Below are 68,218 nucleotides of genomic sequence, written 5' to 3' on the forward strand. Positions count from 1 at the left end.
TCACAAAAACATGTCCTTCTTTCGAAAGTAGATTTATCAATTAACAATACTCTAACATTTTTCTATGTTCCTAATGTTATAACGTTTTTGTTTATTAGGTAAAGTGGTCTGCTTTTTAGGTGTCATAAATAAACCTTTTTTTTTCATTTGTATTTCAACTAGAATCGTTCACGCTCTACACGCTCAACTTTTACAAAAAAAGAGATAAATTAGAGTTGCAGAAACAGGAGGATATTCACGGTCGATTGTAAAAATTCTAATCAACGTTCCCATTTTTATTTGACAAAAAAGTTTAATGATCAGCTTTTTTACTGAATGTTTTACGTTATTTACAGCCTTTGTCTTAGAAAATTCATATAAATTGTAAAAGTGATCCATAATATTTTCACACGACTGAGTGTTGCCATATTACTATCAGATGTTTCTACACATTTTCTGCATGCGTGCAATTTTTTTGCACGCGTGCAAGCGTCTGAAATAATTACCCAATTTCCTCGGAGTGATATTCTGAATTAGTCCACAGAAACCATTGAAATCATCATTTTATCCCAAAAGAGATTCCATAATCGGATTGTATTTTGCTTGAAACTGAAAACGGAAGTTACAAATGACCTAATTATCGCTGACACATGCACATGTCGATTGGTTACCATTAGACAAGAAAACATTTGTACTTTTAAAATTTTGTTTGCTATACAACTGATTTAACTATATTTCATACTTGGACATGCATTTTAAACATAAAACAGTGTGTATAATGTTCGTTCTTTTCACAAGTTATTTCTAGAATATTGTATTCTTTTGATATACAAAAATCCCAAACTGTCAGTTTTGGAAAATAAGTGAGCAAACCTTCATTCGTTGACTTTTATCCTGACCTTACATAAACCTTGTAAAACAAAACAGCTCTAAATATATATGTGCCATAGCGTCAGCAGATGGCACACCCCAGTAAAATTAAGTGACTAATGTTCATTTTATGTAAATTTGTAAAAAGTGGCAAAACTCATTACTATACTTAGAGACCGTTTTCATTCTTACAAATCACTATTAATATTGTTGCATATTTGATTGATAGGAATGTATTCGTACAGCTGCGTTCTATTCTCTTCTGAATTCATATAATTATGAGGATAGTTATGGTCAATGTCCCCTTCTCGGCTCAGTTAACGTGCAAAGGTCTGTGCATTTTCATAAATGTAATTATAAGATCTTAATACCCGGCCTTTTACCATTGACTGAAATGTTATACGTGTTCATAACTTTTATTTTGTGTGTATCCAATAGCAGATTCACTTGGATTTAATCCATTTATAGGAGTAATGAAATGTACAATAACCCTCAGGTCCCCTTGCACTGACTTAAGGGACTCCGTTGCCCCAAAGGAACAGAAAATATTACGACACTGAGTTCTATAATGGGGGAATTTTACAGCCACAACACGGCATTTAAAGACTGTTGTTCTGATTGTTAATAAAATATGTTACAAGATCCTTTGGAACCATAGAATGCAACCAAGCAACGGACTGAAAGGAAAACGGCATAGATGGTACAGATTTTGTGAGTATATGAGCATCACCATGTGTATTTTTATGCTAATATAAGAAATATCATGAGACTGTAAAACTTCTACTGTAAAAAAAAATCATTAAAGTTAAGCTCAAACAATTTCAAACTAAAAGCAAACAACGTGTATATATAGGAACAGTAAATGTAATATGTATGCCTGAAGCCTTTAGCATACATTTTGGTATGTCTAAAGGTCTTTGCAATGGCACATATTTTTCTGTTCATTTCGACAGCATCCATAGAGGGACATTGTTCATACAGGAGCGGTTCGATCATTATACACATACGCTTCTTCTCGCTGGAACTTAAAGTAACCATCATCTCACAATTTATGAAAATTTCATTAATTCAATTATTAAAAAAAAAGCAAAATCATTCAAATGTTTTGCTAACACCTCCTAATAGTCTCGGAGGAACAAATACCATACGACATTTTTAATCACGTGCTACTCGTGCAATTCTCACTATCAATCATCTTAAATATCATCTATCATTACTGCAAAACGGACTAATAGGGCATTTATTTTTTATTATAAACGAAGCAGCTGCAATGATCATTTCATGAACATACCAGGGCATAATTGTGATTTTCCATATCAATGGTCGAACATAAATGTTAGAAATATGAGAAAAATAAATATTTTAGAAATATGGGAAAATTAAACTAACTTGTTTAAAACGATAGCAGGATGATTGTATTATGTTCAATTAAAAACAAGTACTAACGTTTGAAATCAACAATTATACAGATAGGCATCATTCCTTAAATTACGTTTTTTAACATATATGAATGTTATATAATCTAGTTCATTGTACCTGGCATTTTTTGTCGATTACTGAACATAAACAAAATTTCATCACTCTTTCTTTTGAAAACATAAGCAACGTCAGCTCGACTATGTAAATTATTTGTACATCTTGTATGGTATCATGGATTCAAATGTCTTAGAGGATCTATAACATCTACTTTTTCATCCATTGGATATTTTGTTATTTCTTGATAATGACTACATACTCATTTTGATTGCATTCTAGAAAGCATTTTATATTCAAACAAATCAGGAAGGAAACCATTTCATGTTAAATGTACTTGTTTGGTTTGCAAATTTCCAAGTAGACCAAAGTCTTCTTTGTTTGAAACGTGTTTGAAACGACATCTGGCAAAATCAGGCAAACAAACTGAACATTTCTTACATTGTGACTTTATCGCATATCCTGTTTGAAATTTTAATGTTAATGACGCGCGCTATTCCATTCCCGGAGACAGCATGTTTATGGAAGCTATTACCACATATAAAAATAAACAGGATGCATCAGTTCGTTACTAGGAATTTTTCTAGAGCGGAATAGCAGGGCGCAGCGCCCTGCTCTTTTATAGCGCCACCGTTCTGCCCGAAATCGTCGCCCTTTTGCCTTTCTTCAGCACCCCTTTGCCCTTTTAGCACCGCCCCTTTGACCATTAATTAAGTATTTCTAAACGAACTGCCCGTCAATCATCTGTCAAAGCATTGGCTTAAGTAGAATTATATTACAGTAAAATTGAATGTTTTTCATGTCCCTAAAGATCACAAATAATAACAGCCCAGAGTTTATGTACGGGGAGACTTTTTACAAGAAATAATTATCTTCCAACATGAACCACCTCATTTCCAGAGACTATTTTGCTGTATCTCTGGTAACCAGAATATTGCAATAAAACTTCAAATATTAATTTATATGAAATTAAAGAAAACTAATTTATATGAAATTAAAGAAAACTGAACAAGAATCAAGTTGTATCTTCTATTTAACTCGCACATATTTTACACTGGTACATCTTAAAAGGGCTTGATGGCTTTTGCCACAGTTTTATTACGAATATATTAAATGTATTCATTTCTATCTTTTCCTGTTTTCAGTATTTCTAATTTCTAGTGTTTGTCATAGTTGTATTTGATAAACACTTAAATCATAGTCTTTGGTCACCTCTCTATATGCCAATGATTGTTCATGGGTAGCATTGAAAGTTCATGTGCTATATTGAAAGTGGTGCTTTTCTTATTATGAAACTATGCATATTATCTACTTGAAAAGCTGCCTGATATATCTTAACATAAAAACCGTTAGGGAACTTGAAACAGATATCCCAAAATAACAGTAAGCTTATCTTGCCAAAAGCATTGGTCCTGTACACTTATTCCTTACAGTTTTTATGAAAACAAATGAATATCTGCATATAAATGATCATGAAGTTAAAAAAAAAACATAAATCCTTAAGGAAATAACATTAATATTTGACATAATTATCCATACTTTGTTGATAAAGATAACTGATGACAATATCATATGTTTTTTTTATATAGTGGTCACTAACCTAGTAACACGTTTTTTGGAAAGGCGGGCGATAGAAAATTACTTTTTTATAATTAGTTAATACGAATTTAGAGATAAATATTAATGCATATGGTTTATTTTACCACAGGACGATATAGTGTTAGTGAAGGGATAAACAGAGTTTTGAATTTGATAGTGAAATTGATGTTTTTGTGATTTTGTGCGGAAAATTCGTTCGAGGGTGATCTCGTAAGGTAACACCGTTGAAATATTGTAATCTTTTCCGACGCGGAAGTGAAAGTTGATCAGTGTTCGGACACATACATATTTACACTTGTAAGCTGCAAAGTACGGTTTGTGTACAGACAGATGGAAGTTAATACAGCAAAAGATTATGTGGACCATATTTTAGGTTTATCACAACCAGTTATGAAGGAAACCGTGCAAAAATCAGTACGTAAGAGACAGCATTCAGAAACGGTGACTATGGACTTTCCTGATTTTGAGATGAATAGTTGTAAAAAGGTAAAACAGAATTCAAATGAAGAAGATGAAGGAAGGGTGAGTGACATATCAGTGAGTTCCACAAACAGTGTTATGTCTCAGGCTAGAAGAGTCTTACATGGCAAAACTCCAGCAAAAACAAATGCTACTGGGAGTAATATCGATAGTCAACAGCATGGACAACAAGTTACTAAAGATATACATCAAACAGGTGATAGTAACCTTGGCATGGCACTCATCCTCAACAAATTAGATGCTTTAGCAAATGAAATTAAAAATGTAAGCACTTCTGTGACAGGTAGAATAGATAAATTAGAAGTCAAACTAGAGAGGAAATTATCAAGTAAGATATCAAATATTGTAGACAAACGTATCACTAATGAAATGAAGAAAGTAAATCCCTCTCTGGATGAACGTGTTGACACAATAAGAGCAGACATTTCATCAGACATAGACTCCCTGAACAGAAAAGTGAATAGTCTTACTGATATTGTCCAGACTTTAAATCCAAGTAATGCCATGGATGAGAAAAAATTGAACGTTATTTTCAGAAAAATTCCGGAATCAGTTAATGAACAGTTAGAAGAGAAGGTTAATATGATCTTAAAGGATCATATGAAGGTAAACAATGTGAATGTGTCATCAGTACGTAGACTTCCAAATAATAACTCTGAATCTCTTGTATCGGGAGTTGTGGTAGCTTCTTTCCAGACCGAGGACGAAGTTAAAACTGTATTGAAAAGTAAATCGAACCTCAATAAGTCTGTCTACAAGGATGTTTTTGTTCATGACGACCAAACAAAGGAAGAACGATTGGCAGCTAGCAACATGAGAGCTGTCGTTAACGCAATCAACAAAGGTGGTAGTGTATCAGTTCGAGGAAACAGAATTGTGAATAATAAGTTCAATGGGCATAATAATTCCATGGGTAATGTTCAGACACATAGTGGTCGTATAAATCAGAGAACAGCTGTGCAGAATTCAGACGGCAGAAACCCGTCACAGAACTCTAGAAATAAACAGGATCAGCGAGGCCAATGACAGGGTTACAGAGGAGGGTCAAGAGGTCAAGGACGAGGGCGACAAGCTCGCGGACGCGGTTTTCAGAACAATCACCGAGGGAGAGGTCAACATTAGGTCAAAACGGGGTTTTGGAACATTAACGGTTGGAGTCAGAATGAGAACTGTGATAATTTTTATATCAGAAAACATTGTGTTAACTTTTTAGACTTTGATATCCTTGGTCTAGCAGAAACACATCTTATAAATGATAATGTCATAAATATTAAGGGTTTCAGTTGGTTTGGTAACAACAGGAAACATTTACATGTAAAGGCCAGATCTGGATCTGGTGGAGCTGGGTTTTTAATAAATAATTATTTTTTTAAGTAAATATAACACATTTTGTTGAAAACACTCATGATGGTATATTATGGTTATCTTTTGAAAGCAAAATTTCTAAGTTTAAGTTTTTCACTTGTGTGGCATATTTACCACCAGGTAACTCATCTAGACAAGTTGAGGCTGAAGTTTTCTATGACAATTTATTGTCATCCATTTATACTCTTCAAAATGAAGGACCAATTATTTTGTGCGGAGACTTTAATAGTAGAATAGGAGGTAATGATGATTACATTTCAGGAATTGACTGTTTACCTGAAAGAAATATTGTTGATTTTTGTATGAATAGTCATGGTGAAAAATTATTACAATATTTGATTGACACCAATACATGTGTATTAAATGGAAGGAATTATGTAAACAATGATTTCACCTCAATATCTACTAAGGGTTGTTCCGTGGTAGACCACTTTATTGTGCAACACGAATATTAACATTGTTTTAATGATTTTAAGGTAACAGGAGTTTTAGATTTGTTGATGAAAGTTCAAGATGTAATTGGCTTAACACCTGTATCTATACCTGATCATTCAGTTTTGTCATGTTTATCTAATTTACCAGTATTTTCAGAGGATAATGCTAGCTTTAATATAGATGTACATCTCATGAACGAAATGTTTGCTATGATAAATTTGACTTGAAAAATATACCTGATAGTTTCATGGCGTCAGACTCCATTATTCACAAGGTTCATGATACTGTTTTTAAACTAGAACAGGGAATGAAATGTCAAACTGATATTGACAGAGCTTATAATGATTTATGTAAATTCCTTAAAGAGGAAATGTATGAAAATATCAACCATAGAACTATTTATATGTCTAATAAATGTAATAAGAAACGTCGTATTTCTAAACCATGGTGGAATGATGACCTATCCTACCTTTGGAATTCCCTCTGCCTATCAGAAAGAAACTGGCTAAAATGTGGATCTGTCTCACAATCTGAAAAAAGGGCTCTAAAAATTTATTTGTTACAGCTCGCAAACAATTTGATAGAGCAGTCCAGCGAGCAAAACGCTCTTACTGGGTCTCTTTTCAGGAAAATTTAGCTGCAGACTGTAATACAAATCAGCAAGAATTTTGGAAAAAATATTGGTAGGATAGATGTTGCACATTCCAAAAATAAAAATATACCGATGGAAGTAGTATCTCAAGTTCTTAACAAATGGAAAAGTGATTTTAGTTCCTTTTTAAATAAGAACTATGAGTGTAATCAAAACCAAGATCATGATGGTAGTTCCTTTGATAAATCAGAATTAGGTGAAGAAATGAATGTTTTGAATTCTAACATTACCGAAGAAATAAAAACAGCTATTTTTAAGGCTAAAAAAGGCAAAGCAAGTGGTTTTAGGGATATTCCCATTGATATATTTAGAAATAAATGCAGTATTTCATTTCTGCATAGTTTGTTCAATGTATGTTTTACAGTTGGAAAATACCAGCAAATTGGGGAAAAGTAATTATTGCTCCTATTCCAAAGTCTAACAACGCTGATCCTCGTGATCCATTATCTTATCGTGGTATAGCTTTATCTTCGTCAATGTACAAAGTCTACTGCTCTGTATTGAATAATAGATTGTCTGTCTGGTCGTAAAACAATGATATCTTAGCAGATGAACAAAATGGTTTTAGGAAATCTAGAAATACTATAGATCATGTATCGACTCTTTCTAATATAATTGATACAAGGAAGAATCTTAAACAGTCCACCTTTTGTGCCTTTATTGATTTCAGAAAAGCTTATGATTTCATAGACCGCAGTCTGCTGTGGAAGAAACGTTTTGATATTGGCATAAGGGATGGCATGTTTAATGCTTTGAAATCACTGTATCAATCTGTATCATCATGTGTTAGAATTAATGGCCGATATACTGAGTGGTTTGAAAACACGTGCGGTCTGCGTCAAGGTTGCTCTTTATCTCCTTTGCTTTTTAATCTATTTTTAAATGACTTGGTTACGCAAATAAAAGCTACAGGTAGAGGTGTTCATATAGATAACGAAATAATCTGTATTCTGTTGTACGCAGATGATATTGTGCTTATAGAGGAAAATGAAAATGATCTTCAATATTTACTTGATTCATTATCAAATTGGTGTTCTGTGAATTCTATGACTGTAAACCCAAAGAAAAGTAATATTATACATTTTAGATCACCTTCAGTTACAAGAACACCCCATATCTTTACATTTGGTGAACATAATTTACAGCTTGTCAATCAAAACACTTATCTTGGCATTCTCTTGGATGAGCATTTAGACTTTGATAAAACCGCAAAGTCTGTTGCACAAAGTGCTGGGCGAGCACTTGTACTCTTAATAGCAAAATCTAAATGTCTCGATTGCATGCCATATAATGTATTCACCAAACTATACGATACATAATATGGCCAATAGTATCTTATGGTGCATCAATTTGGGATATTAAGTCTCACTCTTGTATCAATGCCGTACAAAACCGTGCAATGCATTTTTATCTGGGTTTGGGGAAATATACTCCGCCTGCAGCTGTATTTGGTGAGCTTGGTTGGCAACCTCCACATGTAAAGCAATGGGTATCTGTTGCAAGACAATGGCACAGATTTATGAAAATGGATGTTTCTAGATTGAATTATAAGGTGTATGATAATTGTAAAAGAAAGTCAAATAGTAGATGTAAGAATTGGCAATATAACTTTGTACAACATATGAGCTTGATTAACTTGTCTCAAACTTTAGAACAAAGTACTCTTTTTTCATCCAGAGCTTTCTGTGATATTGTTGAAAAACATTATATGATTATTTATATTTATGACTGGAAAAAACACATAACAAGTCAAACTGGTTCTAATGTCGTGCCAGAAATAAATTGCGCACATATCAACTTTTCAAACATAGTTTTGAAACCGAAAGGTACGTATATAGTCCGATGCCTCTAAAACATAGATCAGCACTGGCTAAGTTTATGTGTGGAGTTGCACCCATACGACTGGAAACAGGGAGATATGAAAACATAGCTGTACATGATAGAATATGTCCAATTTGTAAATCAAGTGCAGAAACTGAAATCCATGTATTAACCCAATGCCCAGCGTATGAACCAATTCGAAATGTGTTGTTTGATCAAGCTAAGGATATTAGTGCGGATTTTGAAAATTTAAATGATGAACAAAAATGTAAGTTTGTACTCTCCAATGTTAACATTGTTAAGCTAACTGCCAAAACCTGTTATTATACTCTTTAAGTACGTTTTGAGACACTATATCGATAGTGTTTGGTTAACTTACTAACCATGTATTTTAAGCTTCATAACTTTTTTTAGTACATAGGTGTGTACAATTATTGTTTTAATAGTACACTATCTTTTATGATAAGGTAAGAGATGTCTGCTAATCTGTTCTCTACCAATCTGATTGGTGGTGATACATGATTTTTTAGACCTTTTCATACTAGAGCGCATATAGTGTACCTTTCACCCTATTTTTCAAATTTTATCATTTCTTTTTTAATGAAATCTTAAGACACTAATGTAAATGGTGTTATGATTAACGGACATAGCTTACTTTTTAAATAATTTCTTGTATATAACTTGAGACATATGTAAGTTGTATGAAGGTTTAGTAACAGTATCCCAATATCAGAGATAATTACTCGTTTGATATTTCTGGCTATCAGTATACTTTGTAGACGCTATTTTTTTTTTTTTTTTTTTTTTTTTTATAGAGACATATTAGTCAATCTAATTTCCACTCACTTTGGATACAACTATACTTTTTAGGTCGACTTTTCGAAGAAAAATAGAGCTATTGCACTCTCCCCAGCGTCGACGTCGGGGTTGGTTACAGTTTTTGATAAAGTCAAATAGTTCTGTTACTATCAAAGCTATTGACTTGAAACTTAATATAGTTATTTACTATCAGGGTCTACGCCAGGAGAAACAATCCCCATAACTCGGATTTGAATTTTGATGGAGTTATCCCCTTCTTGACTTAGAATTTTTTGGTTAAAGTTTTTGATAAAGTCAAATATCTCTGTTACTATCAAAGCTTTTGTCTTGAAACTTGAAATAGTTATTTACTATCAAGATCTACACCAGGAGAAACAATCCCCATAACTCTGATTTGAATTTTGACAGAGTTATACCCCTTTTTGGTTAAACTTTTTGATAACATCTTTGTAACTATCATGTTATTGACTTGAAAGTTAAAACAGAAACAAATCCCATAACTCTGATTTAAATTTTGACAGAGTAATTCCCCCTTTTTAACTTAGATGTTTTTATTTATTTTTTTAAGTTTTTACTGGCAAAGTTCGAATTCAGAGTCAAGCACTGAGAATAGTTGAGCCCGCTGTCTTATGGACAGATCTTGTTATACTTTAATATCTATATACTGTAATTGGGATCTGGGTATCTATGCCTTCATACAGTATGTTAGAATATTTGAGTTAAAATTAGAAATGAATCATCTCTTATAACTCAAAGGGGGGGGGGGTCCCAGTTAGGTGTCTGCGCAAAATGTTTTTTGATTTTATTTATACTTTGTGCTAATATACCTACATGTATTAAGTTTCAATAACAAGTGTTACTGTTACCAGTTCTGATTTACTTTTATAGATATTCACATTTAAGGTGGGTGGGGTAATCTGACATGTGACCAGCCAGGAACACAATTTCTGTTATTTTTTTAAAACTGGTTCAAACTTTTTACCTGAAACTTTCATGATAAAATAACTAAGCAATGGCCATTCACACAACATGTTGCATTTTAAATTGTACTGAATACTTTTTTCATCACAGAGCCACAAAGTGGTCTAATCAAATTTACTGATTTTCAATGGACGAACTTTACCAAAAAGCTAAAACATTTTTCATTAGTTGATATATTAAGGTGTTATTTTCAGCAGATATTGTAAACTAAATAAACATTAAAATGACAGTATATCAGTACACTCTGATTAATATTAGAAGAGTGGTACACTCTCAAACTGGGAAAAAGTGGGTGGGGTAAATAAATATTCAAAGCAACACTACAAAAATTGTGCAGTTGTTAAGAAATGGCCTCAAATTGTCTATTACTATCTTAATTTTATTAAATACAGCATTGACTGATAAATTTTAACAAATAATTTCCCACTTTATACATGTGTGTCATGGAAAAAGCATGGACCTTGAACATGACATGTAGACAAACCAAATTGACCCTGAAAGCTCAAAGTATTTAACAAAAGGTTTTGCCTGAGGCAGTATATTTTGAGGAAAGCTATTGTTCAAATTAACATTAAATTTTCTGCATTGATTTTTTCCATGGCACACATGTATAAGTCGTATTAAAGAGAAAAATTTTTGTTAAAATTTATCAACCAAGTCTGTATCTAATAAAACTAGAATGTGTCTGTAGGACACAGGGTGTGCCCCCCCCCCCCCCCCCCCCCACCCCGACTGGTACATTTGTCACAAATAAGGGGAAATAATTCAAATATTTGCAGTCTTAAAGGGGTATAGCCCTAAAAAATATGAAAAGGATTCATTATTCTATACCATATACTTTTTAAGCTATGAGCATCACAAACAAAAAATCCACTATTTTGGCTATTTCAAGGGCCATAACTCTGTAATGAATGCTAAAATTCTCAAGAAGAATGCCATGTGTGCAAAGGTCACATAATGATACTCAAGCAAGATTTCATGAATTTACATTTAAATACTTCTGAGTAAGGCACCGAGAAAACTTCTGAGTAAGGCACATAATTAGGTAAAAATGTGCATTTTTTAGCTCGACTATTCATAGAATAGTGAGCTATTGCACTCGCCCATGCGTCGGCGTCGGCGTCCGCGTCCGCGTCCCGATTTTGGTTAAGGTTTTGTATGTAAGCTGGTATCTCAGTAACCACTTGTGGGAATGGATTGAAACTTCACACACTTATTCACTGTGACAAACTGACTTACATTGCACAGGTTCCATAACTCTATTTTGCTTTTTACAAAATTATGCCACTTTTTCGACTTAGAAATTTTTGGTTAAGGTTTTGTATGTAAGCTGGTAACTCAGTAACCACTTGTGGGAATGGATTGAAACTTCACACACTTATTCACTGTGATGAACTGATCTACATTGCACAGGTTCCATAACTCTATTTTGCTTTTTTACAAAATTATGCCCCTTTTTCGACTTAGAAATTTTTGGTTAAGGTTTTGTATGTAAGCTGGTATCTCAGTACTTACTAATGGGAATGGATTGAAACTTCACATACTTGTTTACTATCATGATCTGACATGCACTAAGCAAGTCCCATAACTCTACTCTCTTTTTTTCAAAATTATGCCCCTTTTTCGACAAAGCAGTTTTTGGTTAAATTTTTGTATGTAATCTAATATCTCGGTATCCACTAATTGGAATGGATTGAAACTTCACACACTTGTTCACTGTCATGATCTAACATGCACTGTGAAGATCCCATAACTCTACTTGGCATTTTTACAAAATTATGCCCCTTTGACTTAGCAGTTTTTGTTAAGATTTTGTATGTAAGCTGGTATCTCAGTATCCACAAATTGGAAAGGATTGAAACTTCACACACTTGTTCACTGTCATGATATGACATGCAGTACAGAGGTTCAATACCTCTACTTTGCATTTTACAAAATTATGCCCCTTTTTCAACTTTTGTATTCATTCAGTTGACAAGGCTGTTGAATAGTCGAGCGTTGCTGTCCTCCGACAGCTCTTGTTTACTATTTCAGGGGCCATAACTCTGAAAATAGGGGGCAGACCCAGATAAAAAAATAGTAGGTGCGCAAGTTCATATCATGATAAACACTCATCAATTTATATCAAATACTTTCTGAGCCAGGCGTGTCACAAGGTGAAAATGTGCATTTTTGACTATTTCAGGGGCCATAACTCTAGAAATAGGGCGCGGACCCAGATTAGAAATAGAAGATGCGCAAGTTCATATCATGATTAAGGCTTATGCAAGGTTTCATGAATCTATATCAAGTACTTTTTGAGCTAGGCGTGTCACAAGGTGAAAATGTGCATTTTTTACTATTTCAGGGACCATAACTCTAAAAATAGGGTGCGGAGCCAAACGAAAAATAGGAGGTGTGCAAGTTCATATCATTATAAAGACTCATGCAACATTTCATCAATTTATATCAAATACTTTTTGAGCTAGGTGTGTCACAAGGTGAAAGTGTGCATTTTTTACTATTTCAGGGGCAGTAACTCTAAAATTAGGGGGCGGAGCCAGACGAAAAATAGAAGGTGCCCAAGTCCATATCATGATAAAGACTCTTGCAAGGTTTCATCAATTTATATCAAATACTTTTTGAGCTAGGCGCGTCACGATCTTCGGACGCACGCACGCACGCACGCACAGACGGACGGACGCACGGACAAGAGCAAATCTATATGCCCCCACCACTCGTGGGGGGCACAATTAAGATAGTAATAGACAATCTGAGGCCATTTCATAACAAATGCACAATTTTTGCAGTGTTGCTTCGAATATTTATTTACCCCACCCACTTTTACCCAGTTCGAGAGTGTACCACTCTTCCAATATTAATCAAAGTATACTGATATACTGTCATTTTTATGTTTATTTAGTTTACAATATCTGCTGAAAATAACACCTTAATATATCAACTAATGAAAACTGTTTTAGCTTTTTGGTAAAGTTCGTCCATTGAAAATCAGCAAATTTGATTAGACCACTTTGTGGCTCTGTGATGAAAAAAGTATTCAGTACAATTTAAAATGCAACATGTTGTGTGAATGGCCATTACTTAGTTATTTTATCATGAAAGTTTCAGGTAAAAAGTTTGAACCATTTTTTAAAAAATAACAAAAATTGTGTTCCTGGCTGGTCACATGTCAGATTACCCCACCCACTTTAAATGTGAATATCTATAAAAGTAAGTCAGAACTGGTAACAGTAACACTTGTTAATGAAACTTAATACATGTAGGTATATTACCACAAAGTATAAATAAAATCAAAAAAACATTTGGCGCAGACACCTAACTGGGACCCCCCCTTTATGAGTGGCAACACATGTATTTTATATATGTTTTATGTACTACCTATTTGTATTGTGTTGATGAGATGTAAATAAACTAAATAACTATGTTCTCTTCTTGCCTCGTCAAGAATGTTGAGGCGTTTTTGACAATCTAGTTCGCAGTTCGTCGCTTCAATGGGATTGACATAACCCTATATTTTTCCGATTATTGTCCTAGCTTTGCTTATAAAAGGAATGTACATTGAAAATATTTTTGGAAAACGATAATGTATAAAAGGAAATTTTATCGATTTACTTTGATATGAAGACGCGCACATGCTACTCAATCCTATGATATGGTAGTGTCATTGATAAAAGTTAGCCTATATAAGTATAAAAATTGTAAAATTCTAAGCAACTGTAATGATTATTACAAGACTGATCAATATTTCCAATTATTTGATGAATTACCTGGAACTGTTTGCAAACGTCAGCGGTTCGTTTGTTACTGCAAGTTTCCTTAAGAATATGCAATTAAATAAGCTAACACAAATATTTGCATAACATATTTTCTGCCTTTATAAACAGCTCATTGATAGAAAATTAATTTGCGAAGTTGTTTGGCATACCTGTATTCTTGTTACGTTCAGATGAGTGTAATATGTACAATAAAGACAGGTGAATTTTTTTTCGTTTTGTGCATTTATGACGAAGGTTTTGCTATCCGCCTGCTGTATTTAGCTTGCTCCTTAATCAAACAAAATGATAGAAAAACAGTGCATAAGTTTTTTACAGTTATAAACTGCCTATTACGAATGTCACTTAAAATACAGCAATTCTCTCAAATATTGTATATAAGTTGCATGAAGTAAAAAATGACCGATATCTTCACAACTTTTTTCTATACAATTCTAACGAACTGTTTTCAGCAGATGACTTTACTAAACTACAATATAAAAATTCAAACGAGAATTCGGTTGCAACAGGGGCTGTAGACCTGTAGCTACAATATTCTTCTGGTATTTTCTTACTTGCTGTATCTTGTCAGTAATCAGTGAAATAGGTCAGTATTAGATTTTTGATACTAGATACTTTTCAAGACAAAAACCTTAATAATGTTCCATAAATGCATGTATTTGGCAAAAATGTTTCTCAAATCTAGACCAATATCCGTAAGTTACAATGATGATGAAATGTCAAGTGTTTTTCCTTGAAACTCGCATAAATGTTTAAAGTTCCAATTGAACCTATCAAGGGTTTTTGGTAATTGCTCTAAAAGGACCCTTTAAAAGATGTATATATTGTTCATGTCAGAAGATGGAAGTAAAATAAAAGTAGTGTGTACAATTTAGGGTGTTTTAAGAACATTTGTCTTATACATTCAGTTATATGTCAAACATTGTAACTAAACGTTAGTGTAACTAATTTTATATTTTTTGGACAAAAAAATGTTTTATTGTACAGTTACGGTGATGTTGCTCTTCCAGGTGGCAAAGACTTCTGCAATAAACGCATATGCACAAAAACTATACATATCTGGGACCAAATATAGGAAAAGAAGTAGCGATAAATGAAATCTATAAGACGGTCAAGTCATGTATTTAGAAACGTCTCGACATGAATTACACTAAATATCTTTAACATTTCAAAAGAATTACAAGGATCTTACAGTAACATAACTCCCTTGCAATGGAACCGTACATCATTTATGTATGAATGTGTACCTGATATCTAAGCATTCTTGATGGCATGGCCCAATTGTAACTGTAGGAATATATATACGGGTACATAAACTGAAACGAATGCTAAATAAAGGATAAAACAATAAACAATCAACAACAACAATTATTTTTATTTGCAATCAGGTTACATAATAGTAACAACATGATTAAATAAATTCTTCAGACTGTGGGAGTGTATTACAATAGACATATGGTATTCAAAAATATTTCGGACAGACAAGGTGTTATACAATATTTAAAATACAATACATATATATATGGGGACAGTGGTGTTCTTTTAATTCATCTACATAGAGGAAAAATAACTAAAGCAACAAAGTTAATCAAATTTGGTTGTAAGGTAACGTCAAATATCTAGCGATATGGGCCCGGTTGTTCGAAACTTTAACTGGCTGTTAAACTTACCTCCGGTTAAATTTTGGTTCAAAATACTAGACTTGGTGGGACACACTAGTATGATGTTTTAATTTTATTGCAAAGATTTTTCAGTGTTTAAAATTCTTACCTCATACATTTGTTTTTCAAAGTCTTCTGAAATGCCGAAAAATAACCCTAAAAGTTAATCAACCGTTAGCTTAATCGCTTGTTAAAGTTTCGATCAACTGGGCCATGCTGTACAAAGGGAGAGGTAATTACTCGTAATAATAACAGGAAGTAAGCAACTAATTTGGGTCGAAAGAAAATGTAAAGCTCATAACCAATCTTATATAGCTATTTTTGTATTTTCTGGCACTCCCGTAATACGCACGCTACAATACCATATCAGTCAGATCAAACAAAAAACCATTTCAGAACAACTGATGCAAAAAAGAATTAAAGAGACAGCGAATACATTAAAGCGTTTAATGCTATGTTAAAAGTGTTAGGATGGCACCTTCAGATGTTTCCTTAGGGAAATTGTCATACCATTTCACATTTTGGCTTGACACTTAGATATTGTTAATGAAATACGGAAAGAAAAAAGATGTATTAAACATAAAGTAATGTAGATAACAGCAGTACCTTTCAAGTGAATTCAGATACTATATTGATAGTTTTACGTCTGAATGGTGTCAACGAGAAATCCACACTTACCAGAGCCAAATATCGTCCGCTAGCTGTAAGTGCCGATGGAAATATCAGCCTCCAGGGTAACTGTTAAGGCGGAAACGAGGCTCTGTCGATTAACCTTAAACATATTTACACGAGAGTATGATATTTTAATTCTCAATTAGACCAAGTTACAGATTCTTTTTTCTAGCATACCTTAACCATAAAAAACAATAGAAGAATTAGATCTAAAGTAAAACAAAGTATTTTCTTTGCAGCACTGTTTTCTTACAGAATCGTATTTAAACGAAGCGCATGAAATGAATGTCAGTAAACAGAAATGACGTAATGATTGTAGATTTAAAAAACAACAACGTTATGGTTTTTCTCCTGTAATAATCTTTTTGTAATATAAAGGTGATATTGTTATCCTATTTTACATAAAAAAGGAAAATATTATATGATTCGCTAGCAAATAGAAATTTATTTGATCTGAAAACGCTTTAGAAATATATAATATTAACCTCTCAATAAATACAATTGAATTAACTCTCAAGCTGGGGTCAAAATTACATTGTATTTTCATTCTAATAATTTATCACATTGTGTAAAGTATGATACCACTAATTAAGTATTGAATTTTCTACGGTGTTCCGTTTGAACCAGCGACAGCCGCCTAGGAACGCGAAGCTCGAAGATACGATGCTGCGATGGCGAAGAGCGACAGAGCGACAGTATGATGGCAAAGGGTGACAGTACGATGGCGATAACATTAGTTTAAACATATTTCATTGAGAGAGAGAGAGAGAGAGAGGGGGGGGGGGAGAGGGAGAGAGAGAGAGAGAGAGAGAGAGCTAATTTTGACAACTCTTCCCGAAATAAATGGCCCTACATATACACCATATGCCAAAGGGTATCAGGAGATCTGTTAAGATCCAGATATTCCAATATGTGAGAATCTGTATGGACGATTAAGACTGTCAACACTACAATGTGGATTTAAAAATGCGGCATATAATCAAAAATAATAACAACAAATAATTCAATATTTTTGCTGAATGATGTACGTATCTCAGTATTATTCTGAAGCGCTTGATTTTCTTTACATCCTTTATAGCCACAGAGGTAAATCCGGAATGGATTTCAATAATCTGATACATGTAAACGTAACTAGGTATTTGGAAAAATGCACACATATTAATATCTTGCCTCACATAATCATTTTTTCGACAAAATAAAAATGGGAATATAACAACTGATTCATTCTCAAACTTCATTTAGGACAAATGCATTATACTTTGTGATCAAACTTTCACTGTCGATAACAATAAGGTAAACAGTCCATATAAAGATGACCAACGCGCCATATATTACATGGGAGTATTTCTACGTGAATGTTCATAAAGCCACTTATTTCTGTTTAAAACACACAAAAAATTACAGCAGTTAGATTATCATGTCAATGATGCCTACGACCGTAGTTTCCAAGTATTGAAAGTGTGTGAAGTCGGCGAGAAGTTCAACATTCGACATTGGAATAAAGAACGACATTGCAAATTCAAAGCGTGAAGTTAGCGAGAGGTTAAACATTCGACATAAGACATCCGAAACAAGAACGTCATTGGACATTCAAACTTTCTTATTTCGAATGTCCTATGTCATTATGAATTCGAATATCCAATGTCGTTCAGGGTTTGAAAGTCCAAGGTCATTATGAATTCGAATGTACAATGTCGTTCTTGTTTCGAATGTCCAATGTCGTTCTGGTTTCAAATGTCCACTGTCGCTCTGGGTTTGATTCTCCAATGTGGTTCTTGTTTCGAAATTCCAATGTTGTTCTGGGTTTGAATGTCCAATCTAGTTCTGGGTTCGAATGTCCAATGTCGTTCTGGATTCAAATGTCCAATGTCGTTGTGAGATTGAATGTCAATTGTCGTTCTTGTTTCGAATACTAGTATCCAATGTCGTTTTGGATTTGAATGTCAGATGTCGTTCTAGGTTTGAATGTCCAATGTCGTTCTTGTTTCGAATGTCCAATGTCAAATGTTTAACTTCTCGCCAACTTCAATCATTGAATGTCCAATGTCGTTCTTGTTTCGAATGTCCAATGTCGAATGTTTAACTTCTCGCCAACTTCAATCATTGAATGTCCATTGTCGTTCTCTATTCCAATGTTGTCCAATGTGTCGCTAACTTCACACACTTTATATATCTGTCATCTTGTTGTGGTTTCTTTTTTATTTATTCTAGCATAAAAGTACTGTTCTTGTCACTTGTGAACAGGAGAGTACATGTGTGATAACAGAGAGATTCTCGCGCTCACATGCTGTTAAAAACACGTTTTATATAATATTATGCGCACTACGTGGCAAAGCGTAAACATATTACGGAAATGACGTCAACGTGATAAAACAACGCAAATATTCCCGTGCATTTCATGATTATGTACTGGCGTCGATGGTCAATATATTCATTTATTAGCTTTTTACGCGTTTTATGCTATAATAGCATAAACGCATGTTCATTTCGTGTTATAATATGTTCAGAATCCCTCTGGATACGTTGGTAGCCTCGCCCTACTGGGATCTGGTACCAACCAAAGCCTCGGGATTCTGCAGATGTTATAATATTGGGTTTTATGCTGCCATTTGTGCATAATAAACCTGTTTATTTTTCATGGACCCCTTTTCCAGTAAAGAGGTCGCGACGAGAACAGTATTTTAGTATTCAGTCGTGCGCTAGTTGTTTCCCTTTGTATTTTAGACGCAATTTGTAATGAAAAAAAGCGTGAATTTCGTTTTTAGATTTGCTGCGTTTGCATAGCTATTTCAATCCACGTCAGCAATGGAACAACATAGACTTTCACTAAATTTATCCTACCCGCCCATGCCCATATTTGTTGATATTGCTTATAACTTAATTGTGAATCAGAAATCTTTGCTGCTTCTGTCCATCTGTTTCTCAGGTTCCTGCATAATAGATCTGTTTCAAATCATGGAATACGCCATAAAAGAACAGGACAATAGCAGAAAGTGGTATTTCCACAAACAACACACACATCTATATTGATTGATTAATAATTTGGTCATGTAATAAAGTTTACGATCATTCTTTGGGAGGATGTATCAATAAAGTTTACGATCATTCTTTGAGAGGCTGTATCAATAAAATTTACGATCATTCTTTGAGAGGATGTATCAATTGAGTTTTCGATCATTCTTTGAGAGGATGTATCAAAATAATGACATGGATTTTGTGAGATTATTTCTATGAGAGCTACTTTGAAATGAAATGGAATACCCACACGATCAGGCACTTTAATGACAGTGTTGTTAGTAAATGTCGTTCGTTAATGTACTGTTGAACGCCAGAAATTCAAACTTATTAACGTTATTTTTTGTCACGGCTTCGTAACGTTTTCATATATACTGATTCTAATCTGAAAACGCACTTTGGGAGTAGAATAGTACCAAAGCCAAATACATTAATTTTAAAGTAACAGTTTTTCTCGGAAGTAATATTTTAATTTAGAATGGTATGAAATAAATTGAATAGTCATGTTTGTGTTAGTGTTCTGTGTAGGGAAAGGGAATAGCCTAGTAGCCTTGTTTAATGGTACACCACTTTGAAAAGCTGTCGACTACCGACAATGGTATATATTTGTTCGAGGAAAATGTCATGAGCCTCATCAGTGTTACCAGAAGCCTTGTCATAGTTTGTCGGCTTATAGGTCTCAATTGTAAGTCTGCATTTGTGTTTAATGAATGCTTACAATCCCTCGGCCGAAATTGGCTAGATGCCACTAAATAATTCGGTCGAGGACCGAGGGCCAAGGCATTTGTAGAATACTGTTTAAATATTAGTTCATACTAACTTATTAAAAACAAAATGGCATTCCAGCCTAGTCGGGTGTGCTGTCTAAGTTACTGTGTCATTACCTGACGTCGAATATGGACCTCAATTTATGCTATTAGATGATGTCATAGGTTGAAGGCAGTAGGGTTCGGTAGTCTGTGGACTCGATGTGATATCTGTTTTCAGTTACTTTGCTCAATGGCAGGTCTGGTATGATTTGCTCGACCCCACGATACGTGAATTTTTTCATTTGACTGTACATGCGTTTGTTTTACAGTGCAGACCTATCTTCGGGACCTTAGTTGCATAAATAGTCAGTGACATGAGTAAAGTGTACCAATATTACCTGTATGTCTCGGTCCCCTGCATCTTTCCTTCATACGGTGCATTTGATTATAATGAACAATGTTATTTCAAATTAATTCATAACACTTTTATATAAAGTGTATATAAATGCACTTACATTTTCTTTGGTGTCCTTCTGCTCCCACAAGTTTGCAAAGTTAGGCATGGCAATTTTACGAAATAGTTACAGATAAATGATAGTCATAGAGTATTGATTAAGAAATAATATATCTCATCGGTGATTTATCGCTGAATAAATCACTGTTTGGAGTTCAGATGCGAAGGAATTATATCACGAGGGCGCAGCCCGAGTGATATAATGCTACGCATCTGAACGACAAACAGTGATTTATTCAAGAGCAAATCACTAAATGAGATATATTATTTCGATTCTAACACGTTATTAAGGACTTTAAAGTACATCCTTGTCGGCATTCATTAAATATTTGCCCGTTTTCAATCGGGTTCTTTTCCAGCGCGCCGCTACGCCGCTTGACGCTATGACGTAATAATTGTGACGTCAGAACAGTGAATTGTTGTTTAATAATTCACTGTTTCCAGCCTTCTTTGTTTAATAGGAAAATGAATCGGATCGTGTTAGAATATATATATTTTAGCATGCTTGAATTCGTTCCGTTTTTCAGTATTTCGAGGAATAGTCTGAGCATTTCAATATGTTATACATTGGCTACGGAAACACGTCTCCTTCTGTCCTAGATGAAATCGGGGAAGGGGGTTTTCGTGGGCGGTTCGTATTCCGTTTGAGAAATATACAATCGAATTTGTTCAATGTGACTAAATGTAGCGGCTTTAACTTTATTATCTAATATACAGATTCGATTGTGGCATGCATAGTAATTGATGTGATGGCATCTCGTATAAGATTTGTTCATATTTGAATACATCTACATTTTGTAGTATATTTTCTTTTCTATTATCAGAATGTAAAATTTTGATTATTGTTTTCTGTTATAAGAAAGATACTTTTGTACTCTAATAACTTTTATGAAAAGTTAGTTTTTTCCCACTTTTGTAGCCATTGCTGGGGATAATTGTTCTTTCGATTAATTCAAATTTTATTCTTATTTATTTAATGTATTTTGTTTGTACCTTTGCAGTGTCGCTGGGGCAAATGAAATTAGGTTATTTTCAATGTACATCTTTAGCTGTTTGTATAGTATGTGCATTTTAAACATTATCTCACCTTGCCAGTTGCCATGAGAAATCTTTAAATAAAGTCGCGGCCTTTTCCCACTAAACTGTGTTGTAGTTTTCATTGATACTGATAATTCAGTTATAGCGAGTATGACAGACGTATATGGTCGGACGCTAACTCATCTGCCAACGGAATGATTATATCATCATCAGTCATTAATAAATTTATTCTTGGTTTCTTTTAAAATGGCCGATGATTTTGCGTCTTGCTAATGGCTGCTGGCATTCCCTGTTATATACGGTCCATTGATAAAATAAACAAAAACCAAACTATTTTATCCCTACATTTGAATAGAATCAACTGCGTAAGACATTCGTGTATCAATTTCTTATTTGATAGTTGTTAGAGCACAAATGCAAGAGTTGTATCTGTCCTTATACATCGTGGTATTGAGTACATAGATCTAATACATTGCCGATGAACCCTTTCAAACGATTGTAATCGCGTGTCCATTATGTTACATCATAGTAGTTCGCAACAGAACAAAGCTGCCATATCGTTGCATGCGTTGGTGCTGTCCATACAGCTTAAAACTATATATTCATATATTCAGATTGATTCCCTTCACAAAAAGTAAACATAGCAAGGGATTAATACATTTACCTCACTTCACGCCATGCTCTATTTGTAACCAGTCGGATGTTATGCTTTGAGTTGTAACACAATTTTGGACGTTTGTCTCATATTTTTATAGATATGACCGTAATTTTCGCATCAGCAGAGCATGTGTAACCCTGTAAACATTACCGTCGAAATTCATTTTTAAAACACGATAGTTCTTATGTTGTACCAGCCGCCAGAATTCGTTATTATCTGCTCAGGCGGCAAAATCAATTTCTTTCTCTACCATTTCGGCAAATTGTTGGACTTCAAGTCTATTTCATCGTCTTTAAAGTCGTTTTGAATTTTTTAATCCTTAACACTGAAACAAATTTCTTCTCTTGGTGAATAATGGTATTTTTATTTTTTCTAAAATGCTCTTCATCAACAAGTTGTCACGATTAGTATTTTTGACATTCGAATGGATATTCCGTACTTTCGCGGCTACTGGTACTGATGATAAACCAGGACAGATGATAAAGTCGACCACCTTGGAAATTTTCAATTGCAATCGGTTATTTATAAAATTGAACACACCATCTCATAGCAACCACTTACAACACCAACAGGTGTAAACAAAAACAAAATTGGTAAATATTCTGTATAAATAAATGACTTGCATTTATTTGTATAAAAAATGTTTATCCAAAATTACGGGTGAAGAGGGTGTTTTTTTGTGCATGCTCACTGCCGAAACATGAAGGCCTGACATTGGGTCACTTTTCATTACTTGATCAGGAATGACTGTTGCAGCTTTTTGAGAAAGTTTCAGTATAATAACACAAAGAAAAGTTTGTAAATGACAAAGTGGTCGAATTTATCATCAGTCAACGTTCAAACAGTCCCCATTTTACAAACCCCTTTCAGGGCCTCACTTCGTGTAAGTTTGCTTACTGAATATAAATTTGAATTATGTAAAGTTTTCAGCAAATGTTAAGCTTTATTTTGATACAGACCATTGATTACAATTTGCAGAAATAAAAAAGTTACAGGTAAAAAACCTCATTTTCTGTTCGGGTTTGTCATCAGTACCAGTACATGTATATTCTGTCAATGAACTGATTTACTCATATTTTGTCTGTTTTGGATTACTGCTGTACAGTTTGGTATACAGGCAGTAAAAGTTCATTAAATAAGATTTTTGCACTTCAAGGAAGAGTTGCTAGATTTGTTTTGAATAAAGAACTACAGACAAGTAAATCTGAAATGCTAAAAGAACTCGGATGGATGAAAGTTTCTGAACGATGCAAATACCATACTGGAGTAATGATATATAAAACTCAAAAAAAACATGTACCATCTTACATATCTGATATTTTAACATTTTCGAGCAATGAAATTTATGGCCTTACAGTTGTACATAATGATATTTTAATACCTAAATGTAGCCCGGGTTATATTATGGTATAACTTTGTTTTTAACGGTAGATCAAACATTATATTCTTGTAGATACATGCAATGCAGCGCACCATTCTATATCTGTCCCTGTAAATATCGTGTTGTTTTTGTTATTGATCTGTGACGTCATACGCATTTGTCTGCCTAACTGTTGTATATGCCTAACTGTGTTATTATTATCAAGGGTGGAGCGCTGTATGAAAGAAAGGAATTGTGAGTGAGAGTTCACTAAATTTCACGTGCCTGACCCCACATAACCTTGCTAACCCCGCGAAATATCTAATTTCCGCCTTACTAACATCTCTTGGTCATTGTTCTCTAAAGTGAACGGACTGATTTTGCAATCAGGTCCGATTAAAATAAATCTTTATTTATATTTGCATAAAGTGTATACTTGGATACAGGATTCTGGTAATTATTATTTTCTCGTATCAATTCTATATATTATAGTAATGTATCTCTGTATTTTATTTTATAGTAATTTTGATTTCCTGTAATGATAATCGATTGGATACATTTAGAATTTTTTATGAGTATTGTGTCCATATTTTTATAAGTTTTATCATTTTTACAGGCTCTAACAGTAATATTTTACTGTAAATCCACCACCATGGTACAATAAACTAATGAACTCCTGAGGCTGTATATTGTTCATACATGACCCCGGTCACATAAATATCGCACAAATTATATGAAAAGGTCATCTGGCTATACTAGTGCTAAAGTATGGAATATCATTCCGCAGAATATTCGTTGTGTGGATTCACTTACTTCTTTCAAAAACAAATATAGAAAATATCTATTACGATCTGATTAAGCTACAACTTTTTCTACCATTGCTATTTCTTTATCTTCTTTTGTGTTTGACTGTTTACTTGAATGATTACACTCTTTTTTACTCTGATTGATATACAAGTATACATTTTTTTTTCTAATTAAATGGAGTGTTTTTCAAGAGTGAATGTTGTATTTAAGTGTTTATCTCTTCCATTATAACATTATGGCGTGTACGGCCTTCCATAAATCGAAACCTGTTTATCCAATCGCATTTTTTTCAAGAACTATGTTAGTTCCACCAAAATATCAGACAAAAAATATATGAATAGTGATACTTTATTTAAGTAATTTTCGTGCGAATCAGATGACCCCGTGTTTACATCGTTGTCATGGCGGGAGAAATTCATTTGATGAAACTTTTTTTCAATACACATAAAATGTAGCAAATTTTGTCAAAATGCATAATGAAATACTGTAAATGCAATAAAAATATTCCATTTTAAAAAAAAATCACTTCTTGGGTTTGTTTACATGACTGACCAATCAGAACGCACAGACGCTACCTTATTCCCAGGTATACACTTACCTCATTCCCAGTAAGTCCCTGTACTTTTTTGAATTGGTGGTCTCTGACCATATGGTATAAAATTGACGTTGCTTATATTACGTCATTGAAAATAAGCAACCTAGTGACGTCATACATAAACGTCGCGTCCAAGTAACGGAGGACGTTAGTTTCTACAACAAACACAGAGCGCGTAAGCAAACATATCTCAAAGCATAATTTCAAAAGAAAACCTACTGAAACAGGTCTAGGAAAGTGGTATATTTACAGATTAAGATATCTGATATTATATTATCTGATATAAGATAAGATTAAGATAAGATAAAAGGTAAGGAAAATTGTTTATCTTTTAAAAATTGCATTTAGCGTCACTTCACAGTGATTTATACTATTACAATTTTAGAGAGAGAAAAATCTGATAAAATGATATATTTTGACAAGAGAAAATTGATAGCCTACTTTAAAGCAACTAACCCACACATTGTGAATTGTGATTTTAAAAAATATTTATCACCGAAAGGCAAAATGACGCCACTATTCCATATATCTGCATGACACTTAATGGTTGATAAGTTTCTAGTTTCCAGATTTACGGGAACATCCGAGTTTTCGCAGGTTATCTCACGCATTTTATAAAGCGTTACAACGCTTTATTTTGTAAACATTGATATAAGAGTCATTCTATATTTTCGCAACATTATCTGTCCGAGACAGAAAAAATTCTCAAAGCAGTTTAAATATATGGCATTAGAATCTGCATTGGGTGAAAATATGTGACTAATTTAGTATTTTGATGCACTTTCTAGTACCTTATTAATACTCTTCAAAAAGGAGATACTCTATTACGGGTCCAATACCTTAATATACTTTTTTGTACTTTTAAGTATATAAACTTGACATTTTTCATGGCCCCTGGTATTTTTTTAGATGTTTGAAGTAAAATTTTAAAAAACTGCAAAGTTCAATAGCTAAAAAAATACCATCAATATTTATTTGACACTTGGTCTGAATGCTAATGTACATACAGTTGGAAATTCGGGAAAAGTTCATCACTTAATTTACTTCCAAAGTTTGTACCCAACTTTTATGTCCCTCATGTAACAGAAAGCTGTTCAATCAAAATAACAGCTGATCCTTCTGTTATATAATCTATGCATTGCTGCCATTTGGAAGAGTATCATTTTTTCAAGATAACATTTGAGGTGCCACGGAGAACATTCGTTTATCTTTATCGAGGAAATACCATTTGAAAGTTGGTAAGTAGATGCTTATTTTTCCTGTCACTCTTGTAACAGTAATAATTCATTACAATGAAATACATTCGAGGCTTCATTACTGTAAGGTAGGTGTTTCAAAAGCCACAATTCCAAAAATAACACGTCGGGCATCCCTAAGGGATCCATTATTATTTTTAATATGCAAATACGCAAAATAATTCACTCCTGTAACAGTCACTCATACATGTGTTTTTCTAGAAAATGATTCTTCTTTGTTTATTCTGCATAGCTTGTTCAATGTATGTTTTGAAACAGGTCAGGTCCCTTCACTCTGGACGAAGAGTATCATAACCCCTATTCCCAAAGCAAGTTGTAATGACAAAAGAGATCCGCTCTCTTACCGTGGTATATCACTAGCTGCTACAATGTATAAAATGTATTCTGGTATTTTGAATAACCATATTGTATCCTGGACTGATGAAAGAGATGTTATTGTTGAAGAGCAAAATGGCTTTCGAAGTAAGCGTAGCACTGTAGATCACATCTCTAGTTTGACAAATATCATTGATACACGCAAGAAAAACCGTCTCTCAATTTTTTGTGCTTTCATTGATTTCAAAAAGGCCTTCGATTCCATTAACAGAAACCGCCTTTGGCAAAAATTAATTGAAATTGGTATATCAACCAAAATGCTATCGGCAGTAAGATCTCTTTACAGTAATATCTCTTCATGTGTACGACTTAATGGATATTTTACTGACTGGTTTTCTGTCAATACAGGCTTACGTCAAGGCTGTTCATTGTCTACTGTTCTTTTTAATATCTACATTAATGATCTTGCATTAATGTTGAAAGGTACAGAGAAAGGTGTCTATATTGATAATCAAAAGGTGTGTATTTTGCTTTATGCGGATGACATTGTCTTGATTGCTGAAAATGAAGCTGATTTGCAATTCATGTTAAATATGTTAAATGATTGGTGTAAAATTAATTGTATGTCTGTTAATACCAGCAAGAGCAATATTGTACATTTTAGACCTACCTCTGTTCAAAGATCTGATTATTTATTTGTATGTGGTGAATCAAAATTAGATTATGTCAGTCAGTATTTGTACCTTGGTATTATGTTGACAGAACACCTTGATTATAATGTAACAGCAAAGGTTGTTGCCCAGAGTGCTGGACGTGCCCTGGGTCTTCTCATTGCTCGCTTTAAAAACAATGGAGGCTTACCATATGATGTATACACAAAACTTTATTATTCAATTGTTGTCCCAATTATAACATATGGCTCCTCAATTTGGGGAACTAAGGTATTTTCATGTATAAATGCAGTCCACCACCGGGCCATGAGATTCTACCTTGGAACAGGAAAATATACACCAAATGTGGCTGTTTATGGTGAAATGGGTTGGAAGCCAATCCTTATAGATCAGTGGACTTCAGTATGTAATCATTGGTATCGCTGTCTGAGTTATGAAAATACACGTATAAATAAAAAGATCTTTAGCTGGTCCTGTAAGAAAGGTAACTCAAGATGTAAGAACTGGCCATTTATTGTTAAAGAAAAATTTAAGTGTTTAGAGTTAAATGACTTCTTGCAATTACCTTTCTCAAGAAAACGCTTAATTGAAACTATGTCTACTGTTTTGTTAAATACTCATTTAGAAAAATGGTCTACTGACATTTCAAGATTAACTGGTGTCAATGGTGCTGGTCAAAATAAGTTACGAACCTACAGAATGTTTAAGAATGAGTGTAATGTAGAACCTTATTGTAAGTTGCTTATGCCTTTCTCTCATAGATCTGCATTGTCTAGTTTCAGGTGCGGTGTTGCACCCATTAGACTCGAAACGGGTCGTTACGAAGGTTTAACAGAAAATCAACGATTGTGCCCATTTGGTTGTAATGCTGTAGAATCAGAGATACATGTTATTCTATGCTGTCCGCTTTATACTGTTGAACGAAGACTTCTATTAGATAAGGTTACTTCTATATTTGTAAACTTTGAGAGTCTAAATGACAATGATAAACTGGTTCTGTTATTCACACATCCAAATTTGATAAGAATAGTTGCAAAAACCTGTTATGATATACTTAAAAAAAGAAGTAATACTTTATATAATATAAATACAGTTTAATGCACCTGTATATATAGGCTTTTATTTATTTATAAATTTTTTTTTACTAAACTGTATGTAGATTCTTTTAAATAATTACAGTATTTTAGTGTTAAGTAAGAGATATCTGCTAATCTGTTCTCTACCAATCTGATTGGTGGGGATACTTGATTCTTTAAGCCATTTTTTACTAGCGCACATTTAGTGCACCTGTCTAATCTGGTTCAGTGTCTTATAACCCTTTTTTTAATTAAATTTTAGGACACATCTTTGTGTTATGATTAGCAGACATGTCTTGCTTTTTACTGTAATATATGAGAATTGATTAAATTGATAACTATGGTGATAAATTGAAGAGAAATGCCGTGTGGTGGGTGACGTGGATTTGGTCGTCTGGTGTCTCTGTATGGCCAGTTAGGGGACTGCAGTGTTCTCTTATCAACTACAACAATTGCGGTGTGGTGGATGGGAGGATGCTGTGGTTCTGTTCCTGGTGGCTTGGATCTGCTGGCTTTATCGCTTGTTGGACCACTTGCATTGGCTGTCACACGGTGGTGCTCTTTAGATTATCATTAGAAACATATATTGAATAATGTGAAATATGTGATATGTAGAAATTTTATAAATATAGTCTCTTGTAATTCAAATTTGAGTGGCCATTTACTTGTGTTTTATTATGTATATGTCATGTTTTTATACTGTAAACATGTAAATGGATGAGACTGAAATAAATAAATAAATAAACAATATATGTATAACGGCCATTTTTATCACATTCAAGACGCAAACTGTTACAGGAATGAAATTATTTGCAAAACAGCGAATAAATTAAAACTATATGAAGAGTAGATCTAGTTAACTTCAAACATTGTTTCAATTATTTCATAATACAAATAAAAAAAACATAGCTCAGCAAGCATAGCGCTAGATTAACGTCAAGGAGCGAACTCATTAATATAATTTTACAAGAGACGACACGGTAATGTCAAATGCTGAACTACAGAAAACTTTCTGCCTCCAAATGGATTCGGATTCAGGTCATAGGCGAGTGTAATTGATTGTTAACCCATAAAGTTAAATGATGAAGCAGTTAAGACTAATGATAAAGTTGTGCATGAAGATCAAGAACCTAGAAAGACATCATGTACACAAGTGGTGGAGACACATGAACGAGATTTTCCAGGTGAGTCGGCAGAGAACTGAGTAGTAACACATGGGTCAGTAGAGCTTGAAGATCAAAAACCCATAGATATTACAGGTCAACAGTAGTTGCGGAAGTGCAAGAAGATACAATACCTGTGGTTACGGACAAAGCAAAAGCGATGCATAAACAAGCAGTGAGAATTACGAACAAAATTAGACAATCTTAAACAGAAAAATCAGTAAGAGAACACAAAATAGTTCCTGAAGTAGGTGACAGATAAACACATTAAAAATGCCTGTAGATCACTAACAAACACCTTTGACACTTAAATTTGAAATGCACGAAGAACCGGAACACAATACTTAAAAGATGTACAACAAATATATATTGTACATGCAAATAAAAAGACTGAAAATCAGATACCAGAGTTGACACAACACATGGATGGGCTAGCAGACAGTGGTGTCAGATACACAAGAAATTCCAGGAAGTATAAAACCAAAACCGTTACCAGATGAACCAGAAATAATAAATGAAACAGTTGCATCGGTTCTGATGTTATAGAGCCCAAAGAGATGAAAGGCAGTTGTAACACATGGAATCGTAAAGCCTGAAAAACTATAGCCTGCAGAATAACATGAAAAAAAACCTGAACAACATAACACGGTTGGACGGAAGAAGGCAAACCGTTGAAATAGCCTAGGCTTCAAGAGAAAAACAAAACGCTGAATTTGAACATATCCAAAGTAAATAAATCACCGTTACCCAAGACTTAAGGTCATGTGATGGATAAAATATGCTATGGCAAAGTATGATAAACGACCTTACTCACGTGTATTTGAAGAAGATTGTGAAACATCATATGAAGAAAGATTTTAAAGAAACAACAACATTTTCACTTAGCTTCAGAGTGTGATGGACATTAATTTATAAAGAAAACATACTTGGAATGAGTAGCACACATTTATTATAAAACAAATGAAAACATTTTGAATAATCTTTCATAAAACATCATGAAAAGGTAAAAAGTAAATATATAAGCAGTATATGGTGATTGTTAGGACAGCGTATTGAGCTGGTTATTCAATTTTCTTTCTTGTGCGTTAAAAAGAAGATTAATCGTACTTAAACATTTAATGCTATCTCACTGAACACATGATATTGATTCAGCGTTGATGCAAAGTTGATGCTTGATTACCTGTCATCAACGTTGAATCATTCATGTGTTTCGACCGCCATAAGTACTTGCTCGGCAGTCTAAAGGTAATTCTTCGAATGTCAATTCAAAAGTCAATCGTTGGTATCATGGTCAGAGTACTTGAACTCTCTGAGATGTTCTTGAGTGTCTCCCATCTAACTAAGAGTCCAGTTAACTGGTCCTTCCCAGGAGAAAGGGATTTGCGTGTATCAGTGCTATTAACCGGACATGTTAAAGAACTAGACGGGCTGGGCTATGTTAGCCAGATTTCTACCTGTCTCTCTCTTTATCTCGCTCTGTGTCTGACCTAGTAGAGGATATGAATTTGTCGTGGTGGGTGGCTATCTTTGTATGTAAAATGTATTTAAACGTGTTTACCTTGAAAAGAGCGCTATGTAAATCTGGTATAATATAATGATAATAATATGTCACTAGTGTTACAGTAAATAACATGTCATATTGTTATCATTTTATTTACCTGTACAATCATTATGATCAATTAAATTACAGTTTAACAAGATATAAGTATCTTTTTTAGCTCGACCATTCGAAGAATAGTCTAGCTATTCTACTCACCCTGGCGTCGGCGTCGGCGTCACACCTTGGTTAAGTTTTTGCATGCAAGTACATACAGCTATCATTTAAAGGCATATAGCTTTGAAACTTACTTTTTCTTTTTCTAGGTCAATTACCAACCTCACTGGGTCGAGTCCCATAACTCTGACATGTATTTTGTGCAAATTATGCCCCCTTTTGGACTTAGAAAATTCTGGTTAAAGTTTTACATGCAAGTTGCTATCTCCAAAACTAATGCAGATATTGAAATGAAACTTCACATGTGTCTTCGGGGTTATAAAACTAGTTGATAGCAGCAAGTCCCGTAACTCTGACCTTCATTTTGGCCAAATTATGCCCCCTTTTGGACTTAGAAAATTCTGGTTAAAGTTTTGCGTGCAAGTATATACAGCTATTACTAAAAGGCATATAGATTTGAAACTTATTTTTTCTTTTTCTAGATCAATTACCAACCTCACTGGGTCAAGTCCCATAACTCTGACATGTATTTTGGGCAAATTATGCCCCCTTTTGGACTAAGAAAATTCTTGTTAAAGTTTTACATGCAAGTTACTATCTCCAAAACGAATGCAGATATTGAATTGAAACTTCACATGTGTCTTCGAGGTTATAAAGCTAGTTGATAGCAACAAGTCCCATAACTCTGACCTTCATTTTGGCCAAATTATGCCCCCTTTTGGACTTAGAAAATTCTGGTTAAAGTTTTCGTGCAAGTTGCTATCTCCAAAACTAATGCAGATATTGAAATGAAACTTCACATGTGTCTTCGGGGTTATAAAACTAGTTGATAGCAGCAAGTCCCATAACTCTGACCTTCATTTTGGCCAAATTATGCCCCCTTTTGGACTTAGAAAATTCTGGTTAAAGTTTTGCGAGCAAGTATATACAGCTATTACTAAAAGGCATAAAGATTTGAAACTTATTTTTTCTTTTTCTAGATCAATTACCAACCTCACTGGGTCAAGTACCATAACTTTGACATGTATTTTGGGCAAATTATGCCCCCTTTTGGACTTAGAAAATCTTGGTTAAAGTTTTGCGTGCAAGTACATACAGCTATTACTAAAAGGCATATAGATTTGAAACTTATTTTTTCTTTTTCTAGATCAATTACCAACCTCACTGGGTCAAGTCCCATAACTCTGACATGTATTTTGGGCAAATTATGCCCCCTTTTGGACTAAGAAAATTCTTGTTAAAGTTTTACATGCAAGTTACTATCTCCAAAACGAATGCAGATATTGAATTGAAACTTCACATGTGTCTTCGAGGTTATAAAGCTAGTTGATAGCAACAAGTCCCATAACTCTGACCTTCATTTTGGCCAAATTATGCCCCCTTTTGGACTTAGAAAATTCTGGTTAAAGTTTTCGTGCAAGTTGCTATCTCCAAAACTAATGCAGATATTGAAATGAAACTTCACATGTGTCTTCGGGGTTATAAAACTAGTTGATAGCAGCAAGTCCCATAACTCTGACCTTCATTTTGGCCAAATTATGCCCCCTTTTGGACTTAGAAAATTCTGGTTAAAGTTTTGCGAGCAAGTATATACAGCTATTACTAAAAGGCATATAGATTTGAAACTTATTTTTTCTTTTTCTAGATCAATTACCAACCTCACTGGGTCAAGTACCATAACTTTGACATGTATTTTGGGCAAATTATGCCCCCTTTTGGACTTAGAAAATCTTGGTTAAAGTTTTACATGCAAGTTACTATCTCCAAAACAAATGCAGATATTGAATTGAAACTTCACATGTGCCTTCAGGGTTAAAAAAACTAATTGATAGCAGCAAGTTCCATAACTCTGACCTTCATTTTGGTCAAATTATGTCCCCTTTTGAACTTAAAACTCTATTGGTATTTAACCTTTTTTGGGTAATATTTTCCTGCTTCTGGGACAATATTTCGAATAGTCGAGCTTGGCTGTCTTATGGACAGCTCTTGTTTATAGTTAATGTCGTTTCAATCTGATATATTTCTTTGAATTTCTGTTACAACAGAATGGCGTTAAACATACCTCTCCATATCTATCACTTCTTATACTATTACATAACAGTATATATGGAAGAGTTATATTAAATGTTTTAAATACATGGTCGTAAATTTTGTTTGTTATGTTTTACAGAATGGTTATATCTTTCAAAACTAATCAAAATATTGTTTGACTTTCTAAATAAGAACATTTTATCTAGATTTTCTAGTAAAATTTCTCTCCTGTAATAGACAGTGTCCTTGGCGTAACACATAATTATTGCAGTTATGAAAAAACACGAGATTGTAAATCCTTTTTAAAAAACATTTTCGCTGTTTTCAGTACGGGACATGTTTCGCATTTGTTGAGCAATTATTATAATTTTATAGTAACTGTTCTTAGTTTTCTGTTTAAAGGTCACTGCCATAGTAAAAAGGTGTCCTTCCTGATACACGCATGTCCCTGCTGTAACATTGTATATATCTTCGATTATAATTTCCACTGTTCTTCTTGTTCCTATAACCTTAGTACTTTGGAACATCAGAGTTTTCCTTTCACAAAAGCATTGGTTGAAAATTGATCCATTGACCGAATTAAAAGTACAATTAATATTTTAACTATGAAATAAATTTGTTTTTAAAAATATCATCTGAAAACTATCGCAATTTTGTTTTGTGATACATATAAGACGTAGATGTTATCTTTTCTATAAAACAAATCTCAAACTGTCATATTGTTATGGTCTGAACGTGTTTACTGTATCTTATGATAAAGTATCAGTCACTGATATATTTGTTACAGGAGGGAAAACATGTTGGTTCTGTCTTCAGAATATGTTCTGTTTTGGTAAAACGAAGAGGTATTAAGCTTGCATTCAGTTAAATTTACATTGAGATATGTTCTATTTATTAAATCCACCAGATGAAACAACAAATGATGATGGTTAATTTTCAAAAGTTACAAGCTACAAAATCTTGCGAAAATATAAAATGACTCATAAATATAGAACGAGACGCGACAGTATTTTATGACACTTTCATCACGCGGGCAGCAAACCATATACTGTGCATGCGTTAATTAATAATAGAGCGGATAAGTATCTATAGGTATCGCACAGTATTGTGTCGTTTTTGATTTTAAAAAAAAAAACAACTATAAGTAGCTCTCTCGTTTAGAGTAAAGATATACGCTAGATATCAATAGATGGCTTGACGGCGCAGTAGGTTGAGTGGATGGATATGTATTCATTTCATAGTGATAGTTTTGACGGTTCGGACCTTGATTCGACCGACATTTATTTTGCATTACATACTTTGTGCAAAATTGTTTTTCCCTGATTTCGAATTCATTCTTTTGTTTCCTATTTTTGTATAAAATAGATATTATCTTCAACGCTGTCGATATTGAAATTATGCCCGGGCAATACTTTAATTAAAGTGTACGCGTGTTGTAAATTTTTAAAACTAACCCGTACAGGAAAGAACTTTGTTTTTGTTGAATCGTATTGATCATGCAACTACTATGCAAAGTGCCTGATATTACTTGCCTGACCTGATATAAAATTAAGCTCCTCCCATATTGATGGACTAGTTTTTACATCAGTTATTTTCCACATCGAATTTTACTACAGAATCCTGTTTTGACTTTTTTCTAAACAGATTCTGTAATCTCAACTCATTTCCTTAAATATACAAGTCTCCACATTTATCACACAGACAATAATCACTTAATGACATCTATTGTAACGTTCTCCGTGACATCACAATGTGTACATGTCATTAGATCAATTCTTGGAAAGATTTACAATACACTTGACAATGTACTTATTCTTGAGTTATGCCTAATTTAAGGCATCCAATTTCTGAGTCTGGAACTGGAAGTGAAATTTTCAGCGCTTTGGACATGTATTTGTCTGAGTCATATGTTTAATTATGTGGAAATAAAGCATGTTTTGACTTATTCAAGAGGATGGTTTTTCTTTATTTTTGCACACATTAGTGTTTGAAACTATTTTTTTGGCATTGCAGTATTTTTCAAATTATCGGGAAATTTATTTTGGTAAATCAACATTTACTTTCAGTCATTTATTAACCCGGTAAGTCACATACTGTAGGCGAAGCTTAAATTTGTCAACAAAAATAATTTCAAACACTAAATAGGTTAGTGTTTATTAGTAAGCATTTATCTAATTAAATTGGTCGCGCGGCTGCGCCGCGCCACACCAATTAAATTTAATAAATGTTTACCAGTAAACTCTAACCTATACTAAGAGTTTATTTATTATTATTTTTTTAAGAATATCAGAAAGTCAATATTGTCGAAGTTGAAATCAGTATGACTGCCGTATTGTTCGGTTCAAGTGTTTCAGGGGCGGATGAATTTTCAAATCCATACTAAAATATGAAATTTATTAATTTTTGCTTCAGAAGTCAACTTTTACGAAATAAGGTATGAGGACATATGTTGTTCTAGGTAGGTTGTATGAGTTTCATGATAAATAGAATAACAGACAACTGTCTTTTGATATCAATATTATCAGGCTCGGCAGATATGTGCGGTAGTTCCAGCCCATATCAACATTGACCTGATAACACTGATATCAAACGACAGTACCCTGCTATTCTCTATTTATATGCAATAGTTATATCGCTACATCGCTATTAAGCAATAATGTACGCAACATTACAGAATATTCATATGTGCAAGACAATAGTGTGCTGACTTCATTTTATATTATTGTTTTATTTAGTTACATTTTCAAAACGCCATTACACTACGCGATACCTATACTTGTACGCTCTATTGATTACCACGTTCTGTTTGCAAGGTGCTCGCTGAAGGCCGGGGAACCGGAAAACCTTTATCAGAAATGGTAGACGAATGTTAGTATAGGATAGACAACGATTTTGAACAGAATTCGGTGAAAAATACATTGTCAGAACATTAAATCTGCAACATACAGGTAAATATAGGTAAAGTAAACGTTTGATTTTCTACATTCTCACAACCCGATTTGTGGGTTAGTCGCTTTAAAAAAAGTGTGCTAAGTGAATTTTGATAGAATGATATTCCATATTTTAGCACCAGTGTGACAATCTAACTTTCTCATATAATTTGTGCTATATTTTGGTATTACAAGATGTGACAAGCCATGACAAAATGGTCCCAAATGACATTTTTATGGAAACTGAGTTTTTCATATATTCTGAACTGTAGATGTGTCCTTAACATAAATTCAAAATTTTAGACCTGCATGTTTTAAAATAACAAAATTACAGCATTTTTTGTACAATAACTTCCCACCGCAATCTTGCACGTTTTGTTAAATAATAATGACAAATACTAAAATCATGTACTTTTATCATTTATTTCAATATCATATTTTGCCATTAATATTAAAAGCATTTAACATGATTAGCACAGTTGATAATGCCTTCTTGCTGTAAATATGCTATTTCATATTCAAAAAATGTCATAATTCAAGTTTCCATAGCAACAAAATACAACTATTACTTTAAATGTCAATTCAACAAACATTTTAGCCTACTTTTGGAGCAAAAAAAAAATGTAAATTTATAAAATATATATTAGTTCTCCTGAAGAACAAGAATTTGTGGGGTTTTTTTTCTGATTTATATTCATCTCAAAAATATCTAAAAGCAATTCCATAAATATCTAATATAAATTTGTAATGTGTCATTCAACTTCAAATGTAAGATGCATTGCTCAATGACAGTGTCAATTGAATATTAAAAGTATCAGTGATGATTATATAACATTAAATTGTTTACATAATTATATTCAAAGGTCATATTACTCTGCTATGAAAGCAGATATACTTAATACTTAAGTTCTGTTTCCATGGCAACAACATTTTTTATAAAATAAAGAATTCTTTTTATTTCCTTCATATTTTACATAAATTTTCAAGTAAAAGTATCATTTCAAAATATTCTTCCTGGAGGGTAGCTTTTTTCAACTTACATAGTTGCATAAAATATATCTTCACTAAAATATTTAATATTAAGGTAATTACTTCAAATGTAGAAAATCATCAATAAATACATTAAACTTTGCTTATTTTAAATCAACTGTGTATGTAGAGCTACACTCATATTATAATTAGTTACTGCTGATGATATGATAAATCAATGAATAAATCAGCCACGCCATGAGAAAACTAACATAGTGCATTTGCGACCAGCATAGATTCAGACCAGCATGCGCATCCGCGCAGTTCGGTCAGGATCCATGCTGTTCGCTAACGCTTTCTCTAATTGCAATAGGCATTGAAAGCAAACAGCATGGATCCTGACCAGATTGCTCGGATGTCTGGGTCCATGCTGGTCGCAAATGAACTAAGTTGGTTTTCTCATGGTGCGGCTCGAATGTATTATTAAAGTGGCAGGGGCCAGTTACGCATTTGGCCCGGGTACGTTTTTTAAACAAAATAGAGGAACTTTACAGGCATATACATTCAACTGGTTATTTATGATGTTTATAGAACTAAGGATTTCTGCGTACGAGTAATTATTGTGTAAAATGAATATGTGCTTGAAGGTTAAAGGTCAGTAATTCAAATCCTTCTTTGTTTCATATAAAAAACGACAAATTCAGGTCGTCTTTACGTATCTTTAGAGAACATCACTTTTTCCTACACCTATTTTTCATGAAAGTTCTATCACAAATTAACGAAAAAATGAAAAGAAAATAGGGGGTTATGTAGTTCCTAGTGAAATGCCAGTCAGTTGTGGTCTACTACCCTAAAAATGGCGCATATTTACTCTCGTCCGCGCAATAAACACCTACTTCCGGTTTCGATCTGCAAAACTTGACATGTGGGGTGTATGAACATGAAAACCGTCTCATTTCATGCAAAATGTCTTCTAGTAATGAAAAACGGTGATTAAAGCACTCGTTCTACTCGAATTTGCGCAAAAAAATGGGAAAATTAGGATCTATTTATTATGGACTTCTTTCGACTACACCACGGAAGCACATTTTCGACCGAATTACTGACCTTATTCCTATAGGTTAAAGGTCAGTAATTCAAATCCTTCTTTGTTTCATATAAAAAACGACAACTTCAGGTCGTCTTTACGTATCTTTAGAGAACATCACTTTTTCCTACACCTATTTTTCATGACAGTTCTATCACAAATTAACGAAAAAATGAAAAGAAAATAGGAGGGTATGTAGTTCCTAGTAAAATGCCAGTCAGTTGTGGTCTGCTACCCTAAAAATGGCGCATATTTACTCTCGTCCGCGCAATAAACACCTACTTCCGGTTTCGATCTGCAAAACTTGACATGTGGGGTGTATGAACATGAAAACCGTCTCATTTCATGCAAAATGTCTTCTAGTAATGAAAAACGGTGATTAAAGCACTCGTTCTACACGAATTTGCGCAAAAAATGGGAAAATTAGGATCTATTTATTATGGACTTCTTTACACCACGGAAGCACATTTTCGACCGAGTTACTGACCTTATTCCTGAATCGATTTTACTAGCTCCGTGTAGACGGCCGGGTCTAAAATTTTACCTGAGGTAACGGAAGTCAGATGAAATGGAAACGGTCATCCATCCATCCAGATTCAGCTCAATTTGCGGAAAAAGTAAACGGTTAAGGTTAGAGACCACCAATTATTTTCCCATAGACTTACATTGTAACATTATGGCGTATACGGCCTTCCATACATCGAAACATGTATATCTAATTGCAAGATTTTCAAGAACTATCTTAGTTCTACCAAAATATCGGACGAAAAACATATGAATAGTGATACTTTATTTAAGTAATTTTCCTGTGAATGAGACGACCCCCTGTTTACATCATTGACATGGCGGGAGAAATTCGTTTGATAAAACTTTTTTTCAATACACATAAAATGTAGCAAATTTTGTCAAAAGGTATAATAAAATACTGTAAATGCAGTGAAAAAATATCAATTTTTGAAAAAATAATCACTTCCTGGGTTTGTTTACATGACTGACCAATCAGAACGCACAGACGTTACCTTATTCCCAGGTATACACTTACCTCATTTCCAGTAAGTTCCCTGTACTTTTTTGAATTGGTGGTCTCTGACCTATAGATGAATGTTTCGTATCACATTTTCCAATTTTACAGTGATATTGTGAAACATGATTCAATACCAAATGTCTTACAAAGTTTCGTCAAGAAATGTTCAGTTTTAAGAAAGATATGGACAGTTTACTGAGGTCACCCCCTGTCAATTTATATGCCCAGACTCAGTCCCTGTCGTCGTCAGATTGCAATTTTTTGTGAAAATTTCAGTTGTCTGCTTTTGATTTGACTTGGAAGCTGAAATACGATTCATTCCGTAAAAAATAGAAATCAGGTTTAATAATTTTGATCATTCTCTAACATTACAGAGGTAAAAATGATCCTTTTTGTCCAAAAAGCTCAGATAAAAATGGGCACACCTGTTAAAAAAGAGGCCAAATAAAAAAAAATCAAATTTCACGCTTATTTTTGCACGAAAACGCTTTTCTACATCATTTACAACAGATTCGTGGCCATTTACATTACCTGTGATGACTTCCGACGAAAGTCATGTTTTAGCTCTATTATAGGTTAGAGACCACCAATTGTTTTCCCATAGACTTACATTGTAACATTATGGCGTATACGGCCTTCCAAACATCGAACATGTATATCTAATTGCAAGATTTTCAAGAACTATCTTACCAAAATATCGGACGAAAAGCATATGAATAGTGATACTTTATTTAAGTAATTTTCCTGTGAATGAGATGACCCCCTGTTTACATCATTGACATGGCGGGAGAAATTCGTTTGATAAAACTTTTTTTCAATACACATAAAATGTAGCAAATTTTGTCAAAAGGTATAATAAAATACTGTAAATGCAGTGAAAAAATATTTATTTTGAAAAAAATAATCACTTCCTGGTTTTTTTACATGACTGACCAATCAGAACGCACAGACGTTACCTTATTCCCAGGTATACACTTACCTCATTCCCAGTAAGTTCCCTGTACATTTTTGAATTGGTGGTCTCTGACCTTAAGAGACACCCATTATTATTGTCGTCTGGTAACATGCTTTGAAAAAATACATGTGTTTTGGGTCAGTCATTTGCAGATAATACGGTACAGGTCGCGTAAGGTGTGCATTTTGGGCCATTTTTGCCTCAACATTTAGTGTCCTGAAACCGGCATTTTACTCATTTTTATCATAGAAGCAACAGATTCGGCAGGCTGAAAATGTCACACAATGAAGTGCTAAGTATATGCAATACATTCGCTCAACACTTGCCGTGAATTTATCAAAACTGGATGTTTTATGATTTTTTTTGTGCACTGGTTTTAGCGCAGATATGTGGAATTTTCAAATCTACTGTCCCTTAGTTTAAGAATATTTTATTGCAAATGTTACACAAGATACATTCATACACATACAGACAGACATAACAACACAAGCAATAGGATATTGACGGAAGTATTGAAATACTTATCGAGTCAACCTCCGGAAAGATAATATTTACAATACTATGGATGGCTGTTAAACTAATGTGTAACACGTTCCTAGTTATTTATGAAAAGGAAAAAAAAGCAAAATGAAAAACCAAAAAGAAAAAGGAAAAACAACAAAATGCTCAGAAATGGAAGGTAAAGATGAAATAAAAGTATTAGTACATCGCCTTTTTAGTATTTAGAATATTTTAGCAAAATTAGGTAACCATAATGGTTAAAGTATGAAATAGTACATAGAAGAACTATATTCTCTAGAATGAAAAGGGAAGGAAGAAAATATGTAGAGAAAATGTTCAGCTGCCCCAAACCACTCCTAGCTTTATATACTTAACAGTCTTGTTGTCTGGAGATAATGACAGTGTGAAACAGTATAGGGGTCAGATCACAAGTCAAGCGAACCTATGGCTTCCAAGGATAAATTGTTGGACAGCTGTGAAGATTTGTCTGTTGTCAGTATCAGACAGAGAAGTATCACCATAAAGTAAGGTGTTAACAGTGATAGACTGGGTGAAATTACCAACAGAAATTAACATTACATGCCGAGGAAGGTAATACAGTCTACATTCAAGCAAAAAATGTGAGCTGGTCTCGGGTTGTCCGCAATGACAAAGCGGAGAGTTAACAATATTACGTAAGAACAAATGATAATTAAGACCACTGCATTTCATACGAAGTCTAGCATGAAGAATTTGTGCTTTTCTACTTCCACAGTAATAATAAGAGGGAGTTTGACGCTGGTCGGCCTTAAGACGCCTCTTTAACACACTAAGCGACGGTACATTTTTGATGTCATCCGAAAGATCGTCCATTCGCGACAGTCAAAGGAAGAAAGGAATTGAAGTATTGTGAAGTGCGAGAAGCCACCGAGCGGAGATCACGGAATTGCGAAGGCTGTAGTTGGAAACTGAATTAACGACTGGCGGGACGAGACTGATCAGATACGAAGGAGAAGTGCCTCTGCACATTTGAAAAAAGCATGATAATTCTGTGATCGCGCCTTCTATCTTCAAGCGTCCTCCAATTCACCTCTAGTCTTAAGTCATGCAGTGATACTAGCTTGGTGGCTCCAGTTACGATTCTGGCACACTCATTTTCAATTTTGTCAAGTTGTTCCTTTTCATATGCTGTGCAGTTGTTCCAGATTACATCTGCATATTCCAAAATCGGTCGTATAAAGGAAAGTTTATATCGTTTCAAGAGATCTTCGATCTAAGACAATTTTCAGCTTGCGCATAACATGAACCCTTTTACAAACCTTGCTTGTTATGTAGTTGATATGATGATGCCATTTAAAATCGTTTGACAGAGTGACACCAAGATGTTGATGATAGGAAACCTCAGGAATCTGGAGTCCTGCCATAAAGAGGGGTAGATGTAAATGTTGATTTGCTTTGCGAGAAAACAATAAAGATTCAGATTTTGCAGGGTTGAACTGTACTAACCATGTATCGGCCCATCTGGATATTTTCTGGATGTCCGTCTGTAGTAACATGAGTTGCCTGTTCAGGTTGGTCAACAATAATATAAAGGCTAGTATCATCAGCAAACAAGCTGATTTCACTGCCAATGTCAACTACAATGTCATTAATAAAAATCAAGAACAGAAGAGGCCCAAGAATAGATCCTTGGGGGACACCAGCACCGATAGCTTTCCAAGTAGAAGAGGTTCCAGGAAGGATAACCCGTTGGCGTCTATTGAAAAGATAGTTAGAAAACCATTCAAGTAAAGATCCAGTATTACCTGCATTTTGTAGTTTTACGAGAAGACCTTTGTGCCAAACCTTGCAAAAGCTTTGCTGATGTCAAAAAAGACAGCCCTAACCTCAAGCCCTTCATCTAGAGCTTTGCAAAATGTATTGTAGAGAAGGGTCAACTGACTGACAGTGGAGTGGCCAGGTAAGAAACCAGACTGCACCGGGTTAGAAAATTTGTGTCATGAAGGTGATTGTAAGTATGTTTAAATAAAACTTTTTCAAATGCTTTTTCTACACAGCTGAGAAGGGATATAGGCCGATAGTTGTTTGGGAGAGAGGAGTCGCCTTTCTTAAAAACAGCACACACGTTTGCATCTTTCCAGGACAGAGGAACGTTTGCTGAGTGCAGAGAATAGTTGAATAAAGAACAGAGAGGGCCGGAAAGTTGCCGAGAAGCCTCGCGCAGTATACGATTACTAATTCCGTCGGGACCAGAAGCCTTCCCTATTTGCAAGTTTCTGAGAACATCCTCAACTTCATTCTGGATAAGAGTCACAGATGATAGCTGGCGTTCAACTGGAGGGACGGTTGGATTCGGTGGAATTTTACCGTCATCATTTAGTTGAGTCTGATTTGCGAAGTACGTATTTAAAAGGTCAGCCTTTTCTGCATCACTTGTGGTTGGCATATTAGTGACAGGATCGATAAGGGGTGGGATAGAAACAGAAGAATCTTTAGTTATGAAAGGCTTCAATGTATTCCACCAGTCTTTTGAAGAAGATGTGCAGGTTTTAAGTTTGTCTACGAGATTAATGTAGTACGTTGATTTGGCCTGCTTGATGGAACGTATAGTGTCATTACGGATCCTTCGAAATTTAGACCAGTGCTCGACAGATCCCGACAGTTTTGCTTTTTTATATGCACGTTTACGCCTCCGAATACACCGTCGTATTGCGCTTGTCATCCATGGGACATCTCTAGGACGTACTGTAACAGTTTTATTTGGAATAAGGTTTTTACATATCGATAAAATTGTGTCAGTTATGTTAGAAGCGTACGCATTGACATCTGCGTTGGAACACGATTCCCAATCTGCTGACGAAAGACTTTGTCGCAAGAGGTCAAAGTTGCATTGATCATACATCCAAATAAGCCTTGTAAACGTAATTGGCTTAGGTTTACAGAATTTAAGAATACAGTACGTGGGACAATGATATCTGAGCTCCTGTTCTAGGAAGTGATCACTGACACCGGAAGCTACAACAGATCTTGGATTAGAAACGAAGAAGAGGTCAAGTATAGAGCTTGAGTTCTCTGTAAAATGCGTAGGCTCTTGGATCAATTGGGTGAAATTATTTTCTTGACAAAGTGAGGCAGTTTTTAAGTTGGAGCGTTGGTCCATAATGTTCCAGTTGAAATCACCTGTTACGATTATGTCATGAATACCGGTATCGATAGCAATCGTCTAAAAGAGTGTTGTAGACAGAGTCAGAACCTGAGGGACGGTAGAAGGTTCCGAAAAGTATCCGTTTGTTGTTGCGAAGAGAGAGTTCAAACCAAAGGCATTCCAATCGATTGGGTTCGAGGTCGGGTCTACGTTTGAAGTGAATGCAATCCCTAACATAAATCACCACTCCGCCATGACTGTCCCCAAATCTGTCTTTGCGAATCGGGGGATGGAAAGAATGTATAAGAAGGTCATCATCTGAGATGGAATCATTTAACCAGGTTTCAGTGAAAGCTAAAGTATCAAAGTTGGTCAGCTCAGACGCAAGGATATCGATCTTGTTGTAGATGCTTTGAACATTATAATGGACGAAAGATAAGTTGTTAGACTCAAAATATCAGAAATACCAGAACATGAGGAGACTGAAGAGAAAGAAGAATGACTGGGAGATGGTCCAGGATTTTTGTGAATATCACCAGCATTCATAAGTATTATGTATAACCAGAGGTAAAAAGTAACTTGGAAAAAGCACCATGTAAGATTCTGGATAAAGATAATGTTGGTAATGTAAAGTGAGGTATTCGGATGCACGCTCCGCGAAGGGTGATGGTTATAGTGTACTGTATTATATGTATGAAGTATGTTATAATATACAGAAAAGACAGAAAACGTGTTATAGAATAAGCACAAACACCAAATCATGTACAGCAAAGGCAAAAAGTGCGAGGGGCATCTATAGCAGATCATTCGAGATTCAAACAGATGCAGTTCTTACATAGAAAAGATGCCCAACATAACTTACAGGAAGGGAGTAGCCATTCGTAGCAAGATGTGTCTCCAGCCTCATTAGGATACCGCCAGGAATAATGACAATAAACCATAGGTGACTAACCATTGTCAAATGGAAACAAGTAATACATATTCCTGAAGTATCCTTTGATTACTGCAAGACTATTTCTAGAAGTGGCGGGGCAAAACTTAGCCAGGGCAAGCTGAGTTACTGAATAGGCAGTGATAAAGAAGGGGAGTAAGAAATAGAATAAGCAGGACATGAAAAGAATCAAAGACTTTTATCGTGAATGGCACACGAAACATCTGATAGTATCAAAACTAATTTCAGTTTAGTAAAGTAATTTACTGAAAAAGTGCTTTAATAACTTAGCGGACTTAGACTCTAATGGAATCATTGCATAAAACAATGTGGCATCTACGTTTACAATGATCAATCGATAACTGATTATTAATGAAGATGAACTTACAGAATTATAATCAAGTACGCTTAAGACATTTGATCGGTTACAGGCATAAGGCGCAGCGAAACATCCTCAGCAGTACAGAAATGATCAAAGTATATAATTTATTAATGTGCGTATATATACTGCAGTTATACTGCTATCCAAAAAGAGCGAACCTATCTGTACATGATACTTCGGGATACATCGTAATAACTTAGACTAAAATTTAAAACAACAAGTTCTATAGTCAATATCAGAGCGAGGTAAAAAAGATTCAGAATATTGCTTACATACAATATGTAGAAGACTATACGACAAGATGTAACAGTAGTAGCCATGTAAATAAATAATCCTAATAACATAGTCATCATGACGAGCCTTGCATAGCCACGACATAACGAATTTAAATATATTAAGTATGCAAGCCTTCGTACATACTTTAAGCAGAACTAATTCAGTGCAATCCTTTTAAACGTTTAGAATGACAGGTCTATTAAGACCTAAAACTGTCCCTTGCCCCCATTAAGATCATTAACGTAAATGTATGCATCTTTCTGTTCATACTGCCTCGCAACTCTCACGAGTATTCTGGGTTTAATATAAATGTGAAAAAGGTAGTAAACATTATTATTGTCGCAAACTTTTGATTTCATTTTATTTAAACATATCTTATTCCTTCCTTTTTATGACAACATAATATTATACAATGTACATAATTGAGCCGCGCCATGAGAAAACCAACATAGTTGGTTTGCGACCAGCATCCTGCATCCGCGCAGTCTGGTCAGGATCCATGCTGTTCGCTAACAGTTTCTTCAATTCCAAAAGGCTTTAAAAGCGAACAACATGGATCCTGACCAGACTGTGCGGATGGTCTGGTCTGGATCAATGCTGGTCACAAACCCACTATGTTGCTTTTCTGATGGCATGGCTCAATTATACAGACAAAACATTTTAGGAAAGGTAAAAGGATTGGGCCACAAGTTCATCTAACATTAGTAATTCGATCCATCCCCGAAGGTATATTTAAAGGAAAATTTATATTATTGATTGCATTGTTTTGACATGAAAAAAAAGATGTCGTAAACTTGTTAACTGGATTGTGCCCGACATAACAGTCACACAATAGTTTGACTGGGTTAAATTATAATAAAATTTACGGAAAACTTTGTCAAAAGGAGTTGACTTTTGACAGTGCTAAATTTTATTATGACTGCGGTTTATATCAACATACATATTAAAGAAAAATGTGAAAATTAGGTTTCTGAATTCTGAACAATTTTAGCCAAGGCTTATGTTTGTAATTTCTTATAAAGACCTATATCTAACTGGACACTTTTCGAAGAAAAAGTAGAGCTATTGCACTCGCCCTGGCGTCGGCATCGCCGTCGGTTAAAGTTTTTGATAAAGTCAGCTATCTCTGTTACTATCAAAGCTATTGACTTGAAACTTAAAATAGTTATATACTATCAAAATCTACACCAGGAGAAACAATCCCCACAACTCTGATCTGAAGTTTGATGGAGTTATGCCCCTTTTTGACTAAGAATTTTTGGTTAAAGTTTTTGATAAAGTCAAATATCTCTGTTATTATCAAAGCTATTGACTTGAAACTTAAAATAGTTACTGTTCTACACCAGGAGAAACAATCCCCATAACTCTGATTTGAATTTTGACAGAGTTATGCCCCTTTTTAACTTAGAATTTTTGGTTACACTTTTTTATAACATCAAATATCTTTGTTACTATCAAAACTATTGACTTGAAACTTAAAATAGTTATTTACTATCAAAGTCTACACCAGGAGAAACAAACCCCATAACTCTGATTTTAATTTGACAGAGTTATGCCCCTTTTTAACTTAGAATTTTTGGTTAAAGTTTTATAAAGTTTTTTACTGGCAAAGCTCTAATTCAGAGTCAAGCACTGAGAAAAGTCGAGCACGCTGTCTTGCGGACAGCTCTTGTTTCTCTCCGTCTCTGGTCTAGGGACTGGGGTGGGGCGGCTTTATCTGGTTCTGTCCCTCTGGTCAGATATCTCTGTGTCTGTGCTAATAGAGGAGAGTGTGTGCTCCGTCTGAGCGGCTCCCTTTGTATGTAAAAAATCTTTGAACGAGTTTATCATGAAAAGGGCGCTATACCGAACACTAAAGTATGGGCCTGGTTTCAAGTATCGAAATCTGTTCCGGCCAACGGGAACGAAGGACATTTCATAGGAAAATTAACAATAAAAACACAATTTCTTGTATATCATGATTAATCATTTTGATTAACTTGATTTACATGAATGAACAAATCCGCTCTACCTCTTGAACTTCACAGTGGAACCCTATAGCAATATAGGCACTGGTGTGTACACCGAGAAAATATACATACATCTACATAGACAACAAACTTAAAACAAGCAAATAAAACATAAAACAAACAAATAATAAGGAACACAATTTGGCAAAAACTCTGGACGGTTAGTGGAAAAACAGTGAGGTAGTTTAAACCGGTCATTGATGCATACCAAATCGTACTCTTAATCCCCGTCATGTCTCAAGGTTACAGGATAATTTTGGAATCCTTAACACCTGGGATGATAACGGAATTGATGGTATGCACAACGCGAAAATGTCCATAAAATTTATGTTAAAACCAAACTTTAAGAGCATTTTTCTGTCATGAGATAGCTTGGTAGTTATCGCGATACTTAAAAATATTATCTTGATAAAACGAAGTTTTCTGAAAAGATTATCTCGGTAGTCGAAAGTTGCCTGGGAATATTGTTTATTCTAACAAGATCCGATTTATTTTCCTATTGAACAAAGAAGGCTGAAATTAGTGAATTATTATACAACAATTCACTGTTCTGACGTCACAATTATTACGCTTAGTGTCAAACGGAAAAAAAACCTATTGAAAACGGGCAAATATTTAATGAATGCCGTTATCAATGATGTACTTTAAAGTCCTTGGTAAAAACGTGTTAGAATCGAAACGATGTACGGTATCTCATTTAGTAATTTGCTTTTGAATAAAAACATTGTCGCTCAGATGCGTATTATTATTTCACTCGGGCTGCGCCCTCGTGATATAATTCCTTCGCATCTGAACTCCAAATAATGATTTATTCAGCGACAAATTACTAAATGGGATATATTATTTCTTAAACTAATTATTTACATTATAATCTTGATACTTAAGTAAGCGTAGCTAAGTGCCTACAGCTGCCATTTATTTGACAAATGGCTATCTTGATACTTTAAAAATATCTTGATATTTCAAACGTTTTTTGAAAAGTTTATCTCAATGCCCTAAAGTGTATTCGAAGAAATAAAGGGCACATTTAGAAAACATAATTTATTGCGATAGTTTTCAGAAAAATATATAAATTTGCTGGAAAGTTTAGATTATTATCGTGATAGATATCTATCTGTTTCGAACATTAGCTCATAATTTTGCACTAGAACACTGTCGGGAAATTAAAAAAAAAATCTAGAAAATATTATTTATTGCTGTAATATTTTCTGAAAAAAATGCACACATTTCCTGAAAGATTTAGAATATTATCGTGATAGCTACCTATCTCATGGCAGAAATATGTAACCTTAAGAACCATTATAATACACATGTACTCAAAGCGTTTGTAAACAGATCATCAGAGAAAAACATCATAAACTGCTCGACAAGACAGGCCAGAAACAGATTTTTAAGCAACTCGGTCCGAGTGACCTTTATGGTCTCCTTATTATGGAATATTCCACCTGTTCCTTCTGACACAAAGCCGAAAGCCTGCAGTCCAAATATAAAACAGATTGAATATTAAACATGCACTGCGTGTCAAAATAGTCGGGTCTTGAATTCTTTTAATAAATGCAGTTGGCAGACTGCCACGACCCAATATCTTTTGAAGTTTTATTTTTTTATTTATTTATTTATTTATTATTTGTTTTATTATTAAATCCAGCCTACTTTTCAGTATAAAAACTAAATACAAATGTCTGCAGACTTTGGTCATTTTTCGTAGTAAATTGTGTACGGCGTCGCATTGTTTTGACGTCAAACCATGATGACGTCACAGCTGGACATGAATACGTGTTTTTGGCTCCGCCTTTGAGTCAATACGACTTTTTATCATTGATCATATGACTACACCTAGACCAACTGAAAGTACTATAAATATAGATTTAATTATTTTTTTGTCGCAAAACTATACTTAGTTTACATTAAACCATTTAAATGAGCACTTAAGAACCAAAATTGTTTATATTTCAGATGTCTTACGACAGAAAAGAGTTAGTTAAAGTTCAGCTAAGTGTTTATAAGCCAATCCATGACTGTCCTGGTCGGTACAAGGACTATTTTGTAGCGGTAGTCGGACCGGGATTACAACTCGGCAACGAGGATCCAAATAATGCGGCACGTTGCAACCCTGAAGGTCATCATGTCTGGACAATAACATTATGGTAAGTATTATTATAAATGACTGTTTCAAGTGATGGAGAAATGTTGAATACCTTTATGTTATTTGCTTTGTTTCAATAAATATAGATCTACACGAGTTCTGTCGCGGAAATATTGCGTGACTTTAGGAGTTCAGTATTATTCTGCTTAAAAAACGAGCGCATATTTCTCGATGCAAAGCTAATAATCTTTTTTCCATATGTATCTACACATATTTATATTATATAAATATTATGCATTTGTTCAAAAGTCTGAATAAAATTGACAAAACTAAAGTAAATAAAGAATAAAGCGTCGTTACACTTTTAAAATGACGTCACACACCCGATATGAAATTCAGACGTCAAAATGGAAAATTACATATTCATTTATAAACTCGTTAAGTTTCAATGGAACATGAAACGTCGATATTTTTCCATACTGACGTTCAAATTTTATATCGGGTGTGTGACGTCATTTGTGACGTCAGTTTTATTAATGTCGTCGCGTTTAAAAGTTCTTTTACGACATTTTCAGTTTTACGCAGTCTTAAGAAAAATTTATATCATTTATATCATAAATAAAGATGCGCATGTAACAAAACGATTATTATATTTTTCGAAAAATGATGGAGAATATGCACTCGTTCTTTCGCGAAATAATACTGCGCTCCTTAAGTCACGTATAGCTTCCGCTGCAGAACTCCTTCATATTTCCCGATACAAATGTAGTAATCTATAAATTGTTTTATTTCCCTGTGATAACCTATAAATATTGACGTTTCCGGTTGCATTGTAACATAACGGAAAATAAAAACGAGTATGTAGTAATATTATTTGCAACTCCGAATACTTACAAAAGGACCCGAGACGTCAATATTATTCCATTATGACGTGCAAATTTCATATCGGTAGTGACATCATTTTCATGTGCCGTCGCGTTAAAAAGTTCATCAACGGTGATATTTTAAATTTGCTTGGTCGAAACTCAAACTTGCATCATTTTTATAGTAACATGTCTCTACTCGTTCTTTCGAGCTCTTGTAGTCACGCAATATTTCCGCTGTGCACAGAACTCGACCATATTTCTTAATACAAATGTATAAACCTATAAAATTGCTTTATATCCTTGGAACACTCGATATGGCCTTTGAAAAAAAAATGAAACAAGCTTCCGAGATATTCCCTGCAGCAAACTGTAATGTTTTACTGACTTTCGGCATTATCAAATGGATATGTTTATAACACATTTCAGTTGATCAAAATTAGCCCCTTACTACGACTGCCAAGTAAAATTGTAAGCGATAAGAGGTAATGCAAAAAGAAGAGCTGACAAATACCCCCCGGAGTGTGCCCAAGAATGTTACAGTTGTCTGCTCAAAATACGTCAGAATAGTTTAGGTACAAATAATTTTGTAAACAGACAAAAAAAAAGTTCTCCAAAAGTGACCTTGACCTTGGAACTAGGGGTCTGGGTCTTGCGAATGACACAACAACTCATTATAGGGGACATTTGTGCCAAGTAATTTTAAAATCCCTTGATGAATGGCAGAGTTATTGACGGGACAAAAATGGACCCTGTAAACCTTTGACTTCAAAGTGTGACTTTGACCTTGGAGCTAGGGGTCTGGGTCTTAAGCATGACACTTTAACTCAATATAGGGAACATTCATGCCAAGTAATTTTAAAATTTCTTCATTGATGGCAGAGTTATGGACCGGACAAGAAACAGACCCTGTTAATCTCCAACCTCTAAGTGTGACCTTGATCTTAGAGCTAGGGGTCTGGGTCTTGCGCATGACACATTGTCTCATTATGGGGAACATTTTTGCCAAGTAATTTCAAAATCCCTTATTGAATGGCAGTTATGAACCGGACACGAAACAGACCCTGTTATCCTTTGACTTCTAAGTGTGACCTTGACACTGGAGCTAGGGGTCTGGGTCTTGCGCCTGACACGTCGTCTCATTATGATGAACACTTACGTCAAGTTAATTCAAAATCCTTTAATTGATGGTAGAGTTACAGCCCGGACAAGAATTTACACGGACACACGGACGGACAGTGCGATTTTAATATGCCCGCTTTCGGCGGCATAAAAAAGGTCTGTCAAAGAGGACTTGATACTAGGAGTGAGACCTTAACGCCAGATGCCAGTTTGATACATCTAACGATTGTTAAACAGTGACAAATAATAGCAGTTAATTCATATTTTTATTTTAGGCCAAGTTTTGTATTATCGGGTCTAGTCTGTTTGATGATAAATGGTTTTCTTTGCATTTCAGGCTGCCAAAAGGAAAAGATGTTTACTTTAAGTTCCTTTTAGTTCATGCTTCCACATATGCCGTTGTGGACGTTGAAGAAATCATTCCACACAGAATACGTGTTGGCCAAAAACCGCTTCGTGTAGAAATGACGTACAACAAAACTACAACCTTAGTGGAAGAAGGTAAATAGATAAAAGATATTTCTTGGTTTCAGTATAAGATTGAAATATATTTCACGAGTGAACACCAGACGCAATATTGTCACGAGTGGCATAGTCACGAGTGAAAATGTAAGATATGGTGTTCATGAGTGAAAAATATTTTGATCTTGTATTGTAAAAAAAAATATTTTCTTTTACTTCATGTTTTGACTAAATTTACCCAGTTTTATATTTCTTACCAGTGAAAAATACATTTGACATTTTTGTCTTTGAAAATACCAGAAATAATTCACTATTATAATGATATTTCGACAATTCACTGAAAACCATATAATATAATATGAGCCGCGCCATGAGAAAACTAACCGGTCGCGTCATACCAAAGACGTGAAAAATGGTACTCATTACGAGGATAGTGATAGGACTGGTCAGCCCGGTGTCAGTATAATGTGACTGGGTGGGGTATCATGTCACGTGTCTACGGCGTGATATTCCAGTGAGGCAGCACTATAAATTTGGGCATTGTGCTCACTGTTACAAGTAGACACCGTCGTTTATATGACTGAAAAATTGTTGAAAAAGACGTTAAACCCGAACACACACACATACTTGTGCATGTTGTTCATATACTGTATTTAGTCTTCTATACTGCTATCATGTGTACACTTACTCAGATATTGCCTTCTAGAGACATGTACGTATCCATGTGTACGTCACATTTTAAAATTTCAAGTTCTAGAATAAAGTAGCAATCGTTAAAAAAATAAAATCCTACCACTTTACATAAATTTTATTACTGCATATGAAAACTAGCGTTTTACATAATTCATCGAACCATTTTGTTTTAATTTTTCATTTACTCTTCCTGATAAATAAAAAATACGTTTTAGGTATCAAAAGAACATTAATCTGTAGATACGAACCTTTAGAATAATTATTTCCTTGCACTTTAAGCGTCTAGTAGCAAACTTGTGTATACAGCACATTGTTGTCGGATGAACTTGAGATACTCTGTCAAAAGATACGTCCTTTTTAGCCAGTGCGTTAGCAACTGGCTATAGCTCTAAATCAACTACCATATTTCAATCTAACGTTGTTTGAGTTTTCTTTCTATTTCTACGTAACCGCATCAAACAAATATTCCATGAACGTGTAAAAATTAGTCCCATATTAATTTTTTATAATCTTCATTGTGTGAGTGTGTGAGGAACTGAGGACTACTGTTTTAAACAACAAAAACAAGTTGCAACGGATTCAAGAATAATTATGAACTTTATATTCACATTCGAAATATTCGAAATCACTCTAGGGTAAGGGTTAGGGTTTTGGGTTTAGGGTTAGGGTTAGTGTTGAAATTGGTCCCACCCTGGGGCAAACCTAGTTTTACATAGAGTTGTAGAGGGAAAACCTTAAAAATCTTCTTTTCTTGAACTACAATGTACAGAGCTTAGATATTTGGCATGTAGCATTGTCTAGTGGACCTCTACCAACATTGTTCAAATCATGACCGGTTTTTTGCACAATGAAATATTGCTTTTTCGGGTGTATCGGTTGAAATATCACTCAATAAGCACTATCAGTCCTTTCAGGGCTTTGATTAATAAATTCGGCTAAAAGCTGCACAAACGTCATAAAATGTATTCCATATTTGTATCTTTGCAGCTGGCGATGACTTTAAAGCAATTGACAAAGAAAAATATGGACTATACCACATTCCTACTCTCAATATAGAACGGTCAGACAGAGTGCAGTTTAAAGCACCAAATGTCGAATGTCCACCAGAGTTAACACATTCTGGCAAATCAGAACTAGAAGCTGCCTCTCAAGTAGTTGTCCTGGACGACAACATCGGTAAGTTACTATATTTGAGCCGTGCCATGAGAAAACCAACATAGTGGCTTTGCGACCAGCATGGATCCAGACCAGCCTGCGCATCCGCGCAGTCTAGTCAGGATCCATGCTGTTCGCTAACAGTTTCTCTAATTCCAATAGGCTTTGAAAGCAAGCATGGAGCCTGACCAGACTGCGCGGATGCGCAGGCTGGTCTGGATCCATGCTGGTCGCACACCCACTATGTTGGTTTTCTCATGGCGCGGCTCATTTTATATCAAAAAATAAGTAAATCTAGTATATCTAACTAACGGTTCTGACAAAAAAATACCTGTCCCTAACATAAAAAAGTCAAGGATAACTAAAGTAAGAAATTATTTTATTGTATGTAGATGTATGTTACATTCAATAAATTGAATGTCATATTTAATTTCATTTAAGAAACGACTTTACCGCCTGGACACAAACAGCTCGTTCAAAACGAAAGCTGCACAAAACACGAGATGTATCTGACAGAAGAGATTAAGCCAGTGTCACAAGATGAGATGACAATTCAGTTAGACGGCACGGTATCGAATGTGAAAGAGAAAGAGAACATGACAAATGCGATGACACAGCGTACAATGACAAGTCCAAAACAAGGAGTGACTCGAAAGGAAGAGAACATGAAAAATCTGCCAACACCGCCTAACAACTGCACAACTTCAGAGGCAACTGAAAAGGTAGAGAAAGTAACAAATCATCTGACACAACCGCCAATTCAAAAGGAACAGAACATGACGAAGCCATGGACAAAGCCTACCCGCTACACATCTCAAAACATTTCCACTATCAAAACAGGTGAAAAGTTCTCTTCTTGCAACTACTTTTGGCTTGATTTCTGAGTTTCATACGACAATGCAAAAGACAAAATCATATCTGACACATTTTGATATTTTATGCCCCCGCATGCAGGCGGGTATATAAAAATCGCACTGTCCGTCCGTGCATGCGTGAGTCCGTCCGTGTGTCCATGCCAGCGTGCGTCCGTGTAATTTCTTGTCCGGGCTGTAACTCTGCCATTCATAAAGGGATTTTGAAATAACTTGGCATAAATGTTCACCATAATAAGACAATGTGTCATGCGCAAGACCCGGATCCCTAGCTTCAATGTCAAGGTCACGCATAGAGTTCAATGGTTAATAAGGTCTGCCATAACTTTGCCATCGATGGAGGGATTTTGAAATACCTTGGCATACATGTTTACCATAATGAGACGATGTGTCATGCGCAAGATCCAGACCATAGCTGCAAGGTTTAGGTCACACTTAGAATCAAAGGTTAACAGGTGTCCGGTTTATTACTCTGCCATTCATCAAGGGAATTTGAAATCACTTGGCATAAGTGTTTACCATAATAAGACAACATGTCATGTACAAGATCCAGACCCCTAGCTCTAAGGTCAAGGTCACACATAGAGGTTAAAGGTTAACATGGTCTATTTCTTGTCCGGTCCATAACTCTGCCATCGATGAAGGGATTTTAAAATTACTTGGCATAAGTGTTCCTTATAATGAAACGATATGTCATGCGCAAGACTTGGATCCCTAGCTGCAAGGTCAAGGTCACGATTTAGAAGTCAAAGGTTAACATGGTCTTTTCGTTCTGGTCCATAACTCACAAGGTCACAAAATGATTGATACCTAAACTATTCAAGCATATTTTGTACAGACAACTGTAGCATTCTTGGGCACGCTTCGGTGGTATTTTTTCACCAATAGTGACAGCTCTTGTTTTCAGTTATTTTTAGCATTACTGTTTTAAAACTAGTCTGTCTTTTTCAAAAATGTAAGTGTGTTCTCTCGAATTGGTTGTTCATGTGAGCCGCGCCATGAGAAAACCAACATAGTGGCTTTGCGACCAGCATGGATCCCGACCAGCCTGGTCAGGATCCATGCTGTTCGCTAACGGTTTCTCTAATTGCTATAGGCATTGAAAGCGAACAGCATGGATCCTGATCAGACTGCGCGGATGCGCTGGTCTGGATCCATACTGGTCGCAAAGCCATTATGTTGGTTTTCTCATGGCGCGGCTCATGTTAATCTCAGTATTTCAATCGAAAAGTGTCTGTACGAGCAAGTCATATTATTATGTCTGTCTGTATCTTGGCTTTGTTTCTATTATATATTGTTTTTGTATGATTTCATATAGCGTTTCATATTGCTTTTCAGCAATAGTCAAACCTCTGTCCTATGAACAGCAACAGCAACAGCAAAAGCAACAGCATTTCTCCATCAGAAAGAAAGGCTCCGATTTCCCAGTCAGCGAGGGCCTCATATTAGTTGCAGCTGGAGTGGCATTTGCTTCTTATGTAGGATATCGTGTGTTCAGGACGATTATGAAACGGGATGAATGAATTTTTGTTTGTATATGTCATGTCATATCAAGTTTTATTATTACCTGAAAAACTAGATAATTAGATACATATTGTTTTGAAAGAAAGTACCAAAACTTTGTTTTCATTTACAAAAAAATATGATTTAGAAGGGTTATTTTGATACTTTGTTTACAACTGATTGTCAAATAAGCAACACAATACTTTGAAAGTCAACAATTCAGTCATTGTCTCATACCTCACCTCGATAGATTTTGGAATAAATCTCAAATCCTTATTTTGTTTGAAATCTGTTCAGCATAACCAAATACCTCACACAAGTCTTCAGCTAACACTTTGTCTTTTACCTTAAATTCCTGCAAATACATGTACATCGATTTTCAATTTTATATTTGAGCCGCGCCATGAGAAAACCAACATAGTGCGTTTGCGACCAGCATGGATCCAGACCAGCCTGCGCCTCCGCGCAGTCTGGTCAGAATCCAAGCTGTTCGCTTTCAAAGTCTATTGCAATTAGAGAAACCGTTAGCGAACAGCATGGATCCTGACCAGACTGCGCGGATGCGCAGGCTGGTCTGGATCCATGCTAGTCGCAAAGCCATTATGTTGGTTTTCTCATGGCGCGGCTCATTTTACCTATTTCTCACAGGTCACAATACCTGACAACATAACGTATAACAAATACCATTATAATAAGTGTGTTTGTTTTGTTGGGTTAAACGTCGCACCGACACAATTCAGGTCATATGGCGACTTTCTAGCTTTAATGGTGGAGGAAGACCGCAGGTGCCCCTCCGTGCATTATTTCACCAAACCACCGACATTCCGTAAGCCAGCTGAATGGCTTCCTTACATGAAGAATTCAACGTCCCGAGTGAGGCTCGAACCCAGATTGGCGAGGGGCAAGTGATTTGAAGTTAGCGACCTTACCCACTCGGCCATGGAGGCCCCTCATTATAATAATTGAGGCAACAAAAAGCACAGACAACAGCATCAACAAAGGCTAAGAAATAAATGAGCTGCGCCATGAGAAAACCAACATAGTGGTTTTGCGACCAGCATGGATCCAGACCAGCCTGCACATCCGCGCAGTCTGGTCAGGATCCATGCTGTTCGCTAACAGTTTCTCTAATTGAAATAGACTTTGAAAGCGAACAGCATGGACCCTGGCCAGACTGCGCGCATGCTGAGAAAACCAACATAGTGGTTTTGCGACCAGCATGGATCCAGACCAGCCTTCGCATCCGCGCAGTCTGGTCAGGATCCATGTTGTTCGTTAACGGTTTCTCTAATTGAAATAGTCTTTGAAAGCGAACAGCATGGATCCTGGCCAGACTGCGCGGATGTGCATGCTGGTCGCAAACGCACTATGTTGGTTTTCTCATGTCGCGGCTCAAATAATCATTGCAGTACATCACGAATTGTATTAAATCACGAATTGTGGTACATCACGAGAGAACGGGTCAGTGTTTGAAACAAAGAGGTCGTCGTTCTCGTTGTGTTTTACTTTACAGCATAATCAAACCTAATAAAAGAGACGTTGTTAAGAGTTACCTTGAAAAGGTAGTTGGGTAGAGGCTACGACGTGAAATGTTCATCATTAAGAAACCGTGGCCGGCCGCAAAACTCCCTTTCTGTATCTTACCGCTGAATATTTCACTTCTTAGCATCTATCATATTCTAAGATACTATTGAATATGTCAGAATTTCTTTTACTTTCTAAGAGGAGGTTGCTATAAAAACAGTCGGGTAGAGAATAAGGGGTGCACTTACACTGCCTAGTTGTCGATACTGCTGTTATAGCGAAGTGGTAAGTGTCTGCATTAGGTGTGAGAGGTCTTGGGTTCTAGTCCGGGTCAGACCTTAAATATTTGCATACTCTTAAAGCATGTATTTGAAGGTTATCAGACTGTTAAAAAAGTTCCATATTTTTAGCGAACAGTATAATGGACCAATGTTTAGTAATCCAGATCAATCTTGAATGTAAGATAAATACACCCAAATAGAAAATATCCTTGTAATTAATTATTATGTCCCTTTAACCTACATGGCCAAGAAGAGGTACATTTCCTTGATCACAAAATCTTTTATATGAAAATAATAAATACTCATGTTTCCTTTTTTTTTTTTTTTTTTTTGGTCAGGATCCATGTTCTTCGCTAGCGGTTTCTCTAATTGCAAATAGGTTTTGAAAGCGAACAGCATGGATCCTGACCAGACTGCGCGGATGCGAAGGGTGGTCTGGATCCATGCTGGTCGCAAAGCCTCTATGTTGGTTTTCACATGGCGCGGCTCAAATGTGCTACTGGTCGAATTCCTAAAAGTGTTGGTATAAAAAGATACATTTTTTCAATAATATACTTTGTAGGAATGTTCTCGAAAACGAATTTTAGCAATCGTCTAGTACTGTATGTCACGTAATGTGAATTACAAATAATTGCATAAATTAGGCAGAAATTTGAATTAAGGTATACAGTAAAAATTGTTTTTTTTTCATTAATAGTTGTAGTAAGAAATGACTTTCGTGAGAAATGATCCCAACAACCGCAGCTCTTAGAGGGCTGTTATCTACTTCTTGCGGACGATTTGTATTACAAATATTATATTTCTTAAAGTTTATTGAGTGTGAAAAGGGAGAGACAAGTTCGCATATCATTTAAAAAAAATGTAAAATTAGCAATAAAATGTCATAGCAGAATATAGAAATGCTGACAAAATGTGCTATATATTGTCTCCTTGAGGTTGTACAGAAGATGCAGCGCGCAACCGAATAGAAAAAAGAACTAATGTAGATACTCTTTAATTTTGTATAGTGTAATACAGTTCCGTTAATATAGACCCGAAAACCTGCAATAACTCGATGTGACAAAAATAAACTGGAAAGTCAGTGAAGGCGGATGCGCAGGCTGGTCTAGATCTATGCTGGTCGCAAATGCACTATGTAGGGATAACGCATGTTTTTTCGTGTTATAACGTCTGCAGAATCCCGAGGGATTGGTTGGTGCCCGAGCCCGTAGGGCGAGGGTACCAACGTATCCAGAGGGATTCTGCAGATGTTATAACACGAAATGAACATGCGCTAACGCTATTCTAGCATAAAACGCGGAAAAAATACTAATAAATGAATACATCCTACCTCAACGTCATTAGATTTCCATGAAATGCGCGGGAATGTCTGAGCTGTTTTTAACGTTGGCGTCATTTCGTTTTGAATTATCCGTTTTGGGCCGAATGACGTTTACGCTTTGCCACGGAACTCGCATATATAAAAAGGTGTTATAACAGCACGTGAGCGCGAGAATCTCTCTGTTAACACACGTTTTCTCTCCTGTTAAAACACCCCCGAAATGTGACAATAACAGCAGTTTTATGCTAGAATGTAGGGATAACGCATGTTTTTCGTGTTATAACATCTGCAGAATCACGAGGGATTGGTTGGTACCCGAGCCCGTTAGGGCAAGGGTACCAACGTATCCCAAGGGATTCTGCAAATGTTATAACACGAAATGAACATGCGCTAACGCTATTCTAGCATAAAACGCGTAAAAACTGATAAATGGATACAATGTCTCTCAACGTCATTAATTTTCCACGAAATGCGCGGGAATGTCTGGGTTGTTTTTTACGTTGACGTCATTTTGTTTTGAATTATCCGTTCTGGGGCCGAATGACGTTTACGCTTTGCCACGGATCGCGCATATATAAAAAGGTGTTATAACAGCACGCGAGCGCGAGAATCTCTCTGTTAACACACGTTTTCTCTCCTGTTAAAACACCCTCGAAAAGTGACAAGAACAGCAGTTTTATGCTAGAATGTTGGTTTTCTCATGGTGCGGCTCATATTATGAAATGTGTTTTCATCCTGTACATATAAAACCAAAATTATTTTGATTATTCTCGTCCCTAAAACATTTTGTATAGAATATGTATACCAATCCTTAGCTGCATAAATTGTATGTTACAGTAGTAGAATTAAAAGGAATTTACATATACATGTTAGACATTTACGAGTAGCATCAAAATGTACATTTAGTAACAGTTAGAATATGGATATCATATTTATCACTTACAATACAAATGACAAAAGTTAAAATGTCAGAGACTATTTACTGTTCATGTGCGCTGTGTCATTGTATCAACTAAATCACTAAAATTGTCATTTTCAGAGTCTGTTGATGGGGAGTTCTTGAAAAAGGCGGCATTTTCTACAATTGTTCCAGCTTGTTCCCAGAAGCAATGATTGAGTTTTTAAAGTTAATGTTGAAAACTTATACTTTTCATCTGCACCTACAACCAGTGCTTATTTTCTCTTCATTTTTTTTATTTGCTAGTTTTAAGATAATTCTTCGAAACGAGATAAAAAAAAATCTTATCTAAAATGGACCTGGCTGCGCGTGTTATTGCTGTGAACATAGTACATTTCATATAAAATATATAATTATTTTGTGCATTACAAATTTCAGTATTGCTTGTGAGCTTAAACGAACTTTGAGTTTCCTCATTAGGAGCCTTGTAACGTTATATTGTGCAAACGATGTTCATTTGTCTCTACCTTATTTTGTGCCAACACCGTATAGAAGTTTTGGTAAAACTAATTTGTGAAAATGACAGAAGTATTTGCTTGTTATTGACATCTGGCTTGCCTAAATTGGGGAAAGCAATCCCAAGTGTCAATAAAGACACATCAGGTTTTCATTCATTGATACATTGTCAGAAAAATGCCTACGTTCCAGGAGACTATCGTTGATAGAATTGTTTTATAATTGACCCGCGTCATGAGAAAACCAACATAGTGGCTTAGCGGCCAGCATGGATCCTGACCAGCCTGCGCATCCGCGCAGTCTGGTCAGGATCCATGCTGTTCGCTAATGGTTCCTTTAATTGCAATAGGCTTTGAAAGCGAACAGCATGGATCCTGATCAGACTGCGCGGATGCGCAGGCTGGTTTTGATCCATGCTGGTCGGAAAGCCACTTTGTTGGTTTTCTCATGGCGCGGCTCATATGGGAATTATTTTATGGTATTGTTAAAGGTCGGTGTATTGATTCAGAGTTGCAGGATGACATATTGTACGCAGTTAAGAGAGAATACATCCAATTAAGAAGCAACACATTAATCTAGATAGGTCTCGTGGTCAATCATATATTTTAAGCAGATTACCACTCTCTTCCCTGAATGTCCTCTTTCGTGGAATCTCATGACATCTCTGTATTGGACATTGGGAATTTAGACGGCAAGAGTGTTACTTTTACCAGAACGAGTTATGGCAAAACATTAAGAGACAAGACTCCATCAAACAATGGCGTATAAAGCTATTCAATACTTAATATATTTTGGATGAGAACCTCTAAAAATACTTAACAGTTTTTATGTTATTTTAGTCAGGTGCAGTTTCGCCTTTTAAAGTGATAAACTTAAGAGCTAACGAACAAGAGTCACTGATTTTCGTCCTGCATTGCTACCGAAGGTTGTGTGAGAATGCTGAATTATGATATACTAAGAGATCGACATGATCTATTATCAGTAGTATGCACCTTATTTAAGTAACAGCTCTCCCATATTTCCAAATGTAAGATCAGTTGTAGTTTGGTAATCAAATCTACTTGAAACTTGTGGATCATTAGGGTTTTTTTTTAATTTTATAGGTATCTACACGAACAGTTCGGTGTTCCACATATCGTGCCTTCCGTTTCTGCTGCGTGTTAGGGATTCTCCTGTCCAGGACTGCCTTTATGTACTCTGTCCTGTAACGTTTGACTATGTAGTACAGTAAAATGGTGTAAAAATACTTCAGAAAATGGGAAAAGCATGAAACTTGGTACATAACTACTTTAGGGCAAAATACTAAAAATGAGCATGAGACCCACTCCGAAAAATCCAATATGGCCGAAAAATCCAAGATGGCCGCCATATATGTATATATTTTCAAAATTACATAATATTGTATATAAAATTTCTATTGAAACTTACAGTCATCAGTATAATAAGCTAAAACCACCTGCCGAATAAACCAAACATATTAATTAACAAGAATACCGCTCTTCCAACAAAAAATGAAAAAAGTTGTCTCCCTTGGATAAAATGTGCTATTAAGCAGAAGAAAAGTCATAATTGCATTTATATGAATAAAAATTTAAGTATATAATGGTAAACTGGCATATCAAGAAGTTTAAAAAATGGAAAACAGTCCTGTGCAGAATTTTACAACAATTGTAAATTAATTAATTATAAATACATTCGAACTTTGGTGACTGGAACCCATCAGGACCGGGACTAAGTTTATTCAAATTTAAATCGGTAGTATGAGTGATCGATAAAATATTATAAAAAAATTTTGGGTTTGGGACCTGACGATAGATTAATTGAAGAATGGTGTTCGAATTATCAGAGTTTGAGCAAACGAAGTTTTAGTCTGTAATGTGTATTAGTGAATAAATGACGTTTTTTCACTTTGTCATTAGTTTTCGTGACTCAGAATTTGTAATTGTTGCTGTATTCATTTCAATTTAATTTAAAACTAAGAAACTAATGACACTTAATAAAACTAATTAATTCATGATTATGTTAGTGTGATAGACCATGTAAAACATCCCTTGCCTGTCAGATCATCATGATTCTTTGGAAAAAGTCATTGCTGGTTGATCAGCGTAATCAAATTTTAAACTTTTGCCATGTTCCTGAAAATTTTTCTGTTTTTTTGTCAAATTGAAGCACATTGTGTTATAACAAGGGTTTTATAGTTTAATGTCGTAAGCATATAATGTACAGTCACTAATGCCCTGATCACTCTTATGCAAAGACCATGAAGATTATACTGCTTCCTGAAAATTTTGACGCGGTGGGGACGGGAATCAAACTCGAAAAATGTGCAGTTCTAAAGTTCATACTGCGCGCTTTTAACATCCTTGCCAGGTTCTTATGGCGTCTAACCCTTTCACACTTATTTTCTTACCACGCCTTCTTCACGTCCAGTGTGTTCTTACTACATTCTTAGTACAGTCAGTCAAATTGCACCTCTCGCTTACCATGCTTTAACCTATGCTTATCCCTTTTCACTGCATTCGTCAGCTACTTATAAAAACTACGCCATGCGCCTCTTTTTTTCATTCCTTCTGCAAGTAATATTGACATAATTGTCCGCATCTACACTCAACAACCATAAATTACAATAAACGACGATCCCCCACCCACCCCAACGCCCCAATGAAAAGAAAAAAGAGCAGTCTTATAGAGAGACTGCGGTGGAATAGCAAAAGCATTTGTGAAGGATATACGGAGGTCCAAAATCCACTACAAGCTGCCAGTGCTGCTGAGTCCATGATTATGGGGCCCAATTCCTGATGATGTTCGATACCAATTGCTGATTGAAAAACGAAGTGTTTGGGGAATTGGATCAAGTATTCATACTCAGTTTCAGAATCTGAACCAATCATGGTGAGAACCTGCTGCAAACGTGACGTAGATGTGTTAAAACCCAAAAGAACCGTATTAATAACCTTAGCGGTATACTACAATGTGGCATGCACGAAAGCATGGTCATAGCACACAAGCGTAGATAAGTTGTAGTAAGAACTCCATTGACGTAGAAAGAACACAATGATAACCCAATGACAGCGCAGTGAGCACGCCATGTAGCCTTTCCCGTCCGCACCACGCTTGTACTATTCCTACTAGGTTTATTACATCATTACTACGTCCTTCCTGCTTCCTGATTAGACCGCGTTCTCACTCCCTTTTGTTTTGAACAGTCCAAAATTCGACCGCGTTCTCTACACTCATGGAGACCATAATTATCATGTTCTTATCGGAGTCTACTGTAATTTCTTCTACATTGTACAAGTTTTTTACTGCGTCCTGCTATTTTTTACGACGCATGGGAACGTGGCTGAGGTAACGGGGGTATAAATTAAGAGCAGAATCTATCATTTCTACAAGAAAAATGTGCTCTAATATCTATTTCTGGACATTTTACTGAAATTAAAGTTAAATTAAATGGGAGTACTTGAGGATTTTTCTAATGAGCACAGGTACATTCGAACACAATTTTAATACCATTTAAATTAGTAGTTTTAAGACGACAAATATTTTTTATTTACCATTTGACTTCCAGTTAAGCAGTCCAATGTAAAAATAAACACTGTCTTGTCAAACAAAACTAACCAGTACAGCTCGTGCTTACCGGTGAATCAAGCTTTTAAATGCATTTTCTAAAATTTCCTACAAACAAACTGTTGTATTATATTTCGGGGTATAAATGGAGGCTTTCTATACTCTTCTTTACAGCAAAAGATGTCAAGTAGCTTGATCAACCATCTGTTCACATATAGATTAGGGCTATAATGTGCATTCCTGCATCGTCTGCTACACCTCTTGAACATACTAAAAAAGGTTGCCCATTAGGTCGGGCACATATGGGTGTCGGGTGTTCCATCACTTTCCTAAAATTCCTAGTCAAGATAAATAAGGCTGACCAGAGAGATCTTTGATATATTGGAACCTTTCCAATAGCTTTTGTCTCAAGTACCCGAGTCTCGTACCAATAGCTCCTCAAGTGCATTTGCAACCTCGATAAAGGCTGTGGAGGAAAACGTAATTTATCAAACGTGCTGAAATGCTTTGCACTGCCTTATGCAAGTTAACTAATGTTGTCGACAATCTCGTGCTTGTGTGTACTGACAAGAGTATCTGACATGTACCTTATTTCAGATTTCAGCTCACTGTTCAGAGTAATGTATTTCACAGAATAGTTATTAAGTGTTGTCCATGAAAGCAACTTTTATATTTTCAGCCTTACTCTTCTTTGTTACACAGTTAGCAATTTATTACGCAGACATTGTGACTGCGGGTGCATAATAAGGAACATTGTTTCATTTGATCCTACTAGCCCGTCTATTCTTGCATTTCGAAGTCCCAAACTGAAAGGGGTTTGTGTCGTACTTGGTGTCAAAGAAACTACAATTTTATATAGCAACTAAGTTAATTGACCTTCACATTCTCCATATTACTTACCATCTATAAACAAGGTTCATAAAGAAGTCTTTAGAATTTGCAATTTCGAAGTTTTGAAGAATCCGCCATTTGGGAAATGATGGACCGACATAAAAGACGACAAAATGATGTACAAGAGGGGAAAATAAGAAAAACAAGCATGTTCGCAATTTGTCCCTCTGTCTATGTAAAATTTCTCAAGAAACAGTCTCTGATTGTTTTGAAGAAATGCAGGATGATACTTTGTGTCATATTCGTGCACTATTTGTTGCCATAGCAACAACATTTGTTGCCATAGGAACAAATTTAAATGACATTGGCATTCTCTGCATTGCCTTCTATCCATGTACCACGTATCATGAAAAATTCTGCTGTAGTTTCAAAGTTATTGCAGTATTCCACTCTGCATGGCTGATGTATTGACATGCATACAGGGGCAACCCATAAGCCCCATCTGGCTAAATACTGGTAAGGGAATAACAACAATGTTTCAATATGGTGCTGTGGAGGGAATTTAAGTGAAATAATATAAAATTTCATATATTAAAACAAAATATTCTTTAAAATATGAAAACTACACAATGATAATATTAAACTAAGTTTTAAAGGTTAGATTTTTGCCGTTACCATGAAAAAGAAAGAAACTAACATCATTGAATTGTTATTTTTGTATTTGATGCAAAATTTAGGATTTATTTTTATTATATACATTTATATTCATGCATTTTGGGGATGAATGTAAATTAATAATGACCTTTCATTAGAATCTTCTAAGGTAAATATCGAGTTTTGGCGGCCATTTTGGAAAATGGCCGCCATATCGGCCATCTTGACAGATATCAAATGGGTCCCATGAAAAAAATGTTTTTAATGCTTTAATAAATAGCTGTGCCAATTTTGGTGCTTTTCCCATTTTCTGAAGTATTTTGGCATTTTCTGTTACGAATTGATCGCACTAATGGTAGGATTTACGAATGAGATTTGGCGTACACCATTAACTGGTATATACTACTCAGTTGTGTTTTACTCTTGACCGTTCCAAGGCGATGCTCCATTGTGATCCTTTGTTTGTTTCTTTCGTTAAGGTCAGAATGTTTTAAAAATGCACCTTTTATCATCAATGCTCATTTCAATATCAGATGAGTAACTGAATTTTACAATAATTATCTTACAAATGGATACCTGCTCTGTATCGCGCATGCCCTGGGCACCAGAATTATTTCACGTAAACTAATGAACATAGCTGACTTACAAAAATGAAAACTGTTTTGCCATATATCTTTGACACTTTCTGACAAGACGATGTCATCTTTTTGGCGATTGAAATACATGTACTTTATTCCGTACAATGAAACAGCATTCAATAGAAGTTTGTACATGTATCTAGTATTCCGATTTATGATGTGCTGAAATAGTACATGCTGCATTCATACATGAAACATTTTGCACTCCTTTTTATTGACATTTACAAACAGATTCAGGGGCGGAAGAGGGGTAAACTATTTGCACTTCCATACATAAACTCCTGCAGCGGTTTCTTTCATGTGGAACATAGTTACTCCCTTGAATCTTTTCCTTGCTGTTACAATCCAGGTTGTGGCCTGAAGACACTATTGACGTCATTACCAGATGAAAATTTGAAATGTTCAGCACACAGAACTAGACTACTTGTAAATATCAAACAACGTCAACCTTTAACACTGTCTATATCCTGGTATTTCTCTTTAGATGATGTGTCTGCAACATAACAAAAGAAAATGTTTACAGTGTCTGTTTTGTTTGTTGCATCACATTGGAGTAGTTTGTATAGCTGCTATAACAGTGCACTTGTAACGTAGGAAGTAGTCTATGGCATACTTTAGATATTCCAATGGGAGAAATGGGAAATTCTTCATTTTATGTACTGTATTTTGCAGTTTCATTTTGTCTGAATATAGAATATTGATATGTTTCGAAACGAGCTATCGACTATTCGAGAAATATGAATTTATCCGTAAACTTTTTGAGAAAAGATGTATTTTTAAAGAGAGCTTTAGTATAGACAGTTTAGCACCCTACTCTTATATTTACTTCTCTAGTTTTTTATCGGTGTCGGGTATATTTATCGTCAGCAATCTATATGTTAATGATGAAATTCAAATTATTATACAAATACTTAACTAGTAGCTTATAAACAAGTACCGTATATAAAGATGAAATTTTCCTGTGCCTAGTGAGAAACGTGACGGTACTTACTGTATGTGCGCGGAAATGCACGTTGATAGTACCGCCTCTGACTACCATTATAGATCAAATATACTAAAAACCTTTATTGTGAAAGCTACTAATACACTATTTCTAGCCATTAAATGTCAAAAGCGAATTTTCATTGTTGTTGCCTGACATTTAAACTTGACTCAGTTACTTGTGCTTTGTTTGTATTCATTGTTATTTTCTAGTAATCAGCGAAATCAAATTACGTTGTTCCACTGGGATAATGCGGAGATAGCAATTGAAGCAATATTATTACATGTTAAAGGGCATGATGTAATAGGAAAACAAAAACGTGCATGTTTTGTAGTCCGACAAGTATGATATTTTGATAATCTATATTGTACACTATTCATGTATTTGTGCATTCAGTTTTCTTTAGAAAGATCACAAACAACCTTTGTATTATTGTAGCAGCCTTATTCAATTACTGAAATTGCCATACCCAATGGCGTAGGTGCGTTTTCAGGGTTTTAAAACCTTAAGTGTGTAGCAA

At 35.1% G+C, this 68,218-nt stretch overlaps 2 protein-coding genes across 5 annotated transcripts; one reads left to right on the forward strand and one right to left on the reverse strand.

The window, feature by feature from the left end:
• The first annotated feature begins 25,453 nt into the window (after positions 1-25,453).
• LOC128556929 (uncharacterized) lies at positions 25,454-56,762 on the forward strand. 4 transcript variants are annotated; one of them, XM_053542948.1, is made up of 7 exons: positions 25,454-25,626; positions 36,356-36,500; positions 49,687-49,877; positions 52,139-52,302; positions 53,944-54,132; positions 54,553-54,951; positions 56,322-56,762. In XM_053542948.1, exons 3-7 carry the CDS (start codon positions 49,687-49,689, stop codon positions 56,504-56,506), a joined length of 1,128 nt encoding a protein of 375 aa, XP_053398923.1. In that variant the 5' UTR covers positions 25,454-25,626; positions 36,356-36,500; the 3' UTR covers positions 56,507-56,762. The 4 variants fall into 4 exon arrangements, with proteins under 4 accessions (XP_053398923.1, XP_053398930.1, XP_053398915.1 ...); XM_053542940.1 differs by having other exon boundaries at positions 25,455-25,626; positions 36,356-36,490; XM_053542952.1 differs by having other exon boundaries at positions 25,473-25,491; positions 36,356-36,490.
• Positions 42,921-44,147, reverse strand: LOC128555435 (uncharacterized). The gene has a single exon (XM_053537724.1). The coding sequence runs from the start codon at positions 44,145-44,147 to the stop codon at positions 42,921-42,923; it is 1,227 nt and encodes a 408-aa protein (XP_053393699.1).
• Positions 56,763-68,218: the final 11,456 nt, after the last annotated feature.

This window comes from Mercenaria mercenaria, chromosome 1, assembly GCF_021730395.1.
Source record: "Mercenaria mercenaria strain notata chromosome 1, MADL_Memer_1, whole genome shotgun sequence".
NCBI classification, from domain to species: Eukaryota; Metazoa; Mollusca; class Bivalvia; order Venerida; family Veneridae; genus Mercenaria; species Mercenaria mercenaria.

What these genes read in the sequence shown, in the direction of transcription:
- LOC128555435 (XM_053537724.1), bottom strand. Translation starts at nt 44,147, where the DNA reads ATGGACCAACGCTCCAACTTAAAAACTGCCTCACTTTGTCAAGAAAAT.
- LOC128556929 (XM_053542948.1), top strand. Translation starts at nt 49,687, where the DNA reads ATGTCTTACGACAGAAAAGAGTTAGTTAAAGTTCAGCTAAGTGTTTAT. An exon ending in TACAACCTTAGTGGAAGAAG is followed by an intron (nt 52,303 to 53,943) that starts GTAAATAGATAA and finishes GTATCTTTGCAG; the next exon opens with CTGGCGATGACTTTAAAGCA. An exon ending in TGTCCTGGACGACAACATCG is followed by an intron (nt 54,133 to 54,552) that starts GTAAGTTACTAT and finishes ATTTCATTTAAG; the next exon opens with AAACGACTTTACCGCCTGGA.